At 37.8% G+C, this 72,089-nt stretch overlaps 1 protein-coding gene across 1 annotated transcript; it reads right to left on the bottom strand.

Moving 5' to 3' along the window:
* Window positions 1-36,123: 36,123 nt before the first annotated feature.
* Window positions 36,124-48,371, bottom strand: LOC149832063 (protein neprosin-like). The gene is made up of 7 exons (XM_090014307.1): window positions 48,167-48,371; window positions 47,956-48,042; window positions 41,937-42,116; window positions 39,866-40,033; window positions 38,353-38,406; window positions 37,464-37,610; window positions 36,124-36,821 (listed from the first exon to the last, which is right to left on the bottom strand). Exons 1-7 carry the CDS (start codon window positions 48,302-48,304, stop codon window positions 36,441-36,443), a joined length of 1,155 nt encoding a protein of 384 aa, XP_089870433.1. The 5' UTR covers window positions 48,305-48,371; the 3' UTR covers window positions 36,124-36,440.
* Window positions 48,372-72,089: the final 23,718 nt, after the last annotated feature.

Raw genomic sequence — 72,089 nt, 5'->3', positions numbered from 1 at the left:
ACTGATTAAAATATAAAAAAAATCAATGTTGCCGTATCTTATTTAAAAAAAAAAAAATCAAACATATATATCGAGCTCAAGTCACATATCTTGTCGTACCTAGGGCTGTCAACGGGCCGGGTCAGCATTGACAGGAACCTGCCCATATAACGAATAACCAGGTTCGGGTTTTTTCGAGTCAGGAAAATAGAATTCCAAACCCCGACCTACATAATTTTAGAAATTTATTTTTATTAAAAAATATATGAAATACTCAGTTAGGGTCGGGCACCTGACAAAAATCATGACTCCAAACCAGTCTGCATATTGCTCGGGTTGGGTTTGTGTTGCCCGGAATGTTATTCTGGTTGACACTTTCCGTGCCCATATCCAAGAATTTGGGTTTGGGTCGGCTATCTGATACAAACCAGACCCATTGAGAGCCCTATTGACTTCCAACATTTGATTTCATTATTCACTTTTCAGAGGGCTAACATGGTCAACTGTAGGCATGAAAACAAGCCAAGCCGCTTGTAGCTCGGCTCATAAAACTCATAAAATAGGTTTGACAAGCGAATGACTTGGCTTGGCTCGTATAAGCTAGTTAAGATAGTAATACTTTTTTTTAAATAAAACGGTATTACTAATTTATCAAAGCTAATTTAGTTTTTTGTAATCCTATTACTTTGCCTTTGAAACATTCATTTTTTTTAACAAGCCAGCTCCAGCTCAGATTGTTTGGCTTGAGCTTATTATGAGCTCAAACTTGGCTTGGCTCACCACAAGATTGAGCTAGTTGGGCTCGTTTACCAGCCCTAGATTCAACTGTGGCTGAGTTACTAAGCTAATTCATTGAATGAATGGGACAAGATCAACTTAGTCATACCTGGTGTTTCAAGAGAACGTTCTTGCTATTTAAGTTGTTCCTACAAATTAAGAAATTAGTTTTTCGACCAACTTAAAGTTTAGGAAACTTGAAGTTACCTTGGGTCAAAAAAAAAAAAACTTTTAAAGATACTTATCTGGTAAATAACTTGAAGTGTTCAAGTTTGACTCATTCTTGTGTCAAACCGAGGTAAGCTAAAGCTCATAATGGGCTTGACCTACCTTGTTTTACCTAAGGCTTGACCTGCCTAGTTTTACCCAAAACAAAAAAAAAAAGAAATTAGATTTTGCATGCCAAACATCGAATCATTTGTTTTATACGATATTATATGATGCAAAATATTTTACTACTTGATGGTTTATATGAGCCGAAAGCAGCCTGTTGTTAAATTAAACGGCTTCAAAAAGAGATGAGGGATATGTGCATGGGTGTTTATATACTGGTGAGTTAAGCTAAATAGCTGTCACATACATAATTACCTACAAATAGGCTTTGGATATCTTATTGAAGTTTGGATTTGATCTGATTCAATTCAATTTAGATGTGACCCATATTGACATGAGCACATCAAGGGGTATATATAAGTGTGTAACTGCTCATTCATGACTATTAAGGACCTTCCTCAGATCTTACTATAAATACGAGAGATCTATGGTAGCTTGAGGGCTACCCTGAGGGCATACATGGTTGTTGAATACTACATACATATGTGATTTCTCATTTTAGGTTAAGCGTTATGCTTACTTTTTGACATTTTGGCTTGAGCTCATTGAATGTGTCAATTGGTTGAGGATAACACTAACCACCTTATTCGGATTGTCCAAGGTTGCATAAGTGACTTTTTTGCGATCCATTTTATGCCACTACAAGAAATCTGTGGATTAGCGATGGTCGTAATCCGTCGCTGAACAGTTTAGCGACATATGACTTTCATCGTAATTTTTTAGTCGCTAATTAGAGACGAAAAATATTTGTCACTACTTTCGTCGCTAATTTGCGATGAATTAGTGAATACCATGATTCATCGCAAGGTCATCGTTAATCCGCAGAGTTTTGGTTTTGCGACAGATACACATTCGTTGGTAATTCTGTCGCTAATGTAGCGACGGAATTGAACGGATTACAATCCATCACAAAACATCGGCCGATTCAGTTTTTTGATGGATAAATATCCGTCTATAATCCATCGCTAAATTGGAGGTCGATACTAATTAATGACGGATAATATTTGTCGCTAATCTATTGCAAAAAATAAAAAAATTAAAAAATATATCTAAAATATAAATATCGAGAAAATTTTTCTCATTATACAAATTATATATCGTGTGTATAAAAAACAAAGTGCACATAAAAAATACATATATAAAGCAGCTGAAATAATTTATCGATCCACTATAATCATCGCCAAGTTCTAATTATTTACAAGTGAACATTTACAAAGAGTTTCTTTTGAAACAACAAGAAGGTACAACAAATTCAACACATGAATCTAATCATTGCCAAGATTTTAAGCATCATCTTTTTCATTGTCTCGGTCTGCCCCTTCATCCATGCCTCCATAAGCTCCTCTACGTTGATTATCTTTAGCATCTTATAAGAGAAAAAAAAGGTTAGTATTGATAAATAAAATATAATGAAATAAATTATATGTAATACACCTAATCTAAGGTAATCAAAATAACATGAATGAATTACACATAGACTAGCTAGCAATAAAGTGAGAGACATTAACAAAATTTAGATATGTGTTCTAAGGCTGACAGAAAAAAATCATAGTAATTCAATCATGCAGATATGTGTTATAAGGCTATCAAATAAATGTCTTTTATATCACAACCATGCTTATATGTGTTCTATTGTTGTCAAAAAACTCTCATAGTGATTCAATTATGCATATATGTGTTCTAAGGTTGTCAAAAAACTTTCATAGTGATTCAAGCATGCATATATGTGTTCTAAGGCAGTCAAAAAACTTTCATAGTAATGAAATCATACTTATATGTATTCTAATATTGTCAAAAAACTTTCATAGTGATTCAATTATGCATATATGTATTATAAGGCAGTCAAAAACTTTCATAGTGATGAAATCATGCATAAATGTGTTATAATATTGTCAAAAAAACTCTCATAGTGCTTCAAGCATGCATATTTGTGTTCTAAGGTTGTCAAAAACTTTCATAGTGATGAAATCATGCTTATATGTGTTTTAATGTTGTAAAAAAACTCTCATAGTGCTTCAAGCATGCATATATGTGTTCAAAAGTTGTCAAAAAACTTTCATAGTGATTCAATCATGCGTATATGTGTTATAAGGCAGTCAAAAATATTCATAGTGATGAATTCATGCTTATATGTATTCTAATGTTGTCAAAAAACTCTCATAGTGCTTCAAGCGTGCATATTTGTGTTCTAAGGTTGTTAAAAACTTTTATAGTGATGAAATCATGCTTATATGTGTTCTAATGTTGACAAAAAACTTTCATAATGATTCAATCATGCATATATGTGTTCAAAGGTTATAAAAAAACTTTCATAGTGATGAAATCATGCTCATATGTAATAAAATCATGTATATACTAACTTGAAATCTAACGACATGAAACTTTCATACATGACATGCAACTACAGACAAAGTTCCCTTGTTCCGAAAAAAGCTGCATAACTCATTACGGACAATGTCGGAAATTGCTTCATGTAAATAGTCACGCATTGTATCTTTAACAAGCTGGCGAAAATCATCCCAAGAATTAGCCGGGTCAATCGGATGCTTGGAGTTGATGCTGGTGGGAGAACTCTAAGAGCCCTGACTAGAGGAGGCAACAACTAGTGTGGTGTTCATATTACTCCCAAACTCGAACACACTACCCTTTTTTGGGTTCACCGGTTGCAGTTGCCCATGCTGAATGATTAAAAGGAGGATGTTGAGTGGAGTCATCGCCATATCGCTCTACCATCTTCTGCTCGTATGACTCCTACAAAGTAATGATTACAATATGGATTAATAATTAAGAATTACAATGTTTATGGTAACTTGTATATTACAATGTTTATTAATACAATAAATACATACCATTGTCGTTCTCGTCTTCTCTGATACGAATTCCCTTATGCTCTTACATTTATGTGTTTCAATAAATACATCCTTGTAAGGCACAATGTCACCTTTTTTTGCTTTCTGCGAGGTTAAATGATAAAAAAATTATTTAAAAAGTATGCAACAATACTTATAAATTTGACAATATATATCGATGAGTTACCATTTTCTTTAGGTGGCTTCCAAAAGTCTTAGATTCACCTATGCGTAGATGAGCATCAAGCATCTTTGCTTGGTTTTATGCAGCCTTTGCTACGCGCGGTTTCGAAATTCATGCCCCTCCCACTTGTCGCACATTGTATCTTAAAAATCTGACCTGATAGTAAGAGGGTCATGGCCCTTCTACTGCAGTGGATCATCTATCCCAGCAGATCTTTTTATTGATGCAGTCTTCATATTGTGCAACATGTATGCAAATCGACTGACAGCCACCTTCTGCCACACCCGCCTCACGTCCTGCTTCTCTATCGCAATCGCAAAGCGATTCAAACCCTACAAATAATTTCAAAAAGTTAGTAGACATGACTATAACAAAAAATTAAATATGAAACACATTAGCTATAATAAACGATTGTATACTATGAATGAGGACTACAATTTGTCCAACATCTCATTCGGTTACTCTTTTCATTGAGCGACCAGTCTTGGTAGATGTTAAACTAGTGTCTGCCTAATCTCTCATATTACTTCTTATTGCTCAAACCTCGTGCTGCATATGAATTGGTGCACATTAACTATCGATATACACTATTTATAAGATAAGTATTGAATAAGTGAAAATGAAATACTTACGATCGATTATCGATATACACTATTTGAATGAGTCGTTGTGTGTCAGACTGAAAAGACCATGCATCCAACGTTGTCTCGTGACATGTATGAATAGCTAGTATAGGTGGGTCATGTGCATGCAAAATATCATCTATAAAAAAATGAGTTAGAAATTCACACAATGTGCATTTAAATTAATCAAGTATACATTCAAATCATTCATATCAAATATTGCAATACAATAAAACATAAGATATGACATCACTTGCTAATCGTGGATAACTTATCCTTAACTTGCAATACAATTGGATCAGTTACATAACTCTAAAAGATTGCAATATATTCAAACATAAGGTATGTATTACAAGATGTATTTCGCTAGCTCGAGTATGTTTCCTCATCACTTGTTTGACTTTCATATTCTTTCTCCTCCTCCTCCTCTTCTTCTTCTTCACTGGGTGTCCATCCACTTGGTATATCATTTAGATCACATTCTTCCATACGCGTGTCATCGGACAATAGAGATATGACATGCATACCATGTATAATATTGTGACCATAAGAGAAGTCATACATATCATCTGATTGATAGTAATCACCTTCTTCAATAATCTTGTTTTCTTGTATCTGATCATACTCGGGGTATAGTTTAAACTTCACCTTACAAACTGCCCACCATTGATTTCTATCTGACTTCCTTGTATTCAAATATAAAGTATAGTAAACTTGTTGAGCTTGCAAGGCTAATATGAATGGTTCATATATTCCAAACCTTGATTTATGATTAACCTCTACAATGCCTGAGGCTTTGTCGACTCTTGTTGCTATGAGATCAAACCAATGACACTTGAATAAAGTTATCCTATTATTTATTCCTAAGTAAGTCAACTCCATTATTTCTTCTATAACACCATAGTAGTCATGTTTATTTTTACCGTAGTTGCTACCCTTGACACACATGCCACTATTCATCGTTGATTTGTTTACACTGTAGTCTTTTGTATGGAATCGATAACCATTTACGATGTACCCGTTGTAACATTGCACAACTTTGGACGGACCATTTTGTAAATCACATATTTCTTGATCATTAACATCTCCATGGCGGACCTACAAGCATAAACAATGATTGTGATCACGATTAATTAAGTAACTTATTGTTATTTACATGGAAAGAATGTATGTCATCATCCTTACCAACTCTTTCAACCATGTCATAAACTTATTTTCATGTTCTTTTTGTACTTTTGAATCAGTGAGATGTAGAAGTTCTCTTCGTAACTCCAGATCAAATCGTCTGCACTTAACAAATATTTATATTACCAAACCATATATGCATGCATAGAACTTAGTGTTACATATTAAATATACTTACACGATGTAGGGGTCGATCGCTGAGAAATTAAAAAGGATATAGATTTGTGTTGTGTTTTGCTCTCGATCTTCCAAGAGTCTTGACTGATAACTACCAATTCTGATAATCACTCACAAAACCCTTCATGTATAGGTGATGTCTAATGCCATGAGGTTCTACAAATTGATTGTTCTTATACATCATGCATGGGCACCTGATCCAACTTGTGGGATTCACTATACTGACACTTGTCATTGCAAATTCAATAAAATTGTCAACACCATCTATATATTCAAGCGATATCTCATTGTCAACTATCCTACGATACATTCATTCACAGTTTGCAGCTATTTTGGGAGATGAATGTTATAGATACTATCCTAACTAGTTAAAAGAGAATCATAAGAATGCTATAATAAAAAAAATATCTAATTTGTCATGCATTTATGGTGGATGTAATGATTTGATACATATAACACACACACACACACATACACACACATATATATATATATATATATATATATATATATATATATATATATATATATAATGTCATTCAATCACAAGAACTATGATGCATTCATTGATAACTTAATATTTTCATGTGCAAAATCATTCATTTGAAGCATGTTTGAAGTATTGATAACTTATCATTCATTTTCGCGTGCAAACCCATTCATAACACGATACATTCATTTGAAGCATGTTTTCATGATATAATTTCACATGGAAGGCATAATCAAATTGAAAATAACTTCATGCAAGCATGGATGCAGTCACATCAAACATTGCAATACATTCAATCATTCATATCAAAACAATGTCAAATATGTACTTACAATAAATACACTACAATGTCCTGCTAACTACTACCATGATTAGCGTAAAATCCGAATTACAAAAATAAGAACACTTCTATTTTCATACATTTAAATCATGCTCGGCATGATCTCCAAACTCCATCAAAGTAGTTTTAGATATCCACAACTAAGTGAGTGTGTGAACAAAAAAGTGTTTCATCTAAGAAAATAAGTAACCTGTGATGTGCTTGCATCACTTACTCACCACAGGTATTTACCCGATTTGCATGTTATTGCCTTTGTAATTTTTTCTTATTTTTTTGCATTACATTTTTAGTCGCATGCGATGCTTAGCACTAAGCATCACACAATTAGCTCAGCTACGCACCTGCAAAGCATATTTATATACAATCGCAGGTCAGCTGCGGAGCGAGACTACTAGAATAGGAGGACGACAAGGTCACCGGCGTGGGTCAGTTGTCAGGCCGAGCCCGACCCCATCAGAACAGAGAGAGAGAGAGCGGGAGCAAGAAGGGCCCAAAGGAGAGGGGGAGGGGCGGCACAGAGCCATCTGCCAGACCCTTCTCACACATAGAGAGGGAGGAAGGCGCGATAGGGGGATTGTCGACCTCCCATCGGCCCTCTGATAACCAACAGAAACAACAAGGGGGGGGGGGGGGGGGGGGATGGGGAAGGGGTCATCGACTACCTGTCGGCCCTTCGACGGGCACAAAGAGAGCGGGAGGGAGCGACAGAGGTTGTCGGCCTCCTGTCGTCCTCCTAGCAATATAACAAAGGGAGCGGGAGGGCATAACAGGTGGTCTTTGGCCTCCTGCCGACCTCCCAACGACATAACAGAGGGAGAGGTAGGGCGCCACAGAGGGTCGTCGACCTTCTGTCGACCTCCTGACAATCCCAAAGAGATAGGGGAGTGAGGGAGGGTGCGACAAGGGTCATGGGCCTCCTGCCAACCTATCGATGAGCCAACAGAAAAAGAGGGGAAGAGGGAGGGCACGACAGGGGCCATTGGCCTCCTGCTGGCCTCCTGTTGAGACAACAGAGAGAGGGAAGAGGGGGAGAAGAACCATAAGATAGGGGAGAGGAGGAGAATGGAGAGGCGCAACAGGGGGCTGACGACATCTTGTCGGCCTTCTGGCAACAAAAGAAGAATAAGAGAAGAGGGGAAAGAGTGTACCTGGGAGGGGATAGGCGTCGGTCGGTGTGGCCAGAGAGGGAGGCAGTCGCCGGAAGGGGGAGAAGGGAGGGCGAGCAACAGGGCGAGAGAAAGGGATGAATGAAACAAAAAGGGAAAAAAAAGGGGGCTCGCATTAGGGTTTTATGAGAAATTTAGCGACGGATTAGCGACGGCCAAATTCTGTCGCAAACACTATCGTAAATTTACGATGGAGTAGCGACAAAAAAATGGTGTCGCTCATCCATTGTGAAGTAGCGACGGAGTTTGAGACAGGTTTTTTCCCTCTCTAATCCGTTGCAAATTTGTGACGGTGTTTGCGATGAAATTTTTTCATTGCAAATTCTGCAACTAATTCCAATTTTAGGGACAGATAGTTTTCTCTCGCTAATCTGTCGCAACTTTGCGACTAATTATTTCCATCTCTAAATAATATTTTTCCTGTAGTGTGCTAATATATCTATCAATATTTGAAATGTAAAATCCAAAAACAAATCCAAATTCGTTGGTTAATATATGATATATACTTGTATTCACTGAAATTGAACTAAATGGATGGATTCAGTCCGATATCTGACCCAAATCATGATGGATGGCTATGAATGTAGATCACATAAGTACAAGTAAAATTGGATCAAAATTGAATAAATGTCTAAACAAGTCTACTGACCTATTCACTTAAAAAATGATGAGGCTAAAATTGATATGTTTATGTAGGTTGGACATAGGGGGGTTATTCAAACAGTTTTGTGTCCATATTCATCTCATATTTGATAGAATCCTATGTGAATCAAACCCAATCTAGTTATCCCTCAATTTTTATTCTCATTCTCAGAGAGAGAGAGAGAGAGAGAGAGAGAGAGAGAGAGAGAGAGAGAGAGAGAGAGAGAGAGAGAGACAAACTATAAACATCAACATTACGAAAAGGGTCAACAAACATTGAACCTGGCGGCAATGCAAAACAAGCCCCAAATAGGTCGAGAGCAAAAAAACAAAACTAAGAAAAAAAAGAACAAAAATCAAGGGGGGTCCAAGGTGACAGAAAGCGCTGAAGATTGGGGATGGTAATGCGCAAAATGGCATGCACATCCGCCAAAATACAATTCACTAATTTATTGAAAACTACCGAAACTTGCCGAAAAATGGCATTGTTGTGAGTCATCCAAACAGCCCACCAGGACGAGAGAAGCCACGTTCTCCAAATAATCTGCCAATGCTTGCAACTGAAAACTGGCTGAGGGCCCCACAAAAGGTCTACAACGAATGACTCCTGGTGTACGCTAACGACAGGATTATTCCAGGTAACCTTAAAGTGGTTCTAAAAAGCAGGGCACTCCCAGAAAAGGTGAAACGCAGATTCTTCGGCCGCCTCGCACATAACACATTTACTCGGAAGATAGAAACCAATAGATTTGAGGAAGTTGTATGTCTGCACCCGTTCGTGAAGGATTAGTCATGCCAGGAAACACGATTGAGGAGTAGGTCCCTTGCCCTAGATAAGGCATGCAGGGAACCAATCCACCCCAAAAGAGAGAAAGGTAGCAAGCTCTTGTGCGGAAAGAGTCGTTAGGGGCGAGAGTGCGGCCAAAGAACTGGGCCTGAGAGACCTCATCACCCTTATTAGAAAAAGCGACAAACCAAGCTTGGTTCCACAAGTGATGCAGCTGCAAAATAGTTGGTTGTATTGTGCATTGGTCAACAAACAATGATTCAACCGATCCGTATTTAGCAAGAAGAAAGCTTGCACATGGGGACCCCGATTGGTGCGCGAGCCAGCTTTGCTTCACGATGAGAATAATACTTCTCAACCTGAAATCCAGAATCCCCAACCCCGCCCTATTCTGAGGAAGCATTAGAGATTCCCAACCCACCAGGTGGTGCTTGTTGTTGGTACTTCGCCCAGACCAAAGGAAATTCGTCAATGACCAAGAGAGCTTCTTGTTGACCCCCATAGGCATTAGGAACATAGACATAAAGAATTCTGGCATAGCATTTAAAACGTGCTTGATGAGAGTAAGTCTATCAACGATGAAAAGGTAGGATGCTTGTCAGGCCAATATTTTAGTCTAAACCTTTTGAAGTGTTGCATTCCAGATTGTCAATGGGATACGCGAGATCTGTAGCGACAGACCCATGTAGGAAAAAGACTTTTCTGAAATAGCGCATCCAAAAATCCACTGACCAATAGCCAGCATAAAAGGAAGGACATTTATCACAGACATATAACGCTTATCATTGTTCATAGATAAACCTAACATCGATAGGAAAAAAAAGGATAAGCTTTATTCTTAACATTTGTTGGATGGAGGCACTGCCAAAAATTATTATGTCATCGGCATAATTAAGGATATGACTAGGGAACTCCTGGATTTTGAGAGAAATGATGAAACCACACTTCATGGCCCTCTTAAACAAAACCACAAAGCCTTCATAAATGACGTTAAAGAGCAAAGGAGACAGGAGGCATCCTTGCCGAATACCGCGACCAAGTTTGAACTGCTGGCCATGGACCTCGTTGATCTGAATTTGTGACTGGGCATTTGTAACCAGCTCACGCACCCAACTAAAGAAACGTCGACCAAAACCAAAGACGTCGACCAAAACCAACATGCGGAAAATGAAAGATACAAGAAGTATGTGCTGTCAAAAATATTTGTTGTCTGATGTTCTATGTCACAAAGATACAAGGACATGCATGGCGGGTTTGATTCACAAGTTTTTTTTTTTTTTTTGGAAAATAGGACAGTAGGACACAAAAATTTTTAATCAATAAAAAACTACTTTTTGATGTTTTAATATTTGAAAATACATGTTTATAAAATAATATTAAGAAGTACTAAAAAGATGTTGAAAATATTAGAATAAAGACTGTACATGCTAGTGTTTGCATCATCATGTCTGGCCGTGTCACCAGGGACACTCGAGCCTCTTTGACGTGGCTGATATTTCATTGGTACGGACTGCATGAAGAGGAAAGCGTTTAGACTCATTGAATAAGTCGCGCTAAACATGTATTCTGGTGGGAAGGATTAAAATTATATATATTTCAACTTAATCCCAAATTGACGCTTTGGCCGAGTGGTTTTTTGCTTGCCTTCTAAGCAGGTGGGGTTTCCATGTGAGAGTTCAAATCTCTCAGGCGTTGCATACCTTATGTGTTACATAAAATATAAAAAAAAATAATAGAATAAATGTTACGGACAAAATGGTAAACATTTGCTTGAAATATGGACCCCTAATGTAGGGGGTAACTTCTAAACTCGAGATGATCTACATGCCATGAAGTTCACTCTATTTTTTTCTTTTTCTATTTTCATTATGTTTTTAGGCTTAGGATGATTTCCCTTTCTTGATCATTCTTTTTTTTGCTTTGACTGAAGGTTTAAGACATTGCCATCAGAAGCTTATTGCCATATGGGAAAGCTTGTTTTCTTGGAAGCTGAATTCGGAACTGAGAAACTCATCACTTCCTCAAAAGGAAGAGGCTTTGAGAAACCCATTTCCTAAATACGAGAAACTGAAGCCTGTTTTTTCCTTATTTTTGAAATTGAATCCCTTTTGCTTCATTAACTTTTTCTTCTCACTTCTTGTCACCTCTCACTCACTTCATCGTAACTTTCTTTGTTTTTCATATTAAAAAATAATATTTTTTTATTACAAGCTTACATATTGGTTTTATATGGTTTTGTACTTGTGTTCGTGTCATTTCTTATTTGCTTCTGCTTCATATTGTTTTCAATGTGTTTCTTTTTCATTTTTTTATGTGCTTCGCTTCACAACTGTATCTCACTTCCCGGTTCATAGTACTTTTTAACACTCACTTTCCCACTTTCTCATGCATCGCTTCCCGTATCCATTTCGTTTGTTGGTAACTATAGTTTAAGGTGATTTCTCATCCCTACAATTTGTAATGATGCTCTCACATTATCATTATTCTATTTTTATTTGAAAGAAAAAAAACTTGCCTTGAATAAGCTTCAACCCTTCTTTTATAAACCTCCATTGAAACAATTTTAGCTATATTCAATCATGGTTTCACAATTTATTATGCCAAGACATAGGGCTCACACTTTGAAATGATTCTTTAGAGCCATCATAGTTGTAGTTGTTCCTTCCACATATGAGGTGTTGGATATCTTTGAGTCTTAGAAGTAGGGGTGTCAATGGGTCAGATCTGGTTTAAGCCCAGGTGGGTCCAAACCCAGATCTAACTTTGAGGTGCTGGCATCGTGTTCAGACCCATTTCTAGTCAGACCCACCATATATAAGGATTACGTGAACCAAACTCAGATCATATCTGGTAAAATAATAAATTTTATCCTTATTACATTGAAAAAATTCTTATCTTAATCAAAACTCGGGTCGGAACCATCTCTAGTATGTAATTTCACAAACCATACACTGCTTTATGTACTAATCGGACCCTTTAGGTCTGAATCAGAGTCTAATGTCTAATCAGACCTCCTTTATCACCAAACCTTGACCCTCTAGGTTTTGGCATGGGCCGGGTCTCGGTCAAACCTAACCAATTGATACCCTTATTTAGGAGCTTGCTCCATCCTACACTTTAAACCAGTCAAGAATTCAACTTTGACCATTAAGTGACTTGTTTATTTGTGATGTAAATCGGTCGCTAGAAAAGGGCTACCAAACTATAATTATTTGTAAACACCCCAAATTTTTATCCTCATTCACAAACACCTACTGCCTGCAACTAGGACCCACTCTCTGCAGCCTTTAAAAAACCAGTCGGTCGACACCTGATCCAGAGCTATTCAGAGCCCAAATTATGCCCCAAAATTCAAATATTTCATCTTGCAATCAAAATTCAATCTTCATTTTGGATCGATTTTCAATTATCAGCTTTCATCCTCAGATGAAAATTTTCAAATCCTTTGTGTCTGCCAGGGGTTCGAGATCCCAAATCTCTCATCCAGGGTTTGCATTTTATGTGATATTACATATCACTGCATGCATTTGACATATCATCTCATATTCTTTTATGGCATTGCATATCATTGCATCTCATTTTCGAGATCCAACACTCCTATTTTTAAAAATCTTTCAATCCGGATTTGATTTTAAAACTTTTCTTTCAGAATCAATTTTAAATACTTGAGGTTTAAATCGATATTTTGCCATTTATTGTTTCCCGGGATCTTTATTTCAAAATATTTCCTTCGAAAAATAATCTGAATTAATTTTAAAATCAATTTTTAACTGATCTTAATGCTCGGATAAGACCCATCTAGGTGGTGTCACTTTTGGATTATTTTATTTATCAAATTTCTTAAAAATGTTAGAGCCTAGTCGGATTAGGACTCTGTCTTTTCATCTTTTTGAACCTTTCAAAACACCATTTTTGATTTTAAACCAGATGCAGTCATATCCCTTGTCCATTCTTTTCATTTTGGCCAAAAGCCTAGAGTCCTAGTCGAATTAGGACTTTTTCCCAGAATCCTAATTGAATAAGGATTCTATCCCGATTTCATCGTTTACTCCTCTTCTTCACTTATTTTCCAAAACCTTATCATCTGACCTTCAAAAGAGCCAAAATCTTAGAGTTTCGGTCAAACTAGGACTTTATCACAGAGTTTCAGTCGGACTAGGACTCTGCCTTTCATCTTTATTTTCACTTGTTTTCAACAAAATTTGTCAAAATCTTTCATTTTGGCCCAAGATTCCAGAGTTCCAATCAGATTAAGACTCTTCCTCAAAGTTTTAGTTGGATTAGAACTTTATCTTTCGTTGTTGTATTCACATATTTTTAAGAGAATCTTTTAAAATCTTTTGAAAAAAGTCAAAACCTCAGAGTTTTAGTCAAACCAGGACTCTATTCAAGAGTCCTAGTTGGTCAGGACTCTAACCTTGACTTTAATTTTGAGAGAATCTTTCAAAAATCTCTTCATTTATCTTTTCAGAAATCAAATTTCAAAATTGTTACAATTTTATCACAGAGTTTCAAAATTCTGAGACTCTATCATAGAGAACCAGTTGATCATGACTCTGACCCTAGTCTTGTATTTTATTCATTTTCACCAATTTTTGAAAAAAATCTTTCAAAACCTTTTCATTTTCTTTCAAAAACCCAAGATTTGAGAGTTTCAAAATTTTAAGACTCTGTCCTAGAGTCCTAATCAAGTCAAGACTCTATCCTGATGTCATTTTCTTATTTCATCTTCACTTATTTTCAAAAATCCTTTTTAAAATCTCATCATTTGCTTCTCAGAAAACAAAAAATTCTCAAAGTTTCAGTCAAATTAGGACTCTTCCCCAGAGTCCTAGTCGGATCAGGACTCTGAACCTCACTTCAATTTCTATCTTATTTTCACCTGTTTTCTAAAATCCTTTCATTTGTTTTCTAAGAAAACCCTAAATTTTAAGAGTTCTAGTTGAATTAAGACACTGTCCCAAAGTCCCGGTTGGATCAAGACTCTAATTCTGATTTCTGTTTTTACCTTGTTTTCATCTATTTTTGCAGAAAAGCTCCTAAAACCTCCTTATTTGTTCAAAATTTTGAGAGTTGCGGTCTGATTAAGACTCTGTCCTAGAATCCCAATTGGATCAAAACTCTAATTCTAATTTTAGTTTTCATCTTGTTTTCACCTGTTTTTGCAAAAAGCTCTCAAAAACTCTCTCTTTTCAAAAAAGTCAAAATTTTTAGAGTTTAAATCAAATTAGGACTCTGTCTCAGAATCCTGATCGGATTAGGATTTTGTTCTGATTTCTATTTTAACCCCCATTTTTACTTGTTTTCAAAACCTTTTCACCTATTTTTAAAAAAAAATCCAATTTTATAGAGTCGTAGTCAACTTAGGACTCTATTTCATGAGTTTCAGTTGAACTGGGACTCTCACCCTAACTTTGTTTTCAGTTCATTTTATCAAATTCTGAGAAAACCTTTTCAAAACTTCTTGACTATCTTTCAAAAATGCAAAAAATCTAGAGTTTCAGTCAGATCAAGACTATGTTCCAGAGTCCTAATCCGATTAGGACTCTATCTTGATCATTATTTCTACTTCAATTCCCAACTCCTTCACTTGTTTTTCAAAATTTAGTCCATTTTGCAGAGTCCCAGTTGATTCAGGGCTCTCTTTCTATAACGCCCCGAAATCTTAACCCAAATTTTTTGTTTAGGATTTTTTTTTCTTTTTGAAACAACGAAAACAAGTAATACTATAAAGTTAAGTATTATAGAACATTACAGTGGGGAGCAAGACCAAAACATTTATTGCATTTCATTATCCATGATAACATCATAGTTTCTCAAACTACCCCTAGAACAGTAAATCCAAAATTTTGATCCAATGCCTCATCCCGCAGTCGCTCATAAGCTCCACTCTTCACCTGAAAAATGATATATTTATAGGAATTAGACTACAATTGTCTAAGTAGCAATTACTGTAATTTTTCTTGCAGATATATCATGTGTCAAGTATATGATGTGGGTGTCATGCATGATTTTCAGCATATACAAAAACAAGTAAAGTGTAAACACCCTAAATTTTTCTCATCCATGCTCAGACAACTCTTCTCATGCAGTGCCAACCCTGGCAGGTCAGTGTAGGAGTCAAACCTCGAGTCTGTCTTAGGAAACTACCATTTTACCCTCTTTCATTAGGAAAATTATCATTTTACCCCTAGGTCATTCCAGACCCCCAGTCAGTTGGAGTCAACCAAGCTCATTGGTCAGTTCAGAACAATTAGAATATTGGTCATTTCAAGTTCATCTGAGCTCACAATGAACATACCACTTCCATTTCTGACCATTCCTGCCAAAATGAGATCATTTCTTTAGAAATGGGCTTAATTCTCACTCAAATCTAAGCCAATTGTCTCTGAGTCAGTCATTCGTAGTCAGTCATATTCTTTTAAGTCTAGCTTGAGCTCACCAGGAGTTCAAGCACTCCAGTTTTAGTTCAAATCCACTTCCAAGTGTCTAGGAGCCCATTTTAGCCTATTTTAACTCTTTCAACTGGAATTGAGCTGAGTCCAACCAGTTGAGCTAGTGTTTGAGCTTCAATTTTAGTTCATCTTAGTATTGTTGATCTTTGTTCGAGCTCAAACCCAGCTCTAGTATGTAATTCACTTCACCCGAGTGACCATTTCTCACCATTTCTCTAAAAATTGTAGCTTTTCTTGAAAATTCAGTCTGGGAGTCTAGTTGAGTCGGTATCTTGTCAGTTCATTTGAGTTCTAAAACCCTAGAACCCAGTTCACACCCCAATTTTCAGTGTCACACTGGCCCGATAGAGCCCGAAAACCATTTCTTGAACCATTTTGCAAATTTTATTATTTTTAACACTTTTTGAACTGATACAACTGCCAATCGGGGTCTAATATCCAAATTTCTTCATTCAGGGTTAGCATTTCGCATGGCATTTCATGTCATTTTTCATCATTTCATATCATTTCTCAGCATTTCATCACATTTCATTTCATTTTCGAGATCCAGAACTCCAGTTTTACAAATTCCAATCCAGATTGAGTTTTAAAAAATTTCAAAAATCAATTTCAAACCCTAGGTTTTCAAAATTGAAATTTTTACCCCCAAGATTCTAAATTTGGAAATATTTTTTCGAGAAAAACAATCTGGATTTTTTTCAAACTCAAAATTTTAAATTCTAAACTAGATTTGCTTCGTAACGGAGTATGAAACTTCAAATTCTAAGCTTGTTTCAAAAACTGCCAAAAATAGCTCATTTTGTCTATAAACTTTCTAAAAAAGACTATTCTACCTCTATGATCCTCAAAACGAATTTCAAATTTGGAAAGTGAGCACAGTCTGAGATGGCTTTTTCATTTTCATTTTAAAATAAAAAAAAACTTTTTCTTTTCTTTGTTTTCTTTTATTTTATTTTATTTTATTTTATTTGTTTATTTTTTTATGAGAGGAGGTAGGACCCACAAGGGGGTTGACCCCCTCTTCTTTCCTTTTTCTTTCTCCTTTTCTCTTTCCTTTTTCTTCTTCCTTTTTTTTCCTTTTTCTTCTTCCTTCTTCCCTTCCCTTCCTTCCTTTCCCTCCTTGGTCCAGCCCATTCACGTACACTCGTTCCCCTTTTCATTATCTCCTAAAAACCCTAAGTCTATGCAAAAAAAAAAACTAAGTTTCTTGGTTGAAAAAAAAAAGAGAAAGAAAAAAGGCCTATACGGTGGATGCTCTCTCTCTCTCTCTTTGTTGCACCCTCAAGTCCTCTCCTCAGCACCATTAACAACAACCATGGTTGTCATTGCTTGAGCTCCCCTACAGCCAGCCACCACCCAAGGAGACGCCCAGCTACCTCTTGCACATACCTTCAACCTTCAGCTCCCTTTAGTGCTCTAGCTTCAGCCACATCAAAACAGTCCTCCAACTCCTTGGTTGCAGCAATCACCTTCACCAGATTAGCATCGTTAAGACCTCCAAACTGCATCATCCCTTTCAAGGTAGAGTCCTCGACCATCTTGAGGTAGCAGCCAATTCAAGTAGAGCTTCTCCTTCCACAAGGTAAAAGAAATCGTCACTCATGTGAATATTTGAATCTAGCTGGTGAGTCCAGTTTAAAATTGGATTCATATGCCTTGAAAATCATCTTCTTTGTTTGTTATGATGTGAAATCTTTGAGTTCCCATGGAAATGCTATAAAAGAGGGGTGATCCATCTAATTCATGGATCAGATCCCTCTCACCCATAGCTGACATTAATATCAAACATGAATCATACCCGTCTTGATCATTTTTGTTATTATTATTCTTTTATTCATATAGATTTCATATTTAAGCATCATAGTTAGTTTTAATTTCATCGTCTTATGACTATTTCATTCATTTTTATTAGTTTCATTAATGTTTGCTTAGTAAATCATAGTTTTTTATTTTATGCGTGTAGTGAAATCGTTATTTCATGCTTTTTTTCTTGCCAATAATTCCCAAAAAAATTGGTTGTGAATCCCTTTGTTTGTCTGTGATGTCCGTTCACAACTTATATTTGTTCGGGTTTCGAAACCATTTCTAAGTAATCGAATCCCAAACTGGGATTTTACCCTTCTGGAAATTCCAGATTTTGTTTTAGCAGACAAGAACATCTGAGATCTCCTAGATGGACAATCTGAATCTCCCTCAAAAAAATACAGTGAATCTCTATTAGAACCTATTGTTTTTTAGTATTTCTCTATATTTTTCCAAGGAGTTTTGGTTCCTGCTAAAAATTGAATTTCTCAGACTCTTGGGAAAATCTCGATTTTTCCATGTTAGGGTCTAGACCGACCCTAATCCACCGTGTCTGTTCAACCCATAAGTTGGATGCCCAAACTTTTAATAGAGGAATTGTTCCTCATGATTCCCTCTATCATTCTCCAAACTTTGAGAATTTTAAGAGCATCCTAGGTATTTTCCCAGAATTAAACTCTCTGTCTATCAAATTCCAGTGTTTGATAATTACAGAGATTTAGATCTTTGATAATCCTCTGCTAATTTCCAAACCATAACTTGAATCTTAATACTGTCAAAAGAGGAATTATTTCTCTGTTTGTCAGAAAAATTTTCCAAAAATTTCAGTCATTTTCCTCTCTATTTTCTATTTTCCCTATAATTTTCCCCGAAACCTGTCAGTCTGCCCTAAATCCTAGAGTTGCTGGATTCCGATCCGACTTGTCGGAGCTGTCAAGCTCCAACCATAGGTCAAAACCAGAATTTGTAAAAGGCAAAAATCCTTGCCTAACTTTCCTCTGTTATCCCATAAAATTTGGGGAATTTCTATGGTAGTTTAGTATCCAAAAGTCAGTTTAGATTTGAAATTTTAGGCAAAATCTTGATTTTTAGGATTTTTAGTTAATTTCTATATTAGAAAAATATCAAAAAATAGATTTTTGAGTCCCATTCTATTTTTAGAGTCAGTCTAGGTGTCCATTCCAAATTTGGCTCAATTAAAAGTTCATTTGCTTTGTGTGTCAGTTTCCTTTTAATTTAGAGGTGAAAATCAAGCAAAAATCAAGTTAAATTCAGTAGTTTCTGATATTTTTGCCATTTTAGGGTTTTTATCATGTGAATACGCATATCATATCATATTAGGGTTAATTTTAATATCATTTGCATTTCATATTTCAATGTTTTGCAAAATTTATTTCAGAAAACCCTGGTTTCAAGGACATAGTCTTGTTATCAGGGATATTTTGGTCATTTTGGCCTCAATTTCGAAATTCCAATCTTTAATTCTCTAAGTTGTCATGCATATCATCATATTGCATCATGTTGTGTTTAATTTTATTTCATTTGATTTTCAAATTTTCAAATTTTATGAAAAATTCTCTCAAAAATCCCTGATTTCAAGGGCATGAGGTGTATTTTGGTTATTTTTACTCCAATTTCGAATTTTCAAGTTTATTTTCAAATTTTATTATTTATTTCTCATTTTTATATCATATAGGATATGAATTAGGGTTTATATTTGGATAATATCTGACAATTTCTAATATTTTCTGATAAATCTAGATAAATCTACATTTCTGTGCTAACATGTTTTCTAGTTTTGCAGGAACTTTCAAGAAGAAGATTTAGTTATTTTATCTGTTTTCCTTTATTCAATTCAATATAATATCAAATATAATATTTGGAATAAGAGTTATTTTATCTCTTTTCCTCTCTATTTTCTTGGGAAAATCTCGATTTTTCCATGTTAGGGTCTAGACCGACCCTAATCCACCGTGTCTGTTCAACCCATAAGTTGGATGCCCAAACTTTCAATAGAGGAATTGTTCCTCATTATTCCCTCTATCATTCTCCAAACTTTGAGAATTTTAAGAGCATCCTAGGTATTTTCCCAAAATTAAACTCTTTGTCTATCAAATTCCAGTGTTTGAGAATTACAGAGATTTAGATCTTTGATAATCCTCTGCTAATTTCCAAACCATAACTTGAATCCTAATACTGTCAAAAGAGGAATTATTTCTCTGTTTGTCAGAGAAATTTTCCAAAAATTTCAGTCATTTTCCTCTCTATTTTTTATTTTCCCTATAATTTTCCCCGAAACCTGTCAGTCTGCCCTAAATCCTAGAGTTGCTGGATTCTGATCCGACTTGTCGGAGCTGTCAAGCTCCAACCATAGGTTAAAACCAGAATCTGTAAAAGGCAAAAATCCTTGCCTAACTGTCCTCTATTATCCCATAAAATTTGGGGAATTTCTATGGTAGTTTAGTATCCAAAAGTCAGTTTAGATTTGGAATTTTAGGCAAAATCTTGATTTTTAGGATTTTTAGTTAATTTCCATATTAGAAAAATATCAAAAAAATAGATTTTTGAGTCCCATTCTATTTTTAGAGTCAGTCTAGGTGTCCATTCTAAATTTGGCTCAATTCAAAGTTCATTTGCTTTGTATGTCAGTTTACTTTTTAATTCAGAGGTAAAAATCAAGCGAAAATCAAGTTAAATTCAGTTGTTTCTGATATTTTTGCCATTTTAGGGTTTTTATCATGTGAATATGCATATCATATCATATTAGGGCTAATTTAAATATCATTTGCATTTCATATTTCAATGTTTTGCAAAATTTATTTCAGAAAACCCTGGTTTCAAGGACATAGTCTTGTTATCGAGGATATTTTGGTCATTTTGGGCTCAATTTCGAAATTTCAATCTTTAATTCTCTAAGTTTTCATGCATATCATCATATTGCATCATGTTGTGTTTAATTTTATTTCATTTGAATTTCAAATTTTCAAATTTTCAAATTTTACAAAAAATTCTCTCAAAAATCCTTGATTTCAAGGGCATGAGGTGTATTTTTGTTATTTTTACTCTAATTTTGAATTTTCAAGTTTATTTTTAAATTTTATTATTTATTTCTCATTTTTATATCATAGAGAATATGAATTAGGGTTTCTATTTGGATAATATCTGACAATTTCTAATATTTTCAGATAAATCTACATTTATGTGCTAACATGTTTTCTAGTTTTCTAGTTTTGCAGGAACTTTCAAGAAGAAGATTTAGTTATTTTATCTATTTTCCTTTATTCAATTCAATATAATATCAAATATAATATTTGGAATAAGAGTTACATTTTTTGCATAGAATAGGACTGCATTGCATGTAGTTTAATTTCTGCAAAATTTCAATATCTGATGTATCATTCATGCATATTTTTCCAAATCCACTATGGTTGACACGAATGACACATGCACAAGATCTTATAAAGTTGACAAACTCGGTGTAATTCATATTTTTGGCCATAGTCAGAATACGAATGAAACCCAGATTTGTGATCTTCGTATTAGCCACATTCAGCCTACACTCTTAGGCTAACTTTAAAAATGCACTGCATTTCTTAAAATTTGAAAAGGATTTTCCCAATTCCTCAAATAAATATCTTTCAAATTCATTCATTAATTCATTTTGCATCATTTTCTAACTTATTTCCCAATTTCAATTCAGAAAAATTGATTTTCCTAAAATTTTCTAAGTCTTTCTCAGGATTTGATTTTCTCAAAACACTGAGTTTTTAAATGACATTTAAAGGTATTTATCAAGTTCAAATCATGATTTTCCAAGATTTTCACATTTTCAATTTCATTTTTAAATCCCAAAATCGATTTTCCCAAAGTTCTTGAATTACTTATGAAATTGATTTTTCCAAGAATTCCCAAATCCACTTTAGAAATCAATTTTCTCAAAAAAGTAGTCCAAATCTCAAAACTGATTTTCTCAAAGTTCAAGTTTTCCTGATAATCAATTTTCATTCAAGATTCATTTTTCAATGCAATTCCTGATTTTCAATGAAATTCAATGATTTTCCCAAGTATTTCTCAAGCATTTTCCAAGCATATTTCAATATTCCAAGTAAACATCATATTTCTCAAATGTGCATCTTTTCAAAATTTCATAGCATAAGACTGATTCTCCGTGCATTCTAGGAAAATAGAACATGATTTAGATATTTGAGTCAAGTTAAAGCACACAATTGATCTTTGGTTCGATTATCCCTGGTAAAGGCGCCAGGAACGGTTGAACCTCGTACCGATAGGCGGATCTCATTCCACAGAATTTTCTCGCAAATTTTCAAAACAGAGGCAAGTAATTTTCAAAAACCATTTTCAAAACTTTGGTCGAGTTTGACTCGCAGAATTGTTTCTCTTTCTCGCAGAGGGAGGGAAAAATTTTGCGATGATAACATAAAGGAAACTACACAACAACAGTAACATATATAAAACTTAACCAACAATTTATAACATTTAAGAAACTTTTCATGCAACAGTTATAAGCGCTAGGCATGCAAAAACATTAAAACAGATGCAAGTAATAAACCTTTAACATGCATTAAGAAGTAAACACCATACACTCATCATCATGTAATGATTTAGGAAACAATTGGAATATGCATGATCTAATGCATAGCAGGAAAATGCATGACTTATGTGTAAAGCATGAATCCTCTTATTATCTTTCGTTAAGTTTCTCTTTCCATATGCATGCCCTATTAAATGCACACAACTTTAACTTTCTCTTTTTAATTACTATTGCCCGCGGATACACCAAACGGGTACAGTCTTCGAGGTCAAGTTAGGTTTCTAGGGTAGCTTAACACACAATTTGCATTTTATTACTAGGTTCCAAACTTAGCCCTTGACCGATATCAGAAAACAACACCATACATCAGAACATTAAACCTCCACATCTAATGTCGAGGACACAAAGAACAACCCACGCCCATAAGTGTCACTTTCTTGGTATCAAAACAGCAGTTGTGTCAAACACATCACCCTCAGGTAAAGTGGCAGACTCTCTCTAAAACTGTGGCCAGGAGAAGGAATATTAATATCGGGTTCAAGAGACAAAAATAAAGCCCATGGAGTTTTTGTATCCTCACAGTTTTCCCAAGACCGAAACTCTAAGACCTCCATTCTCTAGATGGAAGATCCCAGAACGTATATTACACTGTTTTTATTCATTATCTTTTTATTAAAAGCCAATTATTGAGTTTTGCAATTCAACATGCAAAAACAAGGCAAAAGCTCGCATCTACCCCTACGAGAACCATCACGGGACTCCAGCCAGTGAAACCATATAGAACAGTGCAATATAGAACAATAAAATTACATTTGCAAATCAATATACAAAATTAATAACATAGGCTTGCAAATCAACATGAAACCATATGCTCACAAATCAGCATGCGCAGCTTCTTCACGGTTTACCACCTGTGACAACAATAGAACAACACAATTAAAACCATGGTATAAATGAGATTTTTGTGATGCATATAAATAATTAAAGAAAGAGCAAACCAAAGCTCAAGGTTCTCTATCCCTGTGATGATTCATTTAGACCATTGATGCATCGTATGCAAAAATCATAACAATATGCAATTTATGCAATGATACCAATATGATTCCAAATACACATTCATTTATACCAATTCAACAATGTGCATGAGCTACCCCAGTCATATGCATGTGTTCACCATCCATGTGAAATTGCTTTCATGTAATCACCTAATACACATGCATTCATTCAGGATTCATAAGTGCATGAGAACATTTATGCAGGATTGTACATGCCAAACACAAATCGATTTCATGTATGCATGTACACTTGAAACCAATTCATAAATGTGCGATAATCCAACATGTCCTATACATGTAGGCACATGAAGCTTTTCATTCATAACATATGTTAACATTCACACACATGAACATAACCCAGACCTAGGATTTAAAATTTCCGAGTTGCACACATTCATATCATGCATGCACCTGTACCAAAGCAATAACATATTAACAAAAATCAAATATCTCTCTTGTTACAAATTCTACAACACAAACATCGATGCCCTGGTACCTTTAAACCAGTCAGGCATACAATATTTAAGTTTAAGTTTTGTATTAGTTTTATTGTCATTACACACAAGCTAATAGCCCAAGTACCCGCATCGGGTAATCAACTCATATTGCCCATTGGCAGGATTTCTCAAACACCCTATCATTCATTTTGAATTCACAGTGGACAATGGAAAGTAATTCAAATAACTTGACTGCATGCAACAAACCATTTCAATAAATGACATTTTTTTTAATGTCTCACATCTCTTCTACATAAAGCAGTCAAAACTCATACATTTTCATATTTGAATGTCAGCAGCTTAAATGACATAATTTCAGATATAAACAACTTGCACATATGCCCATTTACATAAATTTCTATCAAACTCCACCTGACTCTCAATGAAATTTTTTTATTAAGTGCATGCCTAACTTTTACATAATTTGGTCGAGTACAGACAACATGTAAATATCGATTCTTAACGCCTATATTTATATATATTTATAAATGTATTTAAAAAACAAAGGTCTCCCTTTATTAAGAGGTTCACACCTAGCCGACCCAGTCGTCTGGGGTCTGTCTCAAGCAATGATGGAATCGAGATCCCATCTATTATCCATGGTATACCATATTATCTTTTTAAATTAGATGAAAGATAATACAACATTATATGTCATCCTTTTCATATCCTGCTACCTAACCTTCTTTAGCTTCTTATAGTTACAACTTTAATAAGAAGAAGATCATCAGATATAAAGCCTGATGTTACACTTCACAAGCAAAGAATTAGATTCAGCTACTGCCAATGTTTTTTCTTTTTCTTCAGCCAAGGAGATGAAATTGGAAGTACTATACATATATAATGATGCACACACACATGGACGGTGCACACAGGCAGGTCCCTGCATCCTTAAGTTTAGTGGTTTGCATCATTGTTGAAGAATGTGCTATCCTCCTCTCATGTTACACCTACTGCTTCATGCATCAACATTCTAACCTCAATGAACCCAAAAGGAACAATGTCACCTTGAAGAGTACTTCATTTTTCTCTTCTTTAGTGCAAATTTTGCATGCTGCACAAAAGCAAGTGCACATACACAGAAATCAAGTTTTAGAAGTATAAAATTTGTGCGAAATTTTCTCCTCTTTGAGTTGTTGCACCCTTTTCAAGGAGATTATTCTTGCAGCCATGCCTTTGGAAATATTAGCTTTCTTTAAAGCTATGCAAATAGACTGGCAACCATCCATGTGTCTGCTCGAACATGAAGACTTCTAAAATTGATATCTTGGTCATGAACTATGTCCACTGGATTCACTAGGCAAGCATTCTATGTCGATACCTAATTGTAAATTCAAAATTTCCAGAATAATGTACGATGTAGATATAACAATTCACACTGGTAAGGATATTCATAAGCTTTGAATTGCAGTTCATACTCCAAGTTTCAACTTATGATCAATGCTAGTAGTAGCCTATAGCTTTCTTGCAACACACTATTTCTATCACCAATCACATAGATCATGGAAATTGGTTAATAATAGTCCTTTACTTTCGCAGGATCAAGACTTAATATTCCTCATAATGTGCATGTTGTTGGCCATTGTTGCACTATATATCTCACCAGTTCATCCTATTACAATATATTAGATGATTACAAATTATGCCATGCACCATTATTTATCATCATTAACATTTATGATAGGTTCCATAACGACACATAGATGAGTGACATGTTGGTTATGGTTTTCTTTTGCTTTACCCAAAGAAATATGTTGCTCCTACAAAAGTAAAAAGAATATCCGAAAACATTCACAACTAACATCTGATGTAAAGCAACCAAAATATGCTACAAACAAGGTTATTTAGAGCTTCATCATCTACCAAACCTCAACATTAAGAAATTTTACACTATAATATACTAACAAAATTACAGTTTACAACCTTAAGTTGACATAATAATAATATCCATAACTTATGATGACACTGTCACTGTCCTTCAATATTGTGTGCTCCATAATTCAGCGTGAAGAAACTAGACGCAAGGTGATGAATTCGGGTAACATAAACTCAGTGATCATTGAATCCTCTGTTGAGAAAATGGTTTTTAAGGCATCACACCTACCCAAACTCGTTACTATTGGTGATCAGAAGGACCCTCTTAATAAATCCAGATTTCGATGCAGCTATTGTAAGAAGACAGGTCACACGAAGCAGAGATGTTGGGAACTCCATGGCTGACCATATAAAGGAACATGCCAAAGGGACTCCTATGCTGCAAATCTAGCATCCATTGTTGATCTTGCAACTGCCCTGCAACAATTCAATAAAAACCATCTGGCGGCCCAGACACGTACCGATCCTACTCATGAAGACATAACAGGTATTGCATGTTATCTATCTTTCAAAAAAAAATCATGAAAAGTGGATTGTGGATACTGGCGCTTTCAAGCACATGACAGGTCAAGTATCGCAACTTAGCGATTTTAAAAACACTACAGAAAAAATTGTATCCATAGCTGATGGCAGCCAAGTTCCAGTTGAAGGAATCAGTATAACCCACTTCCTTGATAATCATGATTCGTCTACCGTCCTTTATGCTCCTAGATTTCCTGCAAACTTATTGTCTGTCAGCCGCATCACCAAAAGCCATGCTTGCATAGCTATTTTTTCAGCTAACAGTGTGATTTTTCAAGATCAAAGGACACAGATGGTGATTGGTAAAGGGACCCAACATGGTGGATTATATTTCTTAGATGATAATGCTAAGGCTCTAAGAGCCTACAACTCCAAGGAAATGAGCATGTTGTGGCATGCTAGACTAGGCCATCCCTCTCAAAAGGCTCAAAACAAACTTTTGCTTTATTTTTTAATGTGTGTGATGCCTGTGAATATGCCAAATCTTCCCGCCTGTCGTTTTCTCACCAGCATAGTAGATCAAATGTCATGTTTCAGTTGATTCATTCTGATGTATGGGGACCTGCACCAGTAACATCGTATTTGGGATATAACTATTTTGTTATATTTATTGATGATCACTCTCGTACTACTTGGATTTATTTTCTTAAGAGTAAAAGTGAAGTTTCAAAAGTTTTTTAGAATTCTATTGACTCATTTTCACTCAGTTTGACAAAAAAATTGAAGTTTTGTGGTCTGACATTAGAAGTGAATTTGTCAATTCCACTATGACTGATTTCTTTAGTAAACATGAGATTTTGACTCAACTATCATGTGTCGGGACTCCCTAACAAAATGGAGTCGCTGAACGAAAAAACCGACAGTTGCTCAATATTGCTAGAGCCATAATGTTTGAAAAGAATGTTCCAATTTTTTTTTGGCCTAAGGCCATTGGGATTGCCTGTTATCTTTCAAACTAGCTGCCCTGTTCCTCGATTGAAGGAAAAGCCCGCTGGAAATTGTTTACAATAAACACCTATCAATCTCTCACCTATGGGTTTTCGGATGTAAAATGTTTGTTCATCTTCATGCCCCAAGCAGTGATAAACTCGAGCCACGATCCGTGAAATGTGTTTTTTCTGGGATATTCAATGGTAAAAAAGGGCTACCGATGTTATGACCCTCATCAAAACAAAACTTATATTTCAAGAGACGTTCATTTTTTTGAACATGAATGTTTTTTTCAAGAAACTATTGGATACTTTGATGAACTTCAACCTGAGGGGGAGATCAGTACGGGGATCAAAGTGGCCCTTCCAAACATTCAAAATTCTGATAATATATCAATCTTTGTTTTGAATAACCCATCTAGTTCGAACCCCAATATCCAAATTGAGGATAATGTTGTGACCAATGAACTAGTTTTCACCACCAACATTGCTCCCACTAGAAGATATAATCGTATCTCCAGAATGCCTGAACGCCTAAATGATTTCTATACCTAGTTAGCCACTTCCTCACCTGAAGCTTACACATCATACCCCATACAAAATTACTTCTCCCTCAAAGGTCTTTCATCATCCTACACTGCCTATGCCCTAAATGTCTATGTTCACCGTGAACCAAGTACTTTTCAAGAAGCCAATCTTGATCCAAAATGGAGGAAATCTATGTCTGAGGAAATTCAAGCTCTAAAAAAGAATGGCATGTGGGAGATCGTCAGTCATCCGGAAGGAAAAAAACTTGTGGGATGTCGTTGGATCTTTAAAATCAAGTATAACAGCAACGATTTCATCAAATGATACAAAGCAAGACTGGTTGCGAAAGGCTACACTCAGATAGAGGGAATCGACTATACAAAAACATTTGCTCTTGTAGTAAAAATGAATTATGTCAAAATTCTTATATCAGTTGTTGCTAACAAGAATTGGAAAATGTTCCAATATGATATGAAAAATGCTTTCCTGCATGAAGATTTAGATAAAGAAATATACATGGAATTACCCCTAGGATATCAAGTCTAAGACAAGGAAAAAACTGAGTGCAGGTTAAAAAAGGCTCTTTATGGCTTAAAATAGTCACCTCATGCTTGGTTCGCTAAGTTAAGCACAACTCTTATTGAAATGGGTTTCAGACGAAGTGCAGCCGACCACTCCATGTTCGTCTTAGTATAAGGATCCAAAACTGTGATCATCCTTGTATATGTAGACGACATTATCATGACAGAAAATGATGAAGCCCTGACCGAACAAGTGAAGAAGAGACTACACCAAAAATTCAAAATAAAAGATTTGGGAGTACTAAGATATTTCCTTGGCCTAGAAATTGCCCATTCAAGCAAAGGGATATTCGTCTGTTAGAGAAAATATGTCATGGATCTACTCAAAGATACAGGGATGCTTGGCACAAAACCAGCAGACACTCTGTTTGACTCCAGCAACAAATTAAAAAAATATGATGGAAAATTTGTGGAGAATATTGGTGAGTTCCAAAGACTTGTAGGTCGACTTATTTATCTCATATACACTAGACCAGATATAACATATGCGGTCAACCTAGTGAGTCAATTTATGCATGATCCTAAAGAATGTCACCTTGAAGCAACCTACAAAATTCTCAAGTATTTAAAAGGAATGATAGGAAAAGGAATTTTGATGAAAAGGAATGGCAATTTAAACATTGTCGGATATACAGATGCAGATTGGGCCGGCAACCCAAATGATAGGAGGTCTACGTATGGATATTGCATGTTTGTTGGGAGCAACCTTGTATCATGGCAAAGTAAAAAACAGACTGTGGTTGCTTGATCTAGTGCTGAAGCCGAATACCATACTATGGCTCTTGAAACATATGAACTGATTTGGATAAAATCCCTACTTTCAGATATGAAAATTAATGCAAATGAACCTATAGAGTTAAGGTGTGACAACTAAGCTGCAATTCACATTGGAGCCAATCATGTGTTTCATGAAAGAACCAAGCACATAGAACTCAACTGCCACTTTGTTCGACAAAAAATCTAGGCTAAAGTCATCAGAACTCTCTACGTCAAAAGTCAAGATCAACTGGCTGATGTTTTCACTAAAGCCTTGGGGAAGGAGAAACACCTTAATATTATAGACAAGTTGAGACATATTGATATTTGCACACCAAGTTGAGGGGGAGATTGTTGGGATATTGATTGTTTTGAATAGGATTTGTTTTCTTATTTTCCTTATTCTTAGCCGTCTGTTACTTTCTTTATTTCTTGTGCTTATCCTTGGTTGGTTACTACCTTTAGTTGTATGGTAGTTATCCAGAAAGGTTGTGTTAGCCTATTTATTCTAAGGCTGCTATAACCACTATATGCATGAAACTCTAAGAGAAAAGGATAGTCAGTTCTCATCGTGGTCGTGGATGTAGGCATATGTCGAACCACGTATATCATGCTTTCTTTGCTTCCTTGTGTATTCTGAATGTGCGTTAACAAGAGGTGGTTGAAATCAGGCAAACAAATTTGCAAAAGAACTAGTTGACTCAAATCCCTCACCATGATAGATGGAAAGATGGTGGGGTAGAGGCTAAGGTTTTTGAAACAACCCTCCACACCCACCTCTTTGGGTAGGCTATTGGTGGGACCTCGGGCCAGTAGCCAGGGTTGTCATTGGCTCGATCGTGGGTGGTCGGTGGTAACCTATGGGCCAGATTCTAACTAATGTAAACCTCACTGGTGGCAATCGGATTAGGAGAAAAATAGAAGGAGAGTGAAAGTGGTAAAGTGGTGGTGATGGTGGACAAAGGAGGACTGGACTGAGATAGGTAAGGTGGTGTCAAATGGGTGACTGGGTTGGAGGAGGACAACGAAGAGAAGGATGGGGCAATAATTAAATGAGTGTGAGTAAACTTGCTTGGAACTTTGCGTCTGGATATGCAAGGAATATTATGATATCTTACAGCTATTATGTGAAATATTATTATTCTTGAAGGTAGTAGTCATTTTTTGCTTTAAGAATGAGTGTTTAATTTGTCCCATAATTCCATTGATGGCATGTTGGGGCATTAGAGACCATTGACTCTATTGTAAATCTAACCATTTATTTGGAGAAAACTTTACAAGTAACAAAAGTGACATTCAATATCTAAAACAAAAGAAGAGGTTAAATGTGTAATTTTAAGAGTTAATTTTTATTTTTAGAGAAGAAGAGTTAATTGGAGTTGGGTGATACAAAAGGAACTCAAGTTATTCCCTTGAGACTTACATTGTAAAGTTGCACTTAGAGTCTGTTTTGCTTTTGTTGAGTCTGATGTAAGTTGCTCGGTTCAGGTGAATCAATACCCCGAAGGGGCAGCCCGTATGCTTGAACTGTAATAGCCCTCGGGTAAAATTGTGAATGAATTAAATGTGTTGAGTTTTCTTTTGTTTACCCTCATTGTGATTGCTTCTTATGATTGCAATTCATCTCCCTCTATTCTCTCTTGCTCTCTTGCACTCTGATTACAAGCTTTCACGACTAGCAAGCGAGCTGACAAGTAGGCTTGCGATGATAAGGAAGGACTGCCGCACTGGCCCATTGAAAAAATAGGCTTGTGACAAGTGGTATCAGATCCCATTCTCAGGCTGGGGAAGAGACTCTGGAGACGGTGTCGATAGACACACTGACAAACTGTGATTTGTGAGCAAGACATTGTAGCGCCTTATAAAAACATGCGCAACACCAAAGGCAAGGCAGTTGCCAAAGCTGAGGAGATGGGTTCACCTTAGGGTCAAGAAGAGATGGTTGTAACTGTCAGTTGGTGGAAGATGTGACTTCGCACGAGGAAGCGATTTCACGCGCAGTTGAATCATTTAGTGGACTAAATGATATGGTGGTGAGCCTACAAGAGTAGGTGAACTTACAGATGGGGCAGATCACTTTGTTGACGACAACAGTGACTGACTTGCAGATTGAAGTAGGGGAGATTCAGTTGAAAAATCGCACATTGCAGCGGTCAGTGACCCTAAATAGGGGAAATGGTGAGAGGTCATCAAGGATTGATATGCCAAGACCAACAAAGTTCAATAGTTCTCGAGACAGTAAGGCCATTGAAAACTTTTTGTTCCAAGTAGAGGACTACTTGGATATTCATAATATGACACTTAAAGATCCCATGGCAAAGGCTGCAGTAGCGTTACTGGATGGTGATGCTATCGCTTGGTGGAGGCGAAAGCGCAGTGACATGGAGAGGGGTCAATGCGTGATAGACACCTTTAACGACTTAAAAATGAAGTTGCATAACTACTTCATGTCAAAGAATGTGCAGAGGCAGGCATACCAGATGGTTCGTGAGCTTAAACAAACTGGTTTGTTACAAGACTATGTTAGAACGTTCAAGATGCTCATGCTGGAGGTGCCTAACATGCCAGAAGATGACAAGTTCAACTGGTTCATTGTGAGACTTCAATCATGGGCATAATCTGAAGTGAAAATGAGCAACCCTCGGATTTTGGAAGATGCATATGTGGTGCCCAACCATTTAGTTGACACTCAGCGCAAGCCTTTCACCCCATCAACCAAAGTCGGAAAAAAGTTTGATCATAGAGGTAAGAAGGATGAGCAATGCAACAATAAAGGTGAGGCATTGACACACCATCAATCCGACAAGAAACAGAACTACCTAAAGTATAACAACAACAATAAGGGTGTGGTTGTGACATGTTGGTTTTATGGCGATAGGCATATTGCCAGGCAGAGCCCCAAGCACCTTATGAAGGACGACGGGTAAGCCATGGCAACACAAAAAGAATGCAATGATACTGAATGCAGTGACACTAAGGCTATGCAACCGCGGATGGGAGCTATGCGGGCGATTAACGCAGCTAGAAGTTACACAGTTGAAAATAGGCAGGTTAGCAAAAAATTGATGTATCTTGAAGTCATTATGAATGGAAAGTCTACTTCAACTATGGTAGACTCTGGAGCCACACACAACTTTGTCTCGCGGAAAGAGGCAAAGCGGTTGGGCTTGAATCTCAGGCCAAAGTAGAGGACCATTATTACGGTAAACTCTGGGGCCAAACCCATCCTTGGTGAAGCAAGAGATGTGGCTATCTAAGTGGGGAGTTGGGTCAGCAAAGCCAACTTCTCTGTGGTGCCCCTGGACGATTTCAAGATGATTCTGGGTATGGAGTTTTTGTGGAGCCAAAATGTTATGATGTTGCCAAAGTTTAACACATTGACGATTATAGGGACAAACATGTCCCACACAATGTAGTGTCTTACACATAAAAGGCAAGTCTTCAGTGTTATCAGCAATGCAGCTGAAAAAGGGTGTCAAGCATAGAGAGCAAACATTCTTAGTTGTTGTGCGTACAAAAGAAGGGAAGGTAGAAGCAACAGTGTCAGCAACCCTAGCCTTACTATTAGAGGAGTTTCGGGGGGTGATGCCCCTGGAATTGCCAAGGCGTCTTCCACCAAGACGTGAGGTCGACCACAAGATTGAGTTGACCCCAGAAGCGAAGCCTCCAGCAATGGTTTCATACTACATGGGACCAGCTAAGCTGAAGGAGCTGCGCAGACAACTAGATGAGATGTTGGATGCAGGCATCGTTCGTCCATCGAAAAGCCCCATTTGGTGCTCTGGCCCTTTTTCAGATGAAACGTGATGGCTCTAAAAGGTTATGTGTGGATTACCATGCTTTTGACAAAGTCACGGTGAAGAACAAGTACCCATTGCCATTGATAGCAGACTTGTTTAATCAGCTAGGCAGTGCCCATATCTTTTTCAAGTTAGATTTGCGATCAGGTTACTGGCAGGTGAGAATTGCTGAAGGTGTTGAGCTGAAGACAACTTGTGTCACCTGCTATGGTGCTTACGAATTCTTAGTAATGTCATTCAGGTTGACAAACGCTCTAGCCACGTTCATGACATTAATGAACCAGATCTTTTATCCTTACTTAGACAAGTTCATGGTAGTCTACCTGGATGATATCGTGATATATAATAGCAACATTGAGGAACATGTCGGGCACTTGCAAATAGTGTTTCAAGTGCTGAAAGAGAATGACCTTTGTGTTAAGCGAGAGAAGGGTCTTTTTGGGTAGGAGGAGATCAGCTCCTTTGGCCACATTGTGGGGCATGGTATGCTGCGTATGGATGGGCAAAAGATAAGAGTCATCCAGAAATGGGTTCTGTCAAGCAAAGTGTCAGAATCATGGTCATTTTTTGGTTTAACGAACTACTATCAGTGTTTTATTGAAGGCTATTTCCTCATTGTTGCGCCCCTCACCAATTTGTTAAAGAAAAATCGAGTATGACTCTGGACAGAAGCATGCCAAGATGCCTTTTATGGCTTTAAGAAAGCCTTAGTGAGGGAGCCAATGCTGAGTCTGTTCAATCATTCGAGACCCTTTAAAGTCCACATGGATGCCTTAGACTTTTCCATTGACGGAGTTATTATGCAAGATGGTCATCTGATCACATATGAGAGTCGTAAGATAAAGGATGCAGAGAGTCGTTATACAGTGCATGAACGTGAGATGACCGCCATTATGTATTGCCTTAGGACCTGACAGCACTATCTCTTGGGTGTCGAGTTCGTCGTTGAGACGAACAATGTAGCCACAAGCTATTTTCAGACACAAAAGAAGCTGGTGCCTAAACAAGCTAGGTGGTAGATGTTTTTGGCTGAGTTCAACTTTGCCTTGAAATACAAGGTTGGAAAGACTAATATTGTGGTGGACGCCCTGAGCCATAGAGTTGAACTGACAGTTGCACACGTGGAGCCTTCTGAAGTGCATTTGGAGGGTTCATTGCTGAGTTGCATCTGCAAAGGTACATAGCAGGATCCAACTGCACAACACCTTGTTTCTCTGATGCAGGCAGGGAAGACTCGGCGATTTTGGCTACAGGATAGCCTCCTCGTGACAAAAGGAGGATGCATCTTCGTGCCGCGGTGGGGAAGCCTCCACTGAAAACTGCTTAAGGAGTGTCATGATACACTATGGGCCGACCATCCTGGTTAGGAGCGGACCTTAGCACTCCTTGAGTGTGGCTACTATTGGCCACATATGAGGGACGACATTGAGGGGTATGTGCAGACATGCCTCATCTGCCAGCAATATAAGGAGATAAACCAGAAGATTGTCGATCTCCTTGAGCCTCTACCAATTCCAGAACGTTCTTGGGCTAGTATCTCCATGTACTTCATTGATAGTGTGTTAAAGGTAAAAGGCCTCAGTTCTATTTTGGTTGTGGTGGATCGTTTCTCAAAGTATGCCACCTTCATCCCAACTTCTAAGGAATGTCATATAGAAAAGACTGTAGAGTTGTTCGTAAAGCATGTGGTGAAGCACTGGGGCATACCAAAGTGCATTATGAGTGACCACAATGCTCGCTTTATGGGCAAGTTCTGGCGTAAAGTATTTCGGCTACTTGACTCTGATTTGTTGTTTTCAATAAGCTTTCATTCATAAATAGATGGGTAGACAGAGTGAATCAACGAGATACTTGAGCAATACCTTAGGCATTTTGTTAGTGCCAATCAGAAAAATTAGGTGAAGCTCCTTGATGTGACACAGTGTTGTTACAATCTGCAGAAGAGTGAGTCTTAAGGCCACAGCCCATTTGAGATAGCCACGGGGCAGCAACCACTAACCCCGCATACTCTTGCTGCACAAAAAAAGAGAAGGCCATTCTTCGCTTATCAATTTGTTCGCGACTGGCACGAGCAGAATGAGTTGGCAAAGGCATTCTTACACAAGGCGACAAAGAGAATGAAGAAGTTGGCAGACAAGCATTATCGGGCCGTTGGGTTCCAAGTTGAGGACCAAGTGTTGGTGAAATTATATCCAGGATGCACGGGCATCTTCCATGAGCGACACCGTGGACTACTCAGAAAGTATGAGGGACCCTTCATCATCACAAAGATGGTGGGCAAGTTGGCGTATAAGCTAGAGTTTTTCCCAGACTTCAAGGTACACCCGGTGTTTCACGTGTGCAACCTCAAGCAGTTTCATTTAGACGATAGAGATTCAGAACACAACGTGCCACAACGCGCTCCCATCATGCAGAGGGCCCCAGCAGCACAACGGGCCGAGAAGCATCTCAGTAAGATCCTTCGTCACAAGGTCAACTACATGGGCGAAGCAAAGAAATATATAGTGCAGTGGAAGGATACAACAGAACTAACGTGGTAGCCTGCATTCTGAATGAACAACCACTACCCAGCTGAACTCAAGGCTTACCATGAAACAGATAGCACCAAGGACGACGCATGATTTAAAGAGGGAGAGCATGTTCTCTTGCGACTTACATTGTAAAGTTGCGCTTAGAGTTTGTTTTGCTTTTGTTGAGTATGATGTAAGTTGCCTGATTCAGGTGAATCAATATCCTGAAGGGGCAGCCCGTATGCTTGAACTGTAATAGCCCTCGGGCAAAATTGTGAATGAATTAAATGCGTTGAGCTTTTTTTTGTTCACCCTCATTGTGATTGCTTCTTGTGATTGCAATTTTTCTCTCTCTATTCTCTCTTGCTCTCTGATTACAAGCTTTTGCGACTGGCAAGCGAGCTGACAAGTAAGCTTGCGGCGGTAAGAAAGGACCGTCGCACCACGCTGGCTCATTAAAGGTAATAGGCTCATGACACAAGCAGCCAATTGAGCAATTTCTTGGGGAGGAATGTGCTGTCAGGTAACCATTTACTTGGAGAAAACTTTATAAGTAACAAAAGTGATTAAATAATTAAAGAAAAAGGTTAAAGGTGTAATTTCAAGGCAGGGATTCAAACCAGGGCCTTCAGCTTGGGACAGGGCCCCACTTTCCACGTGAGATACCACCTCGATGGTAGAGGTAAGAAGAAGAAGAATTAATTGGAATTGGGTGATACAAAAGTAACTGAATCAGCCAATCAAGCAATTTATTAAGAAACATAACAAGCAATTGGAATTAATTCCATGTATCTTTGCAACATAACAAGCAAAATAACATTTATTAAGAAACATGATAACGGGAGAAGAGAACACTATTATCTACTGACAACTCCAAGGGAGCTTAAGTATGCTATAGCTGATTAACAGCTCAACTAAACGAGCTGATCGTATGATCAGCGGGCAACAACGAGCTTATCCGCAGATAAGCGGGCAAACAACGAGCTGATCCTCAGAGCAGTATCATTACTAATTGCTTATATTTAGCAGTAATGGTGAGACCTTGTTAAGGGCAGTTAGCATTTCTGCCAGGGCCACCGAAGTAGAAGACGTATCCATTTGAAGGTGTGATGCCAACATCCTTGAGATCGTAGCAGTTGGGGTTGGTAACGATTGGGAAAGTGTTGGCAGTTGGTAGGACAAACCTATTGGCAGCATTCACACCGTAGACCCTTTGGAAATAGCTTGATACGCCCGAAGCACCTTCACTAGGGAAATGGCCGCTTCCCATCTCAGTGGCAGCATGAAGAGGGCCTGGTGATCTGGAGACCTCCCCTCCCCAGGTCAGTCTGGATGCTCCATTTGCAAGATTAGTGAAAAGACTACCGGGCCAGTACCCAACGTTTATGCCATTAAAACTCAGCCACCAATTGCCTGTTGCAGCATCCTAGGGCCACGAAAATATATTCAAAAGTTTGTTTTTTCGACAGAGAAAGCATGGATGAGATAACCACAAGGTAGTGATTTTTTGTGAAATTTTGTTTTGTGGAGGAGTAATTTTTTCATGCCAAAAATGAGAGGGAGGGTTGGGTACAATGTGATTGTACACTTCTAGTGTGCTGCTGCACCTGATCACCCTCCATCTTCGGGGAAGATGAATGTAATGTGATTGCACACTTTTAATGTGCCGCTGCACCTGATCTCCCTCCATCTTTGGGACAGGGTTTGTCAGTTGTGGGGCCCAACAAATGATGAAGGGCCATCAGGTGTGCAATCACATTGCACCTGATCTTAATTCAAGGAAGATGCATGGCCAACCGCATGCCAATGTCTTGGCAGCAAATTTTTTTTTTCAGCAAAAGGCTTCCATTTCTTGAAAAATGTTTTTGATATATCTCAATCAAGTGCAGGCATGAAAGTTTCTGGATCTAGATTGTTTATCAATCTGATTTATACATCAGAATTGTGATGTTATGTGCTATCGTGCAACTAAAGATATGTCAAATAAAATGAGGGGAACCACACTGGCTTGATGATGAGTAAAAAGGGATTGATAGTGTGCCTGTGCTTCTCGAATTAGTGCACTTACTTTGAAGATAACAAGGTCGATATAAAATTGTTGGCCTTGATATGTTGAAACAGGGGATATCACACCGCCAGTCAGCACTGTACTACTCACTTGAACGAATCCCGCACACCGAAGGTTGTAGCATCCAGTGGTCTTGTATGCATCTCTCTGCAATTTTTGAGCATCACGTTAGAAGACAAGGTTCGATACATGCACGAGCTGATACAAAAATGCATTTTTAAATCAGCCATCACATAGTGTATCAACCATGCAACTTTAACCATTTAATCAGGCAACGATCCTTGGAACATTTGACCGTATAGTGGCTCATGCAGACTCAGGCCTTCCACACACACACACACACACACATATATGTATATATAGGAAAACCGGTAACATCGGATGGGTTTTCCATTAGCGCATTCATGACTGCATGCTCAGGGTGAAAAAAAAATGGGAATTACTTGCAGCTGCAGTTAATTCCTGTTTTAACTTAAAAAAATTACCGCGCTGATCTGCGTGTGATCAGCAGCATCCAATAACAGTGGAAGATTTGCTTGTCCACTGTTCTGCACTTTATATATATATATATATATATATATATATATATATATATATATAGAGAGAGAGAGAGAGAGAGAGAGAGAGAGAGGGGGGGGGGGATTATGTAGGTTTACACGCTCTTGGATTAAAGGAGCCTAGCTTAAATTATCAAAACAATTTTAGGATGCATTTATATCTAATTTTATAAACTAAAATTCTTCAACAATGTTGCCTCTTGTTTGACTTGGTTTTTTCTCAGAAAGGACATAGGGTTACTCCTGAAAGTAGCAACAAAAAGTTTGTCCTCCATAACAGGTGCACACACACACACACACATACAGTGTATAAAAAGTGGGGTACTACTCACCGTCCAAAATGTGAATAACCTTGTTTGAGCGTCCCCATTATTATTTGGATATACCTGGCATGAGCATAAAAATGATATATTTAGTGCATGGATGCACACAAATAGATATCTAGACACTCACATGAATGCATGAAACTTACAAGATATGTATACCCGTCTATGGTTCCCATTCAAAATGATGGTCCATCAAACACAATTTGGTGGTGTAGGTGGATCGGGACATTGATCTAAAATTACAAAGCTTTTGGGATAGTTCAAAATCTTTGCTTTATGAGAGCAGATCAAGTAATTTAAAACGTTAATTTTTTCTATTATTAATTTTTTATTAAACCACAACTTTGGTTTGGACGTCTTGTTACAGGCTGCATCTGCTCCTCGAGTACTCGTCCCTACCCACCGGAGACAGTTTCATGTTGGCTTCGGCCTTGTGACAAAGGGGCACACACCCTGGATATTGAACTCTTGATGTCCTTCAACACCTTAAGCTGACCCACCTAGCCAAGTGTGCCGAGCCCTTTAAGTCCAGCATTTTTATGAGTCAGTAGAGAACTTCTATACAAGTCATGGCAACTGTCCTTATGACTGATAAATGAGCTAAATTAATGAATAGAGAATGCATTCTTCAAGCATAGCTTGTTTTGTGTAATATATACCAGCTTGAGATTGAGCCTGAACGTACCTCATCACTAGCTAGCTGGCTTATTTGTGAAAAGCAAACAGGAACAAGGAAAAGAATTGGAACTAGTCCGGCCTATCATTTGACGGGCCGGGCTGGATATCTAGGTGGTTTGGATTCGTGCGTTTCAGATATGTGACCAACTGTGAATCCATTTAGTTGGATCTGGTAGCCGAAGATAGATCCAATAATTGACCTGGTTTCAGTATTGAACAGCTTTGCATCCGAATCTGAATCCAACTCGGAATCCCATTATGCAAAATCCAATTAGGTAGGATTCAGTACTGCTTGGTTATATTCAATCTCAACAGCAAATCTCACTTGGAACTTTGTGAGAGTGGGGACCACACACATCTAGGTATCAAGTGAGGTGTGATGGGGATTAAATATAACAATTAGGTTATACCCTGCGACCCGATTTCAATTCTTTCTGTTTACACCAATGTTGTCAGTATCAGTATGGACCTGAATAGTTTTGGCCACCAATTCAGCTGTATCTGCCGATACCGATACCCAAGTGAATCGTTCTGTATCGGCCCAAAAATAATAATTATTACTTGTCAATCATAGTGTCACAGGCATAGAATTTTTCGCAAACCCGCAACGCTCCAGAAGGCTCAGTCCGGGACACATAGCATGACATGTGTTAAAACCATTAAAATAATTTAACAAATATTTTTTGGTATTTTTTACATTTATCAAAAAATAGCCGATTCAGACTTGCAGCGTATCGATTTTCTGCGATGGACAAAATATGGTTACTAAAACGTGCTCTGCAATGCAATAATCCCACTTATCTAAATAAAATTAAGAAACCATAATAGTAAAAATGCTTACCTGCCAACCAGCTTCAATAGTGTTAAGATCTCCTGTGTCATAGTTGCCATTTTCAACCCAGAGCTGAGCCAAGCTGAAGTCTCCTCTTCCTATCTCCGTCCGCGGGTTCCAAACATTCAAGGATGCTTTAGATCCATAGAACGTCCCAGGTGTTCGCAATATAGCATACTATGATGGCCCAGCAGAGAGAGAACCTTCAGAAATGTGTGCCAAAGAGAGGGGGGAGGATTGCTTCCGCAGGGGTATAGGTTCTTTTATCAAAAACCTTGTCCTACTTTGCTAGAACCCTAGGACATCAATAGTTTCACCTCCTGGTGTTGCCTTGCGTCCAAAAAAATCGACTCTCTAACTGAATAGGCATCTCTAACGGGGCTTATCCCTAAAATGAGATTAGATTTTTAAAAACCAATTTGATAAAAGTAAAATACAGTGAAAAGGCAGTTTGAATAGAGATAACACAAAGGTTATCTCATCCATTGCAGTTAAGATGAATAGGCCCAACTCACCTCATATGCATGTGCCCCACAGAGAAGGCACCATGGCCACAACTCACAAATGTAAGCCAACATACTACCCCACATAATCAAATGATGAAGACATTGTTATCTTGCATAAAACAGAAAAAACAGTGTAATTATTTTTTTTCTGTTTGGTAATTATTTGAGGAGAAGCCACCATTATGGTTTGGACATCCATGAAAAAAGCCTAGGTGCCATATTGACTATAGCAGGGTTTCCACACATTTCCTATGTTATCCTTATCTTTATACTCCTCTTTGGGATTTCATTGATGCAACTTGTTTAAATCAAATCGGACTCCATAGATGTGATCTGCATTGTCCATTTAATGAAGATCAACATTTGAATTTCCAGAATCTAACTTGTTTGTTGGATTTTTTGGTAATTCAAAAATCGGTTGAGAAAATACAAAATTTTGATATTTAAAAAACCATATTTTTTCATGAAAATGTATGATCTTTTATTAAACCAACCTTGCATGCTGAATCCATCTATGAGGTCAGATTTGATCGGCATCAATTATAAGATCTCAAAGGGGGTATGTAGGTGGGGGATGACATAGAGATTCCACTCATCCCCTATCTTTGTACCCTTCCTTGGGATTTTATTGATGTAAGCTCTTAACAAATATCGCAAGAAATTGCTTGAAAGTAATTTAAAACAACAATTTCTCATGAGATTTTCAAAGCGTGCCAAATATCGCAAGATTTACATTTTTAACAGATATTTATCGTAAAAAAGCCTGAGATTTTTATTTTTAAATGTATTTTATTTATATTTTCTTCTGAAAATATTTTTTTATATTTTTTATTGCTAAAATGCAAGATTTATAAAAAAATTCAAAATCTCCCGAGTTTTTAACTGCCGATATTTGGCCGTTTTTAACTTTTATCATTATGGATGCAAGTCGTTTTGATCAAAACAAACTCCACAGATGTGAACTACACCATTCATTTATTGAAGATCAACATTTAAATCGCTGAAATCTGACTTGTGTACAAGATTTTTTGGCAATTCAAAAATCAACTGTTGTCAAAACATAAAATTTTATGATTTAAAAAAACAGATTTTTCTTTGAAAATTACAATCCAAGGGTGGATTCTTAACAAATCGACTATGCTAAATTCATCTATAGAATCAGATTTGATAAAAAAAAATACCATAAGATTTAAGAGGGGTACGAAGATAGGGTATGGCATAGATGAAGAGTGGAACCAACTGAGGGATGTATACCCATCAAATTAGTGACGTCATTTAGCTTGAACACCTTAAGCTCATGCACCTAGCCAGGTGTGTGGAGCATTTGTAGGCAAAACAAGTATAAATCTGCTTAACCAACGGGGAGCTCCACTTGTTTGGTAGGAGCAAAACTTAGTGCATGTCACCTTGTGTTGGGACATTGAAAGTTCGAACCCCAATGGTATGAGTTGTATAACGGGTGGGGGTCCGCCTAACCTCAGCTTTCTTTGTCGAAAAAAAAAAGAAGTATAAATCTGCTTAAAGAAAGCAAGAAAGAAGACTGGAAATTACAAAGTCGAGTTCCTTGTTCAGACCTCATGAACATATGGTCCGAGTTGATCATATTTGGATATAGGTTCTTGATCGTTTGGAGCACTAAGGATGGGTATGGTCCCAAGTGGGCAGCTTCCGCTTCTTTTCCATGGCTGGTGCATTGAAATTGAGGAAACATTATTCCCTTCCACTAGCCCACTTGGATGGTAACTTGGTTCCATCTGCACAAACAATTAATTTGATATCAATATGTACCATAGGAAGTGTCTTAATTTGGAAGATGTTGTATAGCTTTCTTTGTATCCAAAATGATACATGAAATGCATAATTTGATAGTTTTGCTTGAATTAAATTACTAATTGTGTTGATTTTGGTTATGATAATGATTAGCATAATGCATTAACACTGATAAGCACGTTGTAGAGTTTTTAAAATTTGAATGTCTTGGGAATTTTATCGCTCACTAAGTGTTCGGTAAAATGCCTACGTGAGACCGAATTTTAGAATTGAATATGATTTCTAACAAAGTTTCAAAAGGATTTTAAATACCGTATATGCATGTTTGAAGCTATGCATGTTTGAAGCCGTCTTTCGAAACATGTTTTATACATGTTATTACAAACACAGAGTTTGTGAGAATAAGCACTGAGTACGGACTAGTTGAACCACAGCTAAACAGAGATCAGTTAGGAATTAACACTTAGATTGTGTTTGTTTGATGAGAGAAAATGCTCTTATAAATAATAAAATAGTAATTTTAAGCTATGAGTGCAGGATTTTCCAATGATTAAAAAATCAATGGCCATAAAATTACTAAAATTATATTATTTAAATGATCATTTTCTCACATCAAATAAACACAATCTAAGTGATAATTCCTATCAAAACGACCATGTTGTATCCATCTACAAGGTCAAATTTGATTAAAACAACTTGTATGCAATAACACCAATGGGGGCTCTGCTTGTCTGGTAGGAGCAGCTAGTGCAAGTCACCTGGTGTTGGGATGTTGCAGGTTCAAAAATCAATGGTATATTATAATTTCATAAAAAATAAAAGAGAGAGCAAGTATATAAAGAAGAAACTTACAAAGATGGATTGACTGGAAGCAATTAAGGTTTATAGAGACCCAATTTGCATAGGTCCATAAAAGCCTAGACCAAACGGAAGGCAGGAACCCATTAAGGCTCAAACGGGCACCACCAACAAGGGTTGCCTGTGTCACTAGCGTCCCAACATTCTTGGATGCATTGAGCCTAACTATTGGTCAACCATCAAAACATTTAAAAAAAATAAAAGCTTTTTAAGTAGTTTTATGAGGTACAAATAGGGATGGCAGTGGACCGGGGGAAAGCAGGGCCCCACCCCGCCTCGCCCCGTTTGGACCGGGGATGAAGGGTATTAAACGGGGATGGAGGCGGGGGTGGAGGATAAAATCCATCCCCGCCGCGGAGGCGGGGCGGGGGTGGACATGCACTTTTCCCCGCCCCGCCCCGCCCCGTCCCGTCCCCGCCACGATCCCCGCCTAATCCCCGCCCCAACCCCGCCCCGACCACTTTTCCCCGCAATATCCCCGCCCCGCCCCGCCTCATCCCCGCTTGGACCGGGGATGAAGGGTATGAAACGGGGATGGAGGCGGGGGTGGAGGATAAAATCCATCCCCGCCGCGCGCGGAGGCGGGGCGGGGGTGGAGGATAAAATTTTGAGGCGGGGCGGGGGACGCCGCCCCACTGCCATCCCTAGGTACAAATTTGTCCAAAAATAAATAATAATAAGTTTAGTCAAAATCAAAACAAGATCAGATTGACCCAATCTAAATTTAATTCCAAGGTTTAAAGTTTAATTGACAAGCCCCTTGAGAGCTTTCTCTTTAAGATAACTCTCTACGTTTTAAACTCAAAGTGCTTTCTAAAAATGTTCAATGTGGGACTAAATACTTTTCATACAGTGGATTCTTTTCTAATGTATTTAAAAAAAACTAGGTAAAAAAAAAAGAATATTTTGACAAAGATCTTGATTCAAAAAGAGCATGATTTCGAGCCAAATAATAACAAATTTAGGGATGTCTGGATTGCAATCACTCTAAGCATGAGATATTAACAAATTTGTACTCTCTCTAGGCTATGTCACATGGATACTCCATTTTGATTTTAGTGTAGTATTTTTCTTATATGTAAATCATATTGGAAACTTCATAAAAATGGTTGCATCCTATTATCATCTATGTATCATGTAACACAACTTCTAGGGTTGAAATTTAGAGAATTCAGTGAATTAGAATCTATTGTCACGGAAAAATTTTCTGACCATTTAATTTCCAACTAAAAAGATGAATTTAGTGGAATTGAATACCAGTTCAAGTGAATCCTCGAATTTGGATGCACTCTTTGGGGTGTTTTTTTTTTTCTTTGAAAGTCAAGCTGGGGTTAGGCAGACCCCACCGGTTATTATTCAATATACCGTTGGGGTTTGAACCTACAACGTCCCACCACAAGGAGATGTGCACAGACAGCTCCTACCAACCACGCTTACCTAGAATAGTTGTGATCATTATGGATTTGGGGGAGAGGGAAAAATCCACAGCTTGGATCTCAAATACATGCTTAGAAGATGCTCAAATCTACTCAAACCAGACGTTGCTAGCTCTTAAGACCATGACATAAAAGAAAAAATAATAATATTATGATAAGAGGGAAAGAAGGAGACAGAAAATACAATAGGGACCCTCTAGGGGTTAGTTTGAATGAAATGTCTTTTTTATTTTATTTTTATTCATAGCACTCACAAGCATTATAAATTTATGATCCAAATATGAGATAACAAATCAAATCACGAGTAAAGCAAAAGAGCTCAATTTATTAGGAGAATCAAAGTTACCGGAAACTTTTAGATATTTGAGAAGCATCGGTTCCAAAAACTCAATTTAGAAATACGATACTACTCGCTTTCAAAACTCGAAAAAAAATCTTGATTCTTCCACGTTTCTCCTATGCTTTTTACCTGTTTTATAATGTTTCCGATATGCTTTTTTTACACTCTTTTTTTGTTTTTATATATTTTTTTTGCACTTGTTTTCTTGTTTTCCATGTGTTCTCTCTCATGCTTTTCACTCACTTCTCATGTTCTTTCTCTTAGTAACCATCACTTTAAATTTTAACAAAAAATTAATTATCACACTAAAAAATTAATCACTTTATTTTAGTTTTTATTCATGTTTAACTGGATTTTTATATTGTTTTTTTATTTATATTTTGCCTTCAAATTGATTCCTCGTTTCTCACTTTCTACAAATTTTAAAATGTCTTGCTTCTCACTTTAGCTTCCTATACCGAAGAACCTTTTGGAGATCTTTTCAATCCTCCTAGAAAGGAATCAGATGAACCTTCTTTCTCTTGCCCTTCTATCAAGTTAAGTGTCTGAGAGCTCAAATAAGAGGGGAAGTAAATCAGGGAAGCTGATTTCGAATTTCAAGTGAATTGATGACTTGCAATTTATGCAGTCAAAAAAACCTTTAATTTGTAATATCTAAAATCCAAGCTCTCTCTTTCTCTCTCTCTCCAATAATGATGCATACAACATCAATATCAATATGGATGGCAGTGGACCGGGGCGAGGGCCGGGACCGGGGACAAGGTCTTCACCCCCGTCCCATCTCAAAATTAATTGGCCCTCCATCCCCGCACGGGTTTTGATTTTAACTTTCATTCTCGTTTTCATCCCCGTTTCATGTCTTTCACACCCAATCCAAATAGGACGAGGCAGGGCGGGGCTCCATTTTCCCTCTGTCATCATTCCTAAAGAGTATTTTAGCATTTTATTAACAGAGATCGGGGCAAGGCTGAGCGGGAGAAAGCGTAAGTCCATCCCCGTACGGGTTTTGATTTTAACCTTCATCCCCGTTTCGTGTCTTCCATCCCCGCTCCAAACGGAACGAGGCAGGGTATGGCTCTGTGTTTTCCCCCGATCCATTACCATCCCTAAGCATCAATTTATTCTTCGATGTACTTTACCACATATTTTAAAACAATAAAATTACCACCGAGGTGGTATCCCATGTGGTAAGTGGGGTTCTGTGCCAAACCGAAGGCCCAGGTTCGAATCCCTCTGCCACATGAGGCTTAAGAGATATGGTAGGGGTCTGTGTAACCTCAGTTTGCCTATAAAAAAAAATCAATAAAAATTGAAAAAAAATCAAAATCTAGCATAAATTTCTATATAATAGGTAATTTTGGGCAAATATGTAATTTTGGAGGGTAAAAGTAAGATAGGTTTCATCTATAATTTCTTAAAAAGTTAGGGGTTTATCACAAATATTTGTAAATCGATGTGTCTAAAAAAATTCACTGCCCATAAATAAATCACCCTAAATTTCCTATTAAAGAAGAGCAAGAACGAAGGATTTGGACCGCACCAGAATATAACCGTAAAAAAGGGTTTCTGATATGCTAACTGTATCGTTACGGCAGGCAGAGCCAGTGCGGTTAGGTCTCTCATCTTGGGGGCGGTTTCTCCGTGTAACTATCAAAATAAAAATGTATTTTAAACCTGTGATTCTGAATCACATTTTACTTGAAAATGAATGAATGATATTGCACTCATTGATATAGCATGCATATTTGAACTAAGTTTGCTCATGTGCACAGATAACGAACACAAAAATGTGTGGTTAAGCATCAGGTATGGATCTGCACATTCCTACTCACCTACAACATTTCCAACTAGAGCAAAATGTATATAAGTTGGGTTACAAAAGACTACGTTACCCAAGGGATGGGTCCAGATCAATTAAAGAGGGTGGATCAGGCTCTCCTTAACGAATAAATTTTTATGCCTTTCAGAAGCTTATCCATTCCGATTAAAGGATTCAAACCTCCTTTCTTTGAAGCTCCCATGGATTTTGTGTGTATGTGTGTTTTTATCGAAAAAACATGATCAAAGTATTGTTTCATAGCAAATCGGTCATGATGGACACATCTATAAGGTCAAATTTTTGAAAAAGCAACCCTAAAACACCATTTCTCTTATGGTAGGCATATATATATATATATATATATATATATATATGTGGGGGGGGGGGGTAACTAGAATATGTAAACCAGCAAAAATAATAAACTAGTATGCATGGAGATTTTTATAGTTTATTTGTTTATTTTTTTATAAAATTCCATCATACGAATGTGATCTAGATGCACGGTTTTATAAACACGGACTCTTAGATCATCTGACTACGATGTATAAGAATAATTTTTTAAGGCTTGAAAATCAATGTCTCAGAATTTTCATAAATATTCAAGCATACAAAATCACATTTCTTGTTCTTATTATGATGATCCAATAGTTAGATTTGCAAAAAACCCTATAAAAATCTTGGTTCATAATAATAGTTTATATATTTTGTTGGTTTGCATATTTTAGTTATATATATATATATATATATATATATATATATATATATAGAGAGAGAGAGAGAGAGAGAGAGAGAGGGGGGGGGGGTAAGTGTTTTCAGCCTAACACTTTTTGAGCCTCACGCTAGCCTATTGGGCGCTTTGGAAGGATTTTTTCTATTTTATTTTAAAATCTGACCATAAAGATGTGATTGACATGCTTGATTTTATAGGAATCTACTCTTGGCAATTCTGACAGTTTTTATAAGATTTAAAAATAAAAGGTCAGATTTTTTTTAAAATATTTAATGCTTTAAAATCATCTTTTTTTATTAAAAAATCATGATCCAAGTGTCATTTCTTAGATCATGCCGAACACATCTGCAGGGTCAGATTTGTGAAAAACAACTTGAAAACCCTATTTGCTGATGGCTGGCTTATGGTAAGCTCAAAAAGTGTTAGACAGCTACCACTTTTTGTATATATATATATATATATATATATATATATATATATATATATATATATATATATATATATATATATGTGTGTGTGTGTGTGTGTGTGTGTGTGTGTGTGTGTCAACATGTGAAAATCATGAACAAAAAACATCCATATGAGGCAAAAAAAAAAACTTACTAAAAGAGAAAACAGAAAATCAAAGAAGAAACTAAACCTGGATTGTGTGGTTCTTAAGTGCTGGGTGGCCAAACGCAGGTTGACTATAAATATCTACACAATCGATCAGGTCTCCATCTTCACTCTACATGCAAAAAAATTATGTTGAAACCAGTTATAAACTTTAATTTTTATAACTGGAACAAATTTTGTTTGTCAATCTATCAAAGAACATCATGAAAGGTGATAATATTGCATATAATCGTTACCTGGATGGTTCTGAGAGGAGGCTTTTCAGGATATAATCTTCTTCTAAAACCATCCTTTGATAAATCTCTTCCGACGCATACTGTCACATTCAAAACAAGTACAAGGAAAAGTATCAACTGTTTCTCTCGTGAACCCATGAATTATAGTCTAAGTGTGCAATGCTCTGTGTGTCGTCTAAATGGGAGTTAAATGGGAGTGTTATATAAATTGGGTTTATATAGATTTCGAATATGGACTTGATGCATATTGTCACACTAAATACTTGATAAACACGTAGAAAAGAAAAATGGGATCTGCACTTTTCTAATAATTTCGTGATGAGAAGTGAGGACGAACGTAATCCACGTATGCATTTTCTACATTTAATAAGTTTGGTGTGATGTGTTCTCGATTTTTAATTTTTTATGTGATATGTGTTGGCACTTGACTTGACTTTTATAGGTCACATTGCGGGTCAAGCCTAGGCCAGTGTGGCCCAATTTGTAGAACTTGTGGAAAAGTTGCTCGCATATTTATTACTTTTAATTATTTGGAATCAAATTCTTACTTCATGCTTTTTTTTTTTGTCTCAATTAATAGGAGCCATGCAAAGAAATTGCAATTGATTTTTATTTTTTTTCAAAACCTGCATTTAATGGTCAAGGGGTTAGGGAGGCCCTAGCTGTGATTTGTACACAAAAAATCACTCGTCTATCTGTCGATGGACATGACCCTTCTTGCATGCCACAAATAACCCATAAAAAAGAAAATCCTAAAACAAAATGAGAGGTAGCCAACCAACTTCTAAAAGAGATATAATTGACTGTATTGATCTTTGTAGCTACACCACCTATGAAATTTAAAAAACATAAAAGAATCATATATTTTGTCTAACCTTGTTATTGCCAAGGTTGTCAACATACTTGAGTCCAAACCGTTAGGTCTCCTTAGGGGTTTCAAGCATGAAGCAAGGAGTATATGCATAATTTTAGCATATCTAAGCATGATAGAATATATTTTAATACTAAAACAAACCATTATAAAATTCATGCATCCACTCAAAATAAAATAGTTTTCAAACTACTCTACACTCTAATCCTAGAGTCACAGGATTGGGTGCAATATGATTACACAAAAATTTGTGCATTAAGCATCCATCACCCTCCATCAGGTCTTGGGTCCCACACCTGAGAGGTCCTGTACCTAAGATTGAGGGTGATCAGGTTTGTACAATCATATTGCACCTGGTCTTTTCACGTAATCCTACCATCCACAACTCTAATGTAAATGAAGGTATTAATTTGTGCTTCAACTTTAAATGGTTACTTGGGAAGAGGAGGGTGGTGTATGTTCGCCCCCGATGATTCACTGAATCCCACGTTTGTGTTCGGGTGGTCGAATGAGCGCCACGTATTCATGCATATGGGGCTCGTATGCCTGTGTATGTTGACATACCTTTGCATCGGACTCTGGTGTTGTTGCAAAGACTTAATCACCCTTACTTGCTTTTCTTGCCCTGAAATGACAGTTCGATGAAATGACAAAAATATCCTCCATTCAAAAGCTGTGAAACGATCATTCGAGAAAAGGACAAAAAAGTCCTCCATTCAGAAAGTTTGATGTTAACTATTTAAAGTGGAGACGTTCCCTATTCATTAAACTCCTGCGCCATCTGCTGTAACAGTAGCTCCCATTATCAACCCAAACTTGGTCTTCGTCTCCAGTCGAGTTTTCCGCCTTGTTTTTTATCTTGTTTTACAACACATTGTCGTCTTCTCATGCATGCCTTGTGTTACAAAACATTCATGTGTTTTCTCTTCATTTTTGCTGTCGTTAGGCATCATGGAAGAAAGCAATGATGCACAAACATTCCAACAAGTGCCATTAAGGCAGCGTGAGTATCTTTTCATCTCATCATGCTATCGATGAAGAAGGCATGTCGTCCGGTGTGCCATTAAGGCATTGTTTGGTTATTGCAGGTAGATCATGTTCTTACGATGGTTGAAAACTTATCAATATTTATAAGACGTTGGGACCTGTTTACAAGAATGCTTGTTTACAAATGCTAGGAAAGGCCTCTACCCCATCAGGTATCCTACATTAACTCATTATATGCATTGTATCGATTTGTTTTCTATTATGCTCAATTTCTTTCTTATCGATTTGTAATTTATTGTGCGATATATTTATCGACCTTTTAGATAGTATGGTTTTGATTGTCGAGTTGTAAGTTATTATGCTGAACTGCCGTATCGATTTTCAATATCTTACAAATTGATATGTATATTGATTTGTAAGATATTATATGTTATGTAATATGTATTTCTAAGATATTTGTACACAGACTTTGAAAACGTGTGCTTGCAGAAACACATCGTTACTTGCATGTGGGGGGGAGGGGGGGGCGATTTTTGCAGGCATGTCGCTGCTCTCTCAGCGACTTCGATTGGAGTCGCTTTTGAGTCTAGTGGATGTAATGAGAGCGTTATCGTCAACATACATGTACGACATGTGTATTACAATTGGCATGGTAAGCGACAACTCGATGCTCAGTATAAGCAAACATCAAACCGCACTTGCTTTGATACTGTCATTCATTAAATCGTTGCTTTGACTTGCTTAACCTTATCGGTATTCATTGTTATATGCATCCTAATTAAATCGTAGTAAATGTATACGCTTGCTAACGTAAATTGATATATTGCTTACAAAACATTCCACTATCTTCTCTTCTTTTTCGTTGCTTGTAGGCATTATGGAAGAAAGCAATGATTCACAAACTTTCCAACCAGTGCCATTAAGGCAGCGTGAGTAGCTTTTCATCTCATCATGCTATCGATGAAGAAGGCATGTCGTCTGGTGTGCCATTAAGGCAATGTTTGGTTATTGCAGGTAGATCATGTTCTTACGATGGTTGGAAACTTATCGATATTTGTAAGACGCTGGGACCTGTTGACAAGAATGCTTATTTACAAATGCTAGGAAGGGCCTCTACCCCATCAGGTATCCTACATTAACTCATTATATGCATTGTATCGAAAAACCCTTGTTTTAGTAACATACTTCCGTTTTTGTGAGATACATTTTTGTTAGTAAATATCGATTTGTTTGCTATTTTGATGCAAACACAAATTGATATATTGCTTAAAACATTGTTGAGCTTATCATCAGGTTGTAATAAAAATGACATAGCTCAATCAATCGAAAGATCTGAAGAATTGAATATCTATACTATTGACGCAACCCAAGAATTGAACATCTGCACTAATGATGCACATGAAAAGAAGGGTGTAGTCATTAGACCCACTCTTGACTTGAATGTTCCAGTAGAACAAATGCAATTCAATAATGAGGTAGACTACCACGACAGTACACATAATAAAAGTGTAGGCACCAGGAATGTACATGGAAGTACACTTGACTTGAATGTTACAGTAGAAGAAATGCAAGTCAATAATGAGGCAGATTTTGATGTCAGTACACACAATAAAAGCGTCGGAACTGGGAATGTACATGGAATTACACTTGACTCTGTTCCTGTAGAAGGAATGCAGTTTAATAATAAGGAAGCTGCATATAAATTTTACAATAATTATGCCTTAAAAGTTGGCTTCAGTGTGAGAAGGTTTTTCTGGTCAAAATATGCACAGGGTGTCGTGGTTAGAAAGATATATGTTTGTTCCAAGCAAGGTTGGAAGAAATCAATGGGAAATCCAACAAGGAGCATGCCAGAATCAAGATGTGAATGTCAAGCGAGAATGGTTTTGAAAAGACATCCGAATGGGAAATTTGTCGTGCGTACTTTAATCAGTGATCATAATCATGAGTTATCTGCATCATGTATGACTCCTATGCTAAGGTCACATCGTAAAGTAACTGTAGCGCATGCTGCAATGGCTGAAATAGCCGATAGCGTCGGCATTGCACCAAGGAAGACATAAAATTTGTTTACCCGCATGGATGGTGGTCGCGAAAATGTGTCATTCACACCTTTGGATCTAAGAAACCACTTGAGATGGAAGAAAACAGAAAACATGAAGAACGGAGAAATATATTCTTTGGTTCATTACTTACAGAATAAATCAAGCAATGAACATGGTTTCTTTAGTGCAATGCAAGTGGACGAAGATGGATATGCTGTGAATATGTTTTGGGCAGATTCAAAGTCAAGAGTGGATTATGAATACTTCAATGATGTGCTTGTGTTTGATACTACAGTAAAGATTAATACTGAACAGTGGCCATTTGCGCAGTTTGTCGGAGTGAACCATCACGCACAGAGTTGTATATTAGGCGGGGCGTTTTTGTATAACCAGACCAAGGAAAGCTTTGAGTGGTTGTTCAGAGTATTCACACAGGCAATGAACGGGAAGCATCTTGAAACTGTACTTACAGATGGTGATCACGCAATTGCGGCTGCAGTGCTTCATGTGTGGCCAAATGCACATCATCGCCTATGTTTGTGGCATATCTTTCAAAGTGCAGCAAGGAACATAGGACACATATTTAATCAGAATACAGGGTTTGACAAAAAGTTTACAAGATGTGTACTTCATAGCGTAGACGAGGTCACCTTTAAGTCAGATTGGGAGCAAATGATTAAGACATACGACCTTATTGACTGTCTGTGGTTACAAAATTTATATGCAGAAAAAGAGAAGTGGGCATTGGCATGTGGAAGACAATACTTTTGTGCATGTATGATAAGCACACAAAGAGCTGAATCTATGCATGCCACGCTGAAGAAGACCCTGTATTCATGTTTAACAATGTTTTGTTTCATGGAACAATATGATTTATTTGTAGACGGTCTAAGATAGAGTGAGCTTGAACAAGACGTGAAATGCTTCAATACACTACCTCTAACTCTTGGCATGAAAATATTGATGTGACCTACAACTCTGTATACACTGATTGTATTTGAATGAATCAAGAAAGAGGTGTTACATGTCATGAATTGCAAAATAGAAGGACTCGTGCAAGCCGAGAATATGCACAAATACCATATTTTATGGTAGGGCAAAAACCATCACGAAAGGCAAGAAGCACATGTCACGTACAATGTTGACAACAGAAGAGTTGAATGTTCGTGCAAAATGTATGAATTCAAAGGTATTCTATGTTGTCATGCATTAAAGACACTCAATCAAGAGAAGATACAAGAAATACCTGAGTCTTACGTAATGCGAAGATAGAAAAGACGCGCAAAGATTGAAATGCTCGTTATGGACAATGCGAGTAAATCTAGTGTTGACCAGAAGTGTCACATAGCCTCTCGTTACCAACAACTGTGTAGGTCATTCATGCATGTTGTTGATTTGGCATCGAGAAGTGAAGAATGTTATGTATCTGTGAGAAAAGCTGCAATGGAGTTACTTGAAAACGTGGAGTCAATTCACCTTAAGTCCGTTGCAGCGAATGAATACCAGCCGAAGATAATGGGATCGAACAGCGTAGGTGAAAATCATGTTTCGCTTGACACTCCCGAGAAGTTGCGCCGAAGCGTAAACATTATCTTCAACAAGTCAGTAGTGAACGTTGTTGATTATGATGGACATATTTATGAAGCGCAGGGTATCAAAAGAAAAGTTGCCTCTGATCGCAGTCGTTGGAGGTCAAAGGGTGCACTAGAATTTGTTGGCAAGAAAAGGACTAAGAAACAACCAACTTGTAATAAAAAACAACAAAGCCCTTCGAATGAACATGTATGTAAGACATTATATTGCTTCCCATTACGTGAAGCTTGTCAATATCTAACTCGTGTAATGTCCAACATGCAGCAATACCCTACAGAAGTACCAGCAAATGTTGAAACCTCCATTCCTTCCGACCAGATTTCCGGCAAGGATCGCTTCAGTTTTACAAGTCTATTGGTATGTAATCAATGTGGTGAGGAGGTATGCATTTCTTATGAAACTTAATGCAGTGTCTTATATTTTCTCTGTCATGACAGGCTCTGATGCATTCGACAGATGGGTATGGGATGCAGGAATCTCGTGTGGGCTATTAGTTTAGTTGTCATGCCTCTTTGCATGATCCGATTTCAACATTGTCGGATTTGTTACGAGTTTATAGTGATTTGTCATCGACGACTTGCGATCCGTGCTTGTATTTTTGCTTAAATCGATAAATAGTGATTTGTGGCTTCTGCTGGAAGTCGATTCATGACATCACTGAATGGCGATTTGTGGTTATCGTTGAATAGCGATCTGTGTCATCGCAACATAGTGATGTGTGGGTATTGTTTGAATGTCAATCTAAGCGGGCTGAGAAAGGTTGTTGAAGTAAGTTTTTATGGGGCATTGATCAAGGTTGTGATTCATTTTATGATCTGAGTAAGCTATCACCACGCAAATGAAATCTTACTTAGATCATAAAATGAAACGCAACCTTGATCAATGCCAAAAAAAAACTTACTTGAACAACCCTTCGCATCCCGCTTAGATTGACAGTCGAACAATACTCCCAAATCATTATGCTGTGGTGCCAAATATCGCTATTTGACGATAACCAAAAAATCGCCATTAAGTTATGTCATGAACCAGCAGAAGCCACAAATCGCTATTTATTGATTAAAGCAAAAATACAAGCACAGACCGCAAGTCGTCGATGACAAATCACTATAAACTCGTAACAAATCCGACAATGTTGAAATCGGGTCATGCAAAGAGGCATGACAACTAAACTAATAGCCCACACGAGATTCCTCTCCAGCTTACAGCACAATCGTTTTCCCGCGATAACCACAACTAGCTATGCAGCGATTACGAAGTCTACTTACGAAGCTCCAAGCGATTGTGAGAAATCGAACCTTACATTTCAACGGCGCCATTCCTAGACGAAGAAAGACCAACCATGGAACAAAGAAGGAATTCTGGTCAATTTACCAACGTTAGTTGGTAAAGCTATGATTGTAAATAAAAGGCGTCGATTCAATTTCTTCTGCAGCAATTCTTTCGTGTTCCCAACACCTCCAATTGTTATCTTGTGAAAACTTTTAGCCATATGTTGTAAATAAAAGGCTAATCAATGTGTCGTTTCTCTTCCTCATTTCATTTTTTAATAGGTAAGTAAACCTCTTCGTCTGTTACAGGGTGAGCTTTGTTCGCTTTAACAGTGGAAGTGCAAGTGTGAGTGGTACTCCACAATTTCTCACAATCGCTTTGGAGTTCTTAACGTGGGATCGTTCAGATCCCTATGGTTTTTATCAACAAACGTTTATTATCGCTTTATACTAGTATCGTTTAACACCGCAATTCGGTGTTGACTAACACCGCTATGTGCTACCGCGATGTAGGCCGTGAATAATAATTTAACGAGTTCTGACATCGTAAATGACATTAGTGAATAGCGATCAGAGAAGATTGATGCGACAAAATCGCTACTGATGATCATAAGTAAACTGTAAGTAAATTGCAATCCCGCAAAAGGATGCCGGCCAGCCAAAATCGATACGATATTGATGTCTGTCAGAAATCGCTTATTTGCGAGGATTTCAATTCATGAGGTCAACAACGCAAACGGCAATGGCTTGTCCCTTTGTAAACGTTGTAAGTCAACAAGGATTTGCGGTGTTAAATGATACTAGTATACAGCGACAATGAACGTTCTTAAAAAACTGACAACAGCTACAATATTTGGCATGAATATATCGTTGTATCCATGTTTGATAATCAATTGAGTAATCGTCAAAGATTATTCATACCTAGAAAACGGGTTTGTTCGGGTCGGGTCAATCTCTCATTCAACCATTGTTATAATATGAAGTCGAAACGACGGTTTTTTAATTATTTAAAACCCAATCATTTAAGTTGCGGGTTGTCTTCGATAAAGGGCGGTAGACGAAACGACGGTTTTTAATTATTTAAAACGAAATCATTTAATTAGTGGGTTTTTTTTTTAAAAGGGCGGCATGGGAAAAGACGTATTTTATATTATTTAAAACGCAATCATTTCATTTACGGGCATTTATCGAGCAAGGGCGGCATGTGAAATGACGTATTATTAATTATTTAAAACACAATCATCTAGTTTGCGGGCGGTTTTCGAAAAAGGGCAGCATGTTAAGGGACGTTTTATTTATATTTGACTGATAACGTCGATTCCGTATCTGTGTTGCAAAGGTGGCATCGATATCTTCGTTCATGCATGGCGCCGAAGAAGAGGACTATGGGAGAAATACGACCAAGCATGGCGCCGAAGAAGAGGACGATGGGAGCAGTACGACCAGGCATGGTGCCAAATGAGAGGACGATTGGAGCAATACGACCAGTCATGGCGCCAAAGGAGAGCACGATGGGAGCAATACGACCAGCCACATCGCCGACGAAGAAGACAACCACTCCCATAGTACCAGCTTTAGCGCTTAAGACGTATATTTTTGTCTTTTCATGTCGTATTGCATCTTTTGTTGTTTACTGTAGAAAATAATTTTAATGTCGAATTCTGAATACTACGCTCATGGTGCACTCAGTGCAACATCCACAGATAAGGGTGGGCGGCAACTCCCTAAGGAGGTCGTAGATTACATCAAGGAGATGCAAGATGAATTTGCAGACGGGAACACTATCAATAATTTTGTACGTACACAACCACTATCATTTACTAGGTTTTCGGTTTGTATGTTCTCAAGTTTGTAAATTTTTGCAACCAGACAATGTGTGATTTTGTCAATTATATTCAAAGCAACGCAACGAGCAATGCAGTACGCATCATCACCCCTTATTTCATGGTATGTCTGGTCTGCCATTGTTTTAATTGCTTTTATGACTTACTCACTTTTCTTGGTGGTTAAACCTTACTATTACGTGTAACAGATGTACGTCCGGCGAAAGCCATACACCAGTAGATTTGCAGATGCACTACCTTGCTGGAACAACGGTGAAGAGTTTGTAGACTTTGCGAATTTTGATAAGGTAAGTTAACAAACCTCTTCTCCAAGTTTTAGTCGTTACATCCTCATCAGGATCTGTCTATGGAATTATAAATTATTATATCGATTCGCGGATTTTACTCCCTACGGTGTGGCAAAATCCAGAACATTGGCTCTTATACGAGATGAATTTTGTGAAAAAACAACTATGGTGCTACAACTCATTGGACTACCACAGTGGTGTAGAACGTGACGCTATGCATTTGGTAAGCTTTTGCCCATAGGTGAAGCGTAGCTATTTGTGGTGGACCGGACTGTATTATATTTTCTCTTTATCACAGACGGGATTCCTGAAGGACTATTTGGGTGTCGACATTGCCGAGTGGATGTTGCTCTGTGCTGACGATGCTCCTTTACAAACTAATAGGTTCGATTGTGGCATATTCGTAATGAAGCACATTGAAGCAATATACAAAGGAGAAGAAGCTATTTTCATCGATGTATGAACTTTGCATCCGCTGTTATTGGAGATTCTTGTTATATATTGATTTCACATTACATATTTTTCTTGTAGGAAGATATATCGGATTTACGCGAGGAAATATGCGAAAATTTGATTGAGTTCAAAAAGAACGGGAGACAAAATCTGTAATGTGAAACCTATCGATTGCTCTCTCTGTACAACCTAACGAACTCCGCCATCACCGTTCTCGCCCAACTACGGCTGTGCAGTCGCAACATGGTGAGGAGCGATCGGCGGAGGTGGAGTAGGCTGACGTGGAGTTGCTGGTGGTGCAGTCGCGGGCACTTAATTTGTGGTCGTCAGCGGTGGCGAGGGACGTTGTTGCCGCGCCGAGGGTGACCATCAGGAGCTTCACCGCGTTCTTTTTCTCTCGCGAGGAGGAGGTTTCAGAGGAGCGGTCGTTCCGATAAAGGGGGTTCATCTAACCCGGTTTCGTTGACGGGGGTTCATCTTTCGGTAGGCAAATTTTATAGGACTACAAATATTGTAAATCTGTCTCTGTTGAAATATAATTTGAACATTACAACACACTCTTGTAAATCGTTGTACTGCTACATCTAAGAAAACTAAATCGTATAGAGACATAGTTTTGTGTTGTATGCGCTTAACCAGTCCTGGTAATGCTGGTCTTCGGTAATTTAAAATACTGTACAGCGAAAGATATTTTGTTGTTGTTCCGAAATCGTTGTATAGCTCTCATTCCGTGAACGAAAAGTGCGGAAATGGATTACCGCAATTCCTAGTAACAAAGGCACGTAATGTTCACTCTGAACAAAGTTGTGGTTTTATATAAGACCAAAAAATATTTCTACAATAAAACCCACCCGCTACGTGCTACCGTGATTTGAACTACCAGGTCCCATCGCATTGATTAATTTTGAGAATAGCTCTCTCACATGTCATTGTTCAAATTCATTAATGCGGAGGGTATTTTTTGTGAGATTTGCTCTTTGTTTATTAAAATTATCGTATTAGTTTAAAAACTGACGGAGAGTGATAGGACGTTTCATTAATATTTGAATGACACATCGCACAGGTTAAGGATGTGTTCCATTTTGCTTCACGAATAAGGAACCGACAAACTGACAATTCCTGCAAAAGCGACTTGTTCTTGAATCGAGTGTATAGGCGCTTCGACGCGGTTGTTGTATCCATGTAGACTTTTTTCATATGTATGCAATATCATAATTAAAGTAAATAGTCGTTTGAAATTAAAAAAATTTACAAATTCTTACACAACATTTCATGGTAGTAGTAGTGAAGCTGACGTTAGACCACCATTTCTGAACAGCAAACCCGTCTTATCGCTGTGTACTATTTGTAATTACGAAAGCGACATTTTTGGCTCGTGTTCACCGCATTCATCTCGAGTCTCTTCTGCGATTTTCATTCTGTGCGTGTCAGCAATAAGGCGATGTTTACACGTCAAACATTTCATAACGATGTTGACTATTATCATTTTGAACATTACAATGCTTCGTTCATTGCATACATTGCAATCTAATTCTGCGACTGTCAATCATGCGTTTTGGGCACCGCTGGTCGTTGCCTTTTACATCCTCGTGGCGGCTCTGCTAGTTTTGCCTCCGCAATTAGGAAGGACGTCAATATTTGGCAGAGTTCTTTACGGAATCCAGGTATATCAACCTGCAAAAACAAATTGTAATGTGGAACCAATAAACATGCATTTAATCACTAATAACATAGGACAAGAAATGACATACAGCGTCGAAACAGGGTTCTGCACCATTGTATATCGCTTCAATGTACTTTATTACAAATACGTCGCAATCAACGCCATTATCTTGTAATGGAGCATGGTATGCCGTGCGATAGATCCACTCGCTAACATCAACTCCCAAAATGGCTTTGACGAAACCGATCTGAGAATAATGCGACCCAAAGTAAATTCATGACCCCATTACAGGACACGATACTCATATAGATGAAATCTTACGAGATGGAAAATGTCTAGCCGTAAACCACTGTCAACTTCCAAAGAATTGTAACACCAAAGTTGTTTTTCGTGTAAATCCATCACGTATAAGACCCAATGCTTTTCTAATTGCCATAGTGTAGGAATCAATATCTGCAAATGGATCAAAAAAATGTTGTTAGCATTGTCATGTTGTAACCTTGCATTCTAGGTTTGTTTGCTTACCTTTTCACTTGACAAAAGGTCTTTTCAATGATTACCGTTAACCCAATAAGGTAGGTCGTCTTTAAATCCACTAGAGTATGGCAAACGGCGTAAGATCGTCTGCATACTGAAACATTGCTAACAGCAACGTTAAAATACGAATCAATCGGATATAATCAATAACCAAAAGCAACGTAAAATACAACCGATATACCATGAAATACGGGCTGACGATGCTTATAGTTTGGCTTGGTGCGTTGCTTTTAATATAACTGACGAAATCAGATATAGTCTGTTTGAAGCAAATATGGTGTTGTTAACGCACGTACACATGGCTTACGTATATAGACAACTCCTACTAGTTTCATACGAACAAAATTACTGATCATGTTGCATTCTGAGAATTCATTGCGCATTCGTTTGATGTCCTCCACGAGTGATTGACTAAGTTTTCGCCCAACTTCGTCGGTGGATGTTCTACTAAAATGAATAAGGACATTGCAATGAACGATATGGAAATTACATTACATAGTACACAACACAAATCGCAAATAACGGCTTGAAAGAGATGGATTTTGTTGAAAATGGAGACGATGTGAAGACAATATACGCATGATTCGCCATTGTTTGTCGTGTAGTTGTCTTCGTCTGCCTCACCGACCATAATTTTCTACGTTCGGGGGGGGGGGGAGTCCAGGTTTATGAAGGAACCGTCGGTTTGATTGTTGTTGGTTCATGAAGTAGAAGATAATTACACCATCGAGTACTTGTGTGACTATTTATGACCCAAAAGATCTACTGCTCAACCAACATGATCAATGAATAATGTACGACAAATCCAAAATTTATGGCCATCGGTTGGAATTGCGTAATTCGACTATATATTCGTTGTATAGCGAGTTGTGGTTATCGCGGAAAGCGATTTGTGCTGTAATACTCGGCCTTTGTAAATGGTGTTAGTCAACACCGAATTGCGGTGTTAAACGATACTAGTATAAAGCGATAATGAACATTTGTTGATAAAAACCAGAGGGATCTGAACGATCCCAAGTTAAGAACTCCAAAGCGATTGTGAGAAATTGTGGAGTACCACTCACACTTGCACTTCCATTGTTAAAGCAAACAAAGCTCACCCTGTAACAGACGAAGAGGTTTACTTACCTATTAAGAAATGAAGTGAGGAAGAGAAACGACACATTGATTAGCCTTTTATTTACAACATATGGCTAAAAGTTTTCACAAGATAACAATTGGAGGTGTTGGGAACACGAAAGAATTGCTGCAGAAGAAGTTGAATCGACGCCTTTTATTTACAATCATAGCTTTACCAACTAACGTTGGTAAATTGACCGGAATTCCTTCTTTGTTCCATGGTTGATCTTTCTTCGTCCAGGAATGGCGCCGTTGAAATGTAAGGTTCGATTTCTCGCAATCGCTTGGAGCTGCATAAGTAGACTTCGTAATCGCTGCATAGCCAGTTGTGGTTATCGTGGGAAAGCGATTGTGTTGTCAGCTGGACAGGAATCTCGTGTGGGCTATTAGTTTAGTTGTCATGCCTCTTTGCATGACCTGATTTCAACATCGTCGGATTTGTTACGAGTTTATAGTGAATTGTCATCGACGACTTGCGGTATGTGCTTGTATTTTTGCTTTAATCGATAAATAGCCATTTGTGGCTTCTGCTGGAAATTGATTCATGACATCACTTAATGACAATTTTTTGGTTATCGTCGACTAGCGATATTTGCACCACAGCATAATGATTTGGGGGTATTGTTCGACTGTCAATCTAAGCGGGATACGAAGGGTTGTTCAAGTAAGTTTTTTTGGGGCATTGATCAAGGTTGTGTTTCATTCTATGATCTAAGTAAGATTTCATTTGCGTGGTGATAGCTTACGTCTTTTCCTATGCCGCCCTTTTTCAAAAAAAACCCGCTAATGAAATGATATTGTTTTAAATAATCAAAAACCGTCATTTCGTCTACCGCCCTTTATCGAAGACAACCCGCAACTTAAATGATTGGGTTTTAAATAATTAAAAAACCGTCGTTTCGACTTCATATTATAACATTGGTTGAATGGGAGATTGACCCGACCCGAACAAACCCGTTTTCCAGGTATGAATAATCTTTGACGATTACTCAATTGATTATCAAACATGGATACATTGATATATTCATGCCGAATATCGTAACCGTTGTCGGTTTTTTAACAACGTTCATTGTCGCTTTATACTAGTATCATTTAACACCGTAAATCCTTGTTGACTTAAAACATTTACAAAGGGACAAGTCATTGTCATTTGCGTTGTTGACCTCATGAATTTAAATCCTCGCAAATGAGCGATTTCTGACAAAGAACAATATCGTACCAATTTTGGCTGGCCGGCATCATATTGCGCGATTGCAATTTACTTACAGTTTACTTATGATCATCAGTAGTGATTTCGTCGCATCAATCTTCTTTGATCGATATTCACTGATGTCATTTATGACGTTAGAACTCGTTAAATTATTGTTCACGGCCTACATCGCAAATCCTTATTGCGATGTATTTTCGAAGGGGAGACAAATACAACGATTGCTGGGCAGAAATGCTCTATCATAACGATGGCGACCTTATTTAATTCAATGCCATGCATTCTGAACAACAGACATCTATTTTCGATTAAAATTTATTTATTTACGAGATCCACAGACGAAACGTGTCTGTTAGATATAATAATAAAGAATTAAACAATAAAAGAATGTCAAGTTACGACAATTAATTATACAATTACAACAAATAGCTATCGTGATAAAAAAGAATGCCCAGTGTTTATTACTAGGCACTTGACGAATCAGATGAAATATCATATACTTGTCTCTCTATTTTTATTGGTGAACCCTCTATCCTGGGTGGCCTCTGGGTTGCGTGCATCTTACTAAAAAAGTTGGTCATCATCTCCACAACTGAGTTCAATTGTATCTCTATATTGCTAACTTCTGTCCTTAATTTCTTATTCTCCCTCTCCATAAGATCGAACCTTGCGGCAGAGACAATGTGCTCTTTTGTAGCAATTGTTCGCTCCTCATCGCGCTTTGTTGCCGAGGGAATCGTTGTTGTAACAGAAGAGAGACGATGTTTTGGTTGTAGAGGTTGGGCTGCAACATGAGAGGGGGCAGTTGGGATGCATGGGTTCCCAATTTTATTAATCGACAGATTTCGGCGCATTGGTTCCCAATAGCGTTTGAAATAGAAGGGATCAAATTGCCGTCCGTTAGAATCATACGATACGGCAGGGACACCACCCAAGTTCCAAATGAATAATTCATCCCTGTAGAGTTCGCGCCAATTCACGTTCCTGCACCCACCACTATTCAACTTCCTTCTCACTTCCAAAGGCATATTTGGGATGGACTGCCCTAAGCCAGATTGTAGGAGAACTCGACTACCATGCTGCAACTCGACTTCATAATTGCAAAACAGCCACAAATTGCGGTCAGACAATCTAGCAGCCTCTGCAACAACGTCTTGGTCATCGGCCTCCCCATCTCCATAAGGTCTCCACAAAACCTGTACATTGCTAATTTTTTTTAATAACGAGTGACAAATATAATACAATTTACTTAAGCATGATATGGCGACAACAATATGTACTACGGAAAACATTTCTGCAACGATGATTACTTAAGAATGTTAAACATTACAACGATTTATAATACTTAATGATAAGTAAACAATTTTAGAACGTTTACCTCATTCAGTTGCAGTCCATCTAAAATGGACTTAGCATTATGCACTGTGACGTTTATTCTAGCTCACCGACTGATCTTTGGAAAACCACAACTCGTAGGGGCAGCACATGGATGCAATGGGATAATATGTTTCCACGCCCAAGCCTAACAAAAACAATATTATTAGTAACACTACAACCTTCAATGAAATTAGTCTACAATTACTAACTATGCAATCAACAAATACCTGAACAAATGGCCAAAATCCCTCAACTGTTTTCGTACCATTACTCGCACGGTAGAGTTGACTGTACAAGTGTGCGAGCATAGCGGCACCCTACGCATAGTTGTCGACTTTGTCTAAGTCTGCCAGGTACTGCAGCCACATGGAACTTATTCTCGAACCAGAACAATCGGAAAATAATGTAAGAGAAAAAAAATAAAGAAGAAAGTCGCGCAACTCTTGGTCAGCTGTTTCAGATGCACAAGTAGCGGAGCGACCTTCCCATTTATTACGGATAAATGAAACTTTCATTGATGTGTACTTCATTCCACCAGAAATACATTGACTCCATTCGTCCATCGACATTTCCAAAAGGGTCGTGTATTCTTCCCTTGCGTTATAGTTTGAATGTCGTAATAGGACAGCATTGCCATCGCACTTAAGGTCAATGATCCTCGCCACATCTTCTAGAGTCATGGTCATCTCAAAAGAATCAAACTGGAATGTGTTAGCCTTATCATTTTACTTATTTACCAGGTGGGTCATGGTATTCCAGCAAATTTCAAAATATTGCTAGTCCAAAAGGGCACCGAAGTGCATATTTCGTAATCGGTCCTTCTGATATGCACTCAGCTGACCATATCATGACAGAACTATAGGTCATTGACACCGGCCTCCGAGCTTTTCACCTGGTGCTCTACTTCTCCTGTGACCTCCCTGTAACAAAAAATAGCATATTATTCATATCAATTGTCAATTAGTTCCATTTGTACTTATAAATATTATTCTACTAACCGCTATAAATAATATTGGTTGCACAGAGACTATCGCAGTAATCGCTATAGATATTAATACCTAACACAGTAATCGATGTACCAAAATCGTTAAACATATTATTAAATCTTCAAAGACAGACCAGATTTATTTACTTTGGTTACTCTTTTCTCCTGTTCTCCCTCTAACCTAGGCCTTTCTGGTGGGTCCACTGCCTCCAACTGCCTTTCCCTTTCCTTCACTACCGGCTCCACCATCGCCTTCCTTTTTCTCTCCTTTCTTTCCTCGTCCTCCTTCTCCTTCCTTATTCTCTCCTTCCTTTTCTCGTGCTCCCTCTCCTTCCTTTCTCTCTCCTTCCTTTCCTCGTCCTCTATCTCCTTCCTTTCTCTCTGCTTTCGCTCCTCCTCCCTCTCCTTCTTTTCTCTCTGCTTTCTCTCCTTCTCCTTCTCATTCTCATTCTCCTTCTCCTTCTCTTTCTCCTTCTCCTTCTTCTTCTTCTTTCTTTCTCTCGCCTTTCTCTCCTTCTCCTTCCTTTCTATCGCCTTCTCCTTCCTTTCTCTCTCCTTTTTCGCCTCCTTCTTCCTTTCTCTCTCCTTTTTCTCGTCCTCCTCCTTTCGTCGCCTTTCTTCCTCTTTCAAATAGTGTTTTCTTCTTTCCAGCACTTCCTCCTCCTGCTTCTTCCTTTCTCTTTCCTTTTCTTCCTCCTCCTCCTTCTCCTTCCATCGCCTTTCTTCTTCCTCCTCCTTCTCCTTCCACCGCCTTTCTTCCTCCTCCTCCTTCTCCTTCCGGCGCCTTTCTTCCTCCTGCCGCCTTTCTTCCACCTGCTTCTTCCTTTCACTTTCCTTTTCTTCCTCCTCCTCCTTCTCCTTCTTCTTCCGCCGTCTTTCTTCCGACTGTCGTCTTTCTTTCGACTGTCGTCTTTCTTTCTCCTGCTTCTTCCTTTCTATTTCCTTCTGTTCCTCCTCCTCCTTCTCCTTTCGCCGCCTTTCTTCCTCTTCCAAATAGTGTTTCCTTCTTTTCAGCACTTCTTCCTCCTGCTTCTTCCTTTCTCTTTCCTTTTGTTCCTCCTCCTCCTTCTCCTTCCGTTGTGTTTCCTTCTTCTCCTCATCCTCCTTCTCCTTCTGTTGCACTTCCTCCTTATTCATTTGCCTTTGCCTCTCCTCCGCATCCTTCAGTAGCTTTGCCTTGTTTCGCATTGCTTTATTGTCCAAGATCCAGTTATCCATTACCGCCCTTGACTCAATCTGTACCTTGTTAAAATACCTTTGCCAATCCTCCGCACTCTTTTTTTCCCTTTCCCTCTGCTCTGCCATCTTCCTCCGCCTTCTTTTTTCATTCTCCTCCGTATTTCTTTGCTTTGCCTTCTCTTCGTCATCCTTCTTTTGCATCTTTCGTTCTTCAGCATTCTTTCTTTGGTCCGTAGCCTCGATATCTGATGGATAATCCTCTGCATAATACAATTCCAATGTTTTTTCCTTGTTTTTATCGTTCTCAATCTTAAGTATATTTTGGTATCTTTCAAAAACCTTGGATAGATGGGACTGGCGGATCACTTTTCTAATACACAAACCATAGAACAATGGGGCATCTCTTCTCTGATGAGGCGCAGACATTGCTAACCTGCACAACAAATTAAACGATCATCATGATTACAAATCGTCGCAACATTTGGGTTCATAAGTACACATCTTTGTAAGATTTCTCAAACTTACAAGTCATTGTATAAGAAGAAACCTACAGATTGAATAACGAAACCTTACACGAAACTCACCGAAACGATAGGATTTTGGATATTCCAACTGTAGAGTAAGCAACAGTAACAACTAATACGCAACAGAAGGTGGCAACGATGCTGCGATTGCGCGTAAGACGGAAACGGATGCTCTAGAACAAAGGAAAGGATGCTTCGTTGTACACAGATGAAAGCAAAGAATGCTCCAGTAGAGTTTTCTGCTTTGGGCGAGAATGGATTGTTTTGAACTATTTAAATCCTATAACATACAGCTTGCTGCATACGCAAACTTTGCAGAACGTTTTGGCGCGATAACGATAAAGGGCATTTTTTTCCTTTTCACGAACCGCCGATTCAGTTTTCTAGATAGAGGGCATTTATGTCCGTTCAAGGAAGATGAAGACAATAGCGGTAAAGGGTACTTAAGTCTTTGCGACGGCACCACATTACGATGTAATATGATGCGGACACACATGGGGATACATGCCGGTCTGCATCTTATACGTGACGCTCTTTGGGAACACCCGAACATGAGATGGAGTATCGGCCCTGGGGGGGGAACATATAATCTGCTTCGCTTGGGAGGAGGTAAGTTACTATATTGGTCAATGACTTTAGCTTCATAATTGTTTCTCATCAAGTTCAAACTACCTTTTCATAATCAATGCAGTAGCAATTGCATGAGGTGTTACACCTGATAGTTTGAGAGGGTGGTGTATGTTCCCCCTGGAACACGGGGCCGCGTGTTCAGGGGTCCGAATGAGTGCCACATGGCACTCATTCGGCTGGTTATGTACGGAGGAAGATCTTGGGTTTTGCAATATTCCTTCCTCCATACACAACCAGCCGAATGATTGCCACGTGGCACTCATTCGGACCCCTGAACACGCGGCCCCGTGTTCAGGGGGTAACATACAACCTGCTCGGTGATAGTTTGGGGGGTATTTGATTGTTCATCCCGCGCGCATCGCGGGGGATGCCGTGAACACGCAGAACACATGTGCAGCCAAACGCTGGACACACAGAACAGTTGTTTCGCGCATCAAAGCATTCTAGAAACCAGTTTATATCCCCCAACTTTCTCATTCGACCTCCCAACCAGGTGATGAGTGTCCATTGTGCAACCCTCTCATCTCTCTGTCTCTCTCTCCTTAGGCTTCCCTTTCTTTGTTCTTTCTTCTTTATGTCTAAAAGGTTTTTGAATTAGGGCTTTTCAAATTAGGGTCTTTTAATTTAGGGTTTTGAATTAGGGCCTTTTGAAATAGGGCTTTGAATTAGGGTTTTTCGATTTAACATTTTGAATTAAGGATTAATTAGGGCCTTTCAATTTAGTGTTTCGAATTAAAGCTTTTTAATTTAGTGTTTTGAATTACCAATTGATTATGGCTTTTGAATTAGGGGTTGATTGATTAGGGTTTTTTTATTAAGGCATTTGAATTAGGGTTTTTTGAATTAGGGTTGATTTGATTAGGGCATTTTATATCAAAAAATGAGTACCTATTTTTTCTTTAAATTACATAAATTTTATATATTTTGATATTTAGATCTAATTTGATATCAATATCTTGAGCTAAATCCATAATAAACATGTTGAAAAACGCGTGTGGTGTGGCAGATTGGATCATATGATCCAAAAAAAGTTATTTGATCCAGTGTCCATATGTGTGTAAGTTGTCCTTACAACAACCAATCAAATGCTAGATACAAGGAACACAAGTCCTTGTCCAATCAAAACAAACGCTGGACAAGTACAATTGTTTCTGCTATGACCAAACATGCGTTCTGCCTATTCAACTGACAAGCAATCAAATAGAGCCTTAGGATCAACAACAAGAAATGGGCACCAATTGAAAACTAGTTGAGTTGGGTGATTTGTTCTTCATCTGAATGAAACATATTTCAATACTTGACTCATCGTCAACCATGATTTCCTTCCTATCACTGTTAATTAATTAACAAGGACAATAGATGCACTTTATGTTACAGATCATAATGAGTATAAATATTAAAATTGAATTGAAATTAATTTTTGAGAACAACCTAGCGCTTTAGCACCATCTTAACATGGATTAAGAAAGGGGAAATCTCTTCCTCAAATATGCCTCCTAGCTCATTCAAAAAACATCCTCATCTTCAACCCCTTCTCCTTACTATCATTTAAATCATGAAAATGACTAGAATACCCCGACCACTCCATTTTACCCTCTTTGACTGGGAATACACACCCACACCGTCGTCATGGACTGTGCATCTAAAGAAGAAGAAGCTATGATGATGGTGATGCTAATGGTCATCTTGGTGGCAATGGTGATGGTCGTAGCAGACCCTAGGGGTTTGGCGTAGTGGAATGAGGCCTATACCGTTTGACGGGCAGTACAGGTTCAAATACCATGGGCATCACCCCCTGCATAAGATAAAGCTTGGCGACTCCCAGGGGTTGAGGGGTAAGCCCTCTGAGTTTTATGCCGACCCTAAGTATGGCAGGCTGAGTGAGCACGGCTAGGTCGCTACGCCGGGATTGGTTTCTCCGAGTAAAAAAAAAAAATTTAATAGTGATGGTGGTAGAAACTAGCATCCCCATGGCTGAGCAGCAAGAGGAAGCATGCCACTGGTGGGGCTAAAACCCTCTATGGAATATGGCTGATCAAGAACGATCACACTAGTGATAAAGAACCATGTGAAATAGAGAGATGAAGTGAATATATTTAATTCAATGTGCACTTCATTCTCCCCAACAGGATCCTCCTTCAAGCTTCACATCATGGCGATGGAGCCGCGAACCTATACCAATTTGATATAGTGATGGATCACTCCCGAGTCTTATGAAAATTGGCACCCATCTTCATCTATTTGTGACAAATTTTGATCAACCTGTTCAACATATCATATAGGAATTTAAATATACTCGCTTCGAAGCACAAAACTCTTTGCTTCTAAAATTTGATAGGAATCTTGATTCTCCCACACTTCTATACTTTTCACACCTTTTTGTCCTACTTCCCTACATGCTTCCTATGGATGTGCTTACTTTCACGCTTCCCATTCACTCGTCATTTACTTTCTCTAACTTGGCAATTCTCGTTTTTTAGATTTTGAGAAGAATTTGATTCTTACACTACAAAATTATGAAATTTAAGAATTTTCATTTTAGTCTTTATTACTTCCTTTATGTTCTATACTTAGTATTTTGCTTCCCATTCAATCTCGTATCATTTATTTGGTTGCCACCTTCACCAATGACGATGCCAATATCATTCATAATTCATCCTCCATCAACATGTACAGCAAAGGAAACACGAGACCAAGGGCAAACAAGTAATTTGAGAGCAAATGTCTACGGTCTGCCTCTTGTAATGGGGGCAGTTAACCTTAAGAATCATTTTAAGCTATGTCACAAAGATTCGTGGACACCAAGGCACACGAGTTGGACTCACAAGTTTGAAGATTTTTCAGAGAATAGGACATGATGACACAAGTTTTTTAAAACTTTTTCATCAATAAAAACTATTTTTTGATATTTTAATAATAATAATAATACATATCTTATTGAAAAAATATTAAAGGATATTAAAATAATGTCATCGTGTCCACTCGTGTCATTAGGGACACACCCCCAAAAATATCATGTCCCTGTAACATAGAATTGAAAAGGTGTTGATGTTTTAAATGACTTGGCTGTTAGGCAGGGGCGATCTCGACTTTGGTTTATAAGTTAGTGGCAAATCTTAAAAAGACTCTATTATAAATAAATCAAATCCATATGTGGGCGAAGTTTCTCAAATACATTATCTTTCTTTTGTATCAACTTCAAATTATATCAAGATAATGAAATATGTGAAAAAAACAAGTAAATCAATTAGTATCATTGACTTAAATAATGTGCTAAATGTCCTCCAATCAACCTCAAAATAACGTTTTTCTTGCCCAAGTAATAGTCTGGGTAATTCCTGGATATATTGATGATTTCTAAGAGACATATAGCAATCTGACCATCTTTGGATTTGATTTGCAAAGCAAAATAGTTTGATGGTAAAAAAAGAAGTGAGGAAGATAGAATTATCCAAAAAAAAATTGACAATCTATAAATCACATGCCTTTATTCGATATGTATCGCCAATTTTTTGGTAATTGTGACCATGTGCATTTACAAAAGTTTAAAATGAGAAAACTATGGCAGCAAGAATCCCTTTTGAATCCAAAATTTTCAGGTTTTGCGCATTTTTATTGTTAAAAATAGGGACAGATTATAAATAAATTGAGTAGTAGCAAAAATATGAAAAATCAACAAAATAAAAAATACATAACAGACAAAAACCTTTTTCACCAAAATAGCTGCTATAAAAATGTAAAAAATCGTGATATTTTCATTAAAACGATACTATCACAATATTTTGAAAATATTTTCGTGTGTATGACTTTAATAAAAGGTTTAACAAGAAAAAAGTTCCTTACAGATTTGTTTTAATTTGATATATCTCTTGTGTCTAACGGGGGCTCCGCGTGGTTGGCACGAGCTGTCAGTGCAGGTCTCCTAGTGGTGGAACGTTGCGGTTTCAAAACCCAGTGGTACGTTAAATAATAAATGGCGGGGGCCTGCCGAACCGCAGCGGGGAACTACCCCCCCTGGCGCCCTCCTTCTCTAGGGACACGCCCTCGTCAAACACAGTTTCTCTAAAACACGTCCTTAATTAGGGGTGGATGCTTTGATATCTAAATCACAAGTCACTCCTATTTCCTAAGTCCTAACATGTATTTTTCTGCTAAGTTTATTTGTTTTTTTTTGGAAGGTAAGCTGGGGTTAGGCAGACCCCTGTCAGTTATACAACTATATCATTGGGTTTTGAACCTACAATGCCCCAACAAAAGGTGACATGCACTAGCCGCTCCTACCAGATCCCCCATTGTTTCTGCTAAGTTGTAATATTAGGAAATAAAACAATACTCATAAATAGTATGATTTGCTTCTTATTTACAAAAAAAATAGTAGTGTATAACAAATATGACACATTTTTTGAAATGCCTCACAATTTTTGTTATTTTGTCCATATTCAAAATGACAAATATCTGGTTTTAAAAAAATCATTTTACCGTTCACACATCCGCCTTCGTATAACTGTTTAGTTATATATCGCCGGTCCCAAGCCCGGATAAAGGAGGAGGGTTGCGGTAGGCCAGTGACAGCCAGCATAAAAACTTAGTCATACCCTATGAATATGAACCAATATGAGAATTTCGTTGGGGCGTTCCCTACTAAGTGACGCATTGTACTCTATAGGCCCGGAGGCAGTGATAAATGGGCAAGGGTTGCTAGGTCGTTGCCCGAAAGCGACGCGTCACACCGGCGTCCGGGTGTGGTGTCAAATAGGCAAGGGTTCCCTCACTTTGTTGGACGGGTGGGGGTAAAGAAGTTAGTCCAAGACCATAAAATTAGGTTAGCCACTTGAAACATAGGGTCTTTAACTGGTAAGTTGGTAGAGTTAGTAGATGTTATGTGTAGGAGAAAGATTGATATTTTATGTGTACAAGAGACCAAATGGGTAGGTGGGAAGGCAAAAGTGATAGAACCTTGGGGATATAAGATTTGGTATTAAGGAATAAATAGAAATAGGAATGGAGTAGGGATTGTTATGAGTCGTGAGTTTATAGATAATTTAGTTGAGGTCCGTAGGAAGGGTGATAGGATTTTACTTATTAAATTAGTATTAGGTACAGATATTATAAATATTATTAGTGTTTATGCACCTCAAGTAGGTTTAGATGATTCCATTAAGCATCAATTTTGGAAATATTTAGATGGAGTAGTACAAGGGATATCTTATAGAGAAAAGCTTTTCATCGGCGGTGACCTTAATGGACATGTAGGCATTAGTAGCGATGGATTTGAGAGTATCCATGGAGGTTATGGTATAGGAGAATGAAACAAAAGTGGAGAAAGGATTTTAGATTTTGGTTTGTCCTGTGAT

The sequence above is a fragment of the Nuphar pumila genome, chromosome 7 (genome assembly GCF_984573655.1).
Source record: "Nuphar pumila chromosome 7, dmNupPumi1.hap1.1, whole genome shotgun sequence".
Lineage (NCBI taxonomy): Eukaryota > Viridiplantae > Streptophyta > Magnoliopsida > Nymphaeales > Nymphaeaceae > Nuphar > Nuphar pumila.
The sequence above is the reverse complement of the archived record's forward strand: the minus strand, read 5'-3'. Positions and strand labels throughout refer to the sequence as shown.

Bases quoted from the DNA above. Each gene is read 5' to 3' on its own strand.
- LOC149832063 (XM_090014307.1), bottom strand. From the start codon at position 48,304: ATGGGTTCACGAGAGAAACAGTTGATACTTTTCCTTGTACTTGTTTTG. The intron at 48,043-48,166 runs GTAACGATTATA...TTTTGCATGTAG, and splicing joins CTCCTCTCAGAACCATCCAG to AGTGAAGATGGAGACCTGAT. The intron at 42,117-47,955 runs GTTTAGTTTCTT...TTGTTTGTGCAG, and splicing joins TTAAGAACCACACAATCCAG to ATGGAACCAAGTTACCATCC.